Raw genomic sequence first — 72089 nt, 5'->3', positions numbered from 1 at the left:
AGTAAGCCCTATAATAAGAGCTCTGTCAGCTCTTGCAGGATTGGCTACATCGGGGGTGTGTGGCCTAATGTGCAAAGCAGTTCCTGCTACAAAAAAAGCCCTGACTACTACTACATATCTTTCTTCCAGTGTTGCATTTAGGCCTCCATGACTTCAACTGAGGCACATGCAGGAATTGCTTTTGACTAAGAGCTAAATTGGAATGGTATGCTATTAGCCAAAAGGGCCAAAGCAAAACTCTCCTTACAGACTCCCCAAATCGCGTGCAAATAACTGAAATCCAAGTTTTCGATGCCTCTTTGTCCTACGTTTAACTCCCCCAAAGAGTCACCTTCCACATCCTAAAGAGAGTGCCTGAGCTGGATATAGCCAGCCCTAGACGGATAAACCAAGAGCTGACAATTCTTCCCTCCCCCCCCCCTTAGAAGGTTGCAGCTGCATGCCCTGCTGATCAACAGCGACAAACATTTGTCTTCTTTTTATTTGTTCATCGCAACACACTTCCTGTTGCTGTCTCATTATACTCGGAGCTGATTGCTTAAAATAAGCACAATTTCTTCCAATGCTTCAGCTGTTTTCAAAATTGCACCAGAAGCTTCCCAAAAAAGTGCTCCCAGGCAGACGTTCATCATGTGCTGCTGGCATTTTCTGGCACTGCAGCAAAGCATGCGCTGGGAGAGGTGAGATCCGTGCCATTTTAGGACTAGCAAAAACCCACTTTGTTCTAATGCAGATGTCAGAACATGTTGTGGTATCAAAATGTCGGAAGTAACAGAGTATGCAGAGGTCAAAATGAGGGACAAATAAGGTCCAGCTCTTCTTGACCGTGTCTGTCTGTCTGTCTGTCTGTCTCTCTCTCTCTCTCTATCAATCAATCAATCTATCAAAAATTGTCAGGTCTCAGCTTCCTGGGAGTGGAGGACTCCAGTCCCCATTCCTGGAGTCTTCTGTGCATGTAAAAAGTGTGCATGTCATGGTGCCATCATCTGGAAGTGATGTCATCACACTGGGCACATCATGCAGGGGATGCTCTATTATTTGGAAAAGAACTCTATGCTGCTGCGCTGAAGCTCAGAAGGAGCACTCTGCTAAGTGAAGGTAAGGACGGTTGCCTGACCAGTCCAACCACTCTAAACCCAACCCAACGCTACACTCCCCCCCCCCCCCATGAAGAACAGCTTTCAAACTTCTTTTCCAGCCTTCAACAGCACCCTGTAAAGCCCCTCCACCATTCAAGACAACTCTGGACTTGTTTTATTACAAAAAAACTCTATAGGTTGCCATTTGTGTATGACAATGTCATGTATATTCTCTTCTTATGCTAGGCTTCCCAATCCCCAGGTCCCAGCGGGGGATCCCCCGGTTTTACAGGCTTCCCCCCTCCCCCAGCCAGCTGGCCGGCGGGGGAAGCCCCACCCCCACAGCCATTATGCACCTCCATGAACAATTCCCATAAGGAATGATGGGGAATTGGTCCGCGGGTATCGGGGGCTCTGGGGGGGGTGTGTGTTTTTTGAGGTAGAGGTGCCAAATTTTCAGCATAGCATCTAGTGCCTCTTCCCAAAATACCCCCCCCCCCCCAAGTTTCAAAAGTATTGGACCAGGGGGTCCAATTCTACGAGCCCCAAAAGAAGGTGCCCCTATCCTTCATTATTTTCTATGGAAGGAAGGCATTTTAAAAGGTGTGCTGTCCCTTTAAATGTGATGGCCAGAACTTCCTTGGAGTTCAATTCTGCTTGTCACACCCATGCTCTTGGCTCCGCCCCCAATGTCTCCTGGCTCCACCCCCAAAGTCCCCAGATATTTCTTGAATTGGACTTGGCAACCCTATCTTATGCTCTTTGGGCTTAAATACGTTGCCTAATGAGCCACTCTCTTTTCTCTTGAGCACATGACTTTGACACTAGTTTCTACTCTTTTTTCTTTACCTGCCCCAATTTACACCACTGCAACTGTCTGCAGCAGAATAGGATCCCTAAGCTTTCTATTCCACCTGTCCCCAATCAGGACCCCCTCCGGGTAGCTAACAACAAAAACAGAGCAGTATAAAAAATACAACATAAAAACGAGTTTAGAAGCCAGAACTATGTATATAAAAAAACAGAGAAGCGTCAACTAAAAAACAAAGAACAGGGAGGAGAAATTATTGATGGAATGTCAAATGAAACAAACAAAAAAAGTCTTCACTTGCTGCCGGAAGGCAGTGATAGGTGGCAGATAATCTTCCATAGTCTTCTCACCATGAACTAAAAAGGCCCTCTCTCGGTTTGCCACCTTCTTAACCTCAGAAAGTAGAGGCACCCAAAACAGGGTCTCAGAAGATAACCCTTGGCAATGCAATAGATCAAGGGTGTCAAACTCATTTGTTATGAAGGCCGGATCTGACATAAATGAGACCTTGTGGGACTGGGCCATGTCGGGCTGGGCGTGTTCCTATTTAAGATTAGGTAGCAGAGATATAAACTTAATAAAGGACACAGACAAATGGAATTGAAGATTGTTTAAAAAAAACTTAAAACATGCTTAGACTATTAGCGCTCATTGGTGTTTTCTTTATATTTCTCCCATGGGATCCAGGGAACAGGGCAAAGGAAGCTCCAGCTATTTCCTTTCTTTCCCAGGGGACCAGAAGGGGGAGAAACCTCAGCCAATAGAAGGAAGAGAGGGTTGGCTCAGTAGCTCTTCTGTGCGATTGAGATTGTCTGGTAAAGCAAGCTCTGCCTTCCCCCCTTCCTCCCCAAGGGAGAAGCCTCAGCCAATGGAGATAATAGAGGTTTTGCTCTACAGCTCCTGTGCAATTGAGCAAGCCTGGCAAAGCAAGCTGATATGCAAAAGGGAGCAAGAGAGAGGGGGAGGGAAACAGACGACAGCCAGTTGCCTGGGGGCCTGATAGGAGCCCTCCAGGGGCCTGATTTAGCCCCTGGGCCACATGTTCAACACCCTGATGCTAGCCCAGAATACACAAGAACATGGATTCCCAAAGGGACAAGAGCTTACTTCTTACTTCTTGGTGCACATACACTGGGTGGGATAACACTAGGAAGTTACTGCAGTGGTCTCCCAGCTTTGAAAAAGCCGGTGCAGTTTGAAGCATCAGATGGTGCATGCTGGGCTGCCAAGGCAGGCATTTTATTTTATTATATTTATATCCCACCCTCCCCTGACAGGCTCAGGCCAGATGCATACAAGCCAGAAGAGCATTCACACAGCTTCTACGCATGCATTCAGCTGGCTGGAAACATACCATGGAATGCAGCAAGGAGTTTGCTACCAGGAAGTTCCCGATGGCTTTTTATTCTGTTCCCAGCTCTTCCTATGATGAGGTAAGGACAGGCAGACTGCAGGAGGCAGATGTGAGTGTGTGTGATTGTGTACATTAAATCTGGGAGTGGGGGTGGCTATAACATGCCAAAAAGCACATCCGATGTCACCCATTGATGTGCATAGAGGCAGGGCAAAGAACCTTTAGGAGGTCTGGCCAACAGATCTCACCATTTTTTGTGCTCACATAAAGGTGAAGGACATGGAAGACACTCAGAGAGTTCCTGTTCCCTGTACTGTTTTGTCTTTCTGTCTAGAGAAACAGATTTCTTTTAAACCCTCTGGAGATCCTTACAAATGGGGATTATTATTATATGAGGAGAGGGTTCTTTGTATTAATCTTTCCAGGATTTCCACCGTAATTCCAATCATCAGTAGTTTTATCAAATAGCTATGGACTGTATCAGTGCTTCTACAACTGGAAGGTACTTTTGGTCATGCAGGGGAGAGTGATTCCTACTGGTTTCCTCTGCTCAGAACAGACCCCCATGCTACATTGTAATGTACTGGGAGCATCAAATGAAGACCCTTTGTTGGCGAGGCTCCTTGCTGCTACACTCAGATTGGCTGCCCTTGCTGAGTCAGCCAATCAGGTAATATCAATTTGAATGAGGCCCATTGTTTGAGAGGCTCCTTGCAGCTGCACTCAGATTGGCTGCCCTTGCTGAGCCAGCCGATCAGGCAATATCAATTTGAATGAGGCCCATCGTTTTTAGAGGCTCCTTGCAGCTGCACTCAGATTGGCCGCCCTTGCTGAGCCAGCCAATCAGGTAATATCCATTTGAATGAGGCCCACTGTTTGAGAGGCTCCTTGCAGCTACACACAGATTGGCTGCCCTTGCTGAGCCAGCCAATCAGGCAATATTCATTTGAATGAGGCCCATTGTTTGAGAGGCTCCTTGCAGCTGCACTCAGATTGGCCGCCCTTGCTGAGCCAGCCAATTAGGTAATATCCATTTGAATGAAGCCCATGCAAATGAGGATTCTGTTTTTCTATTGGGTTGTTTATTGCTGGAGGTGCATTTTGGGTGGAGTTTCCATGTATATAGTTGTGACTAGCTGACTATGTTTTCAGTTGAGTTTTCACTAATAAAAGAGCTATGTTGGAATCACTATAGCGTCTGACCCACTACTTTTCATACATCCTGCATTATTCAACAGTCTCTGCCCCCTAAACTCTCAGGATCTATTTTTTAAGTGATGCAGGGGGCTACCGCAGGAAATTCTGATAGCAAAGAGCCATTCCTTAACTAGGATTGCTATAGGTTTCCTTTACAAAAGTTCTATAAACAGGAAGTGTTTACACTAGAAGTTCAGTTTGTAAAAGAACATTCCTATGGTAAATAAATGTTAGGAAGGAGCCTTAAGGATCTGAATGTGGCATAAGACTTTGGTTAGGGGGGGAAAAAATCCAACACAAATCTACACCAATTATAATTGCCCACTCTTTGGGGAGATATTATCATTTCAGTTAATTAAATCAAAATGTCAATGAATACAAAGGAAATTGAACTTTTCCTCTAAGATTTTCCAGAGTCTGGAGGGATTTTGTAAAATGAATGCAATCACCTGTAAAGTACATGCGGAAGAGGAAACTAATTATCAGTACTTACAGAATAGCTTAATGTATATGAAGAGATTTGAACATTAAATTATAAAAATTGCAAAATAAAAATATATATCAAAAATTTCTCTCCCCCCCCTCTCGCCTGTGTCCTAAGTTAGGCCCATTGCGCCCTCATATTTTGCAACATTTTATTGCATATTTTACTGCAGATTTACAGAGCATTGAGACTTTAATCTTGACTTTGGATTCTATGCCCACTTTACACACATCTTTTTCCTCTGATTATTTATTCTGCAGCTACAATCAAGAAAACACACTTTTTAAAACTGGGGGTGGAACGTCACTTGTGATGTATGGGACGTGGTGTGCAAAATTGTTGTTTTTTAAAAAAAAAATAATAAAAATGCAATTGCCAGCCCTGACCTGGATAGCCCAGGCAAGCCTGATCTCATCAGATCTCAGAAGCTAAGCAGGGTTGACTCTGGCAAGTACTTGGATGGGAGAACTTCTTAGAATACCAGAACCTGGAGGTAGGGGCAGGCTTTATCCAGCCACATCTCTGAATATCCTCTGTGCCCCCAGTAGGGGTCAGTCACCAGATATTGCCATGAGTTCCAGGTACACACACAAATTCTCTCTCTCTCTCTCATACACACACACACAACCCCACCCCCATTACACAACTGCCCTATCACAACTGCACAGTAGCATCCACCAAGCACCTTCCATTTAAATTCTCCTATTTCAGGTTTTTTGCCTGGTTTTTAGTGTTAGTTCATTGAATGAACTGGAACGGTAAGGAACTCAGGCAAAGGGAGGGAAAACCCAAACTTGAAACCGACCAGACTGCTTTTGAAACTGAGAAGCAACTGGGAAGCCCTGCTTATCATATCGCCAAGCACCAGGGGATTCTCTTCTGTGTTATCAGCTGTGAAAACTGGGAAAGAGTCACATGATCTCATAAGATGGGGAAACTTGAGTGTAGAGGATGCATGGTAGAACCCCCTGACACTGGTATTGCAATCTGTGATCCTTGGCAGTGTGTGTGTGCCCATGCACCTCTGCTTTTCCCAGGGCTGCAATTTGTGTGGGAGGAGTCCTCAGGCAGAAGCTCTGGTAAGCTTTTTCAATCCATCAATCTATAGTTTATTATGACTGAAGATCAGAAATAATTAAAAAAATTATACATAAGTTGTGTGTCTGAATATACTTCTTTAATCTTGTGTCACTAAACTGAAAAAGGCGGCTATTTTCACTAATGCTCCAGCACAGCTGTACTAATTTTCACTAATGCTCCAGCATACCTATTGTACCATAGAGCTTTACCTCCCAAATGGTTAGAGCATCCAGGAAAACCATAGAGTTTTCTCAGAAACACCTAGAGCGGCCCCACACAGGTGCCGCCATTTTGATGACATCACTTCTGGGTGACGTCATCATGCCAGCGACGTAGGGGGAGGTTCCATCCACTGGCCCAATGTGGGCTGGTGGGTTGAGAACCTCCCGGGCGGGAGATTCCCTGCCTGGATCAGGGGGTTGGCAGCTTTATACACAGATGAAGGGGGAAGGATGGCGGAAGGTGCAGAGTGGACAGAACATCCTTGATGTGTGAGGGGGAGTGACCTTTGAGGGGCAGTAAAAGGATGTGGGGGGAAATCTGAGGGAATCTGTACGCATTTGAATTATCTTCAGCTTGTAATTGAAACAAGGGGAAATCAGCACAAAAGGTCCTTCAGAAAACCCGAAAAAATGGACCAAAAAGTGAACTGAGTGCTAAAGGGAGGGAAATCATTACAGGACAACAAAGAAAACCCGGTTGACATGCAACAGTGAAAACAAGGGAAAACACCCATGCATAATAGGCCTTAGACTAAGTTTGCACCCTGAGTTTTGATGGAGAAAAGTTACCAGGAGCTGCATCTCTTTGTTATTCTTCCATGAAGATAGTTTCAAAGGGTAGCCATGTTGATCTGCAAAGAAGAGTTAGATTTAAGTCCAGTAGCACTCAGACACAGTGTGTCTGATGAAGGGAGTTTTGACTCTCAAGATCTTATATACTCTGAAACTCTTGTGGGTCTTTAAGGTGTTCCTGGACTCAACTCTACCTTATCCTCCTGTAGATTCAGATGGGTAGTTGTGTTAGCGTGAAGCAGCAAACACACTTTGAGTCCAGTGGCCCCTTAGAATCATAGAGTTGGAAGGAACCTCCAGGGTCATCCCTGCAAAATGCAGGAAACTCACAAATACCTCCCCCCATATCCCCAATGACACCTGCTCCACACCCAGAATATAGCAACCCCCTCCCCCCCCAAAAAAAACAAACAAACAAAAAAAACCCCATCCAGGATCACTGGCCTGGAGAAAAATAGTTGCCTGATCCCGAAGCGGTAAATAGCATTCCCTGGGCGTGTAAACAACGGGCTGTAAGAACTAAGCACTAATACAAATCATCCTGCTCTCCTCATGATCTGCCTAAGTTCAAAGAATCAGCAGTGTTTCAGATCAACAAAGTTGTATTCAAGAGATAAGATTTTTGTTTGTATGCACACTTCTTCAGATATTCATATTTGTATCCCCACAATTTATTTATTTATTTATTCCGGGATTTATATCCCGCCCTTCTCACGAGTGGCTCAGGGCGGCTTACAACAGACAACAAAACAATAAAATTGGAATAAATTAGTTACATTTAAAATCAAGCATTTAAAAACCTAAAACCTTAAAATTAGTATTAACTATAGAGTTATCACAGAAATCTAGAAAGCTACATTTATCCAGTCAGGGGTAGGCTAACCGGAAGAGGGTCGTCTTACAGGCCCTGCGGAACTGGGTAAGATCCCGCAGAGCCCTCACCTCTTCCGGTAGCTGGTTCCACCACATAGGGGCTGTTGTAGAGAAGGCCCTGTCTCTCGTTGTCTTGAGACGCACTTCCTTGGGCCCGGGGATGTTGAGAAGATTTTGGGTCCCAGACCTCAGTACTCTCTGGGGAACATGTGGGGAGAGACGGTCCCTCAGGTAGGCAGGTCCCAGGCCATATAGGGCTTTAAAGGTAATAACCAGCACCTTGTACCGGACCCGGTATGTTATTGGGAGCCAGTGCAGAGCCCGAAGACCCGGCCGAATCTGCCCCCATCTTGGGAGGCCCAATAACAGCCAGGCCGCGGCATTCTGCACCAGCTGCAGTTTCCGGGTCCGGCACAGGGGCAGCCCCATGTAGAGGGCATTGCAGTTATCCAACCTCGAGGTGACCGTAGCGTGGATCACTGTTGCTAGGTCGTCGGGGTCCAGGAAGGGGGCCAACTGCCTTGCCCGTCTAAGATGAAAAAACACGGACTTGGCAGTGGCCGCTATCTGGGCCTCCATCTTTAGGGACGGCTCCAGTAGCACCCCCAGGCTTCTGACCCTGTCCGAATGAGAAATTAAATGCACACATTTCTTTAGTTTCTTTATTGCCCTAGAATTTTGCTCCTCCTTAATTTCAGTTTAACTATAAACTTTTTTTGTTAGACTTCATTTGAGAACTGGAAAATTAATCCATTTTGTTTTCATCTGACCTGCCAGGGTACTAATTGACAAACCGTGGCAAAAAAAAAAAAATAATACCTGAGGTGTGATTATATGCACAGGAACAGTTCCGGATGGCTTGGTGTCAGGGGTGTGGCCTAATATGCAAATGAGTTCCTGCTGGGCTTTTTCTACAGAAAAAAATCCCGATACAATGTATGCTGTATTCTTTTTTTGTACGGTCATTTACTGATACAGACATGCATTCCTCTGTTATGGTAAAGAATCACATGAAAAGGATCTTGATAGCACTATACATATAATTACACCAAGAATGAATTTTTGTAGTGCTTTATCAATGCAAGATGCATTTCAGTAATTGATAAGAGAGGGAAATATTAATGAAAAGGATGGGTAGTTATTGCAAACTGCAGAAGTACAGTGTTCCATACATCATTAGGAAATAAAGTCAGGGGAGATACCCAGTATACTCCCTCCAGTTCACAAGTAAAACATTATGAGCTAACATACCAAAATCCAGGAAGATAGATCAAGATGGGTAGCCATATTAGAGCGGCTCTTTTTTTGTAGCAGGAACTCATTTGCATATTGGGCCACGCCCCTCTTTGTACAGGGCCTACTGGAAGCTCCAGGAGGATTGGCTATATCAGGGGTGTGTGGCCTAATATGCAAAGGAGCTCCTGCTACAGAAAAAGCCTGGCATGTTAGTGTGTCTGTAGCAGTACAAAAGAGCAAAAGTCCAGCAGCACCTTCAAGACAAAATTTGAGGCAGGGGATGAACTTTCGTGAGATATCTGAAAAAGTGAGCAGCGACCCTCCAAAGCTCATCGCCTGCGACAAATTTGTTAGTTTTTAAGGTGCTCCTGGGCTCTGGCTCTTTTCTAAAATCCAGGAAGAACACTGGAGAGGAATTTTGGATTAATCCTGAACTTTACATTTTTTGAAAGCTCAAAAACTGCATGTTCAGATGAAATGCTATATAAAGCTTTTAAAAATTGACTTCCCTGTGGTTGAAAGTGAATTTCACCAGTTGTTGATTTCGCATCCATAATGACAAGAAACCATTAAAACACACACACACACACACAGATGGATTCATCACCTTGCGGTGATACAAGACTGTATCGTGCCTGGATCATTCGGCACATGCCAAGGAAAACGCCAGGCTTCATGTTTTTAGGACCGTGCAGATCAGTTCTCAATTAGTAGCCAGATCGCAAATTTACTTACATGCTTAGGAGATTGCCACAAAAATGTGTTCGCGGTTGCTTTTTAAAAGTACGGTGAGCCACAACTTGGCGGAGCAACGAAACACATAATCATCAGCCACTTCTTCCAACGTGGACTGAATAGCAAACTCACAACCTCACCAGGTTAAAAAAGTACTGTGCAAATCAGCGCCCAGAGAAACCACAAGTCTTTTTAGTCTTAGCAAAAGTGCCCTGACCAACCTTAGAGAAAATATTGGGATTTGAATCAGAGTTCACGCCTGTTCCTTTGCACTGTTATGACACCCTGCATGGATAATATGTGAAATGAGCCTCAAATTATTTTCTAAACTGCATTTTAATTTTAAGGGGGGGGGGGGTGGAATCTGGGAAAGAGATTTCTTTGTTGAACACAGCATTTCTGAAGCCTTTGATATATGAAGAGTCAGTTTTCAGCAAAATACAGACTTACTTGCATGTTATAAAGCAATCATTTCCCCAGGGATTTTTTAAAAAATGTTTGTATGCTCTTTGGTTCATTCTAATGCTTCAAAATAAAGACATAGGCAATTGTTTCTGAAAAGCATGAATTTATACAAGCAAAAATGCACATACACTACTACTGTTGAGCAGGCCTCAGATTCAGCAGGAGCTCACAGGAGCGCAGCTCCTGAACCTTTCTGACAGTTCCCCCTCTTCCTCCCCACTTACCTTGTTCATGGAATAGTAGGTGCAGCTGCATAACAATCCTTGGATTAGGAGAGCGGGCAGCCAGCCAGCCACCAGGGGCTTTGCCATAACCCCAGCAGCCCTCATTAACCCCTGGAGAAGCTCGCACCACCCTTTCTCCACTTCTTATGTGACTTTGAGCGGTGGCTTGCTGGCCTTTTGACTGAGGGGGGCAGCCCAGGAGAGCCCCAGACAATAGAGGTTTGCTTGGGCTGGCTGGATCTCTAGCCAGCCCGAGCAAGTCTCATTCGCCCAGGGGTCTCTTTTCCTGAATGGGGTTGCTTTTGACTGGGGTGGTGGTGGCATATGCTAATGAGTTATGCTAATGCGCTCTGCCACCTATTTTTCTACACCACGACCCCTGCTGTTGAGGTATATGAGTATATCTTTCGTTATCTGTTATCTCTACAGTGTTGCGGGGGGGTGGGGTGGGGTGGGGGATAAATGACTGCTGTATATTCTTTACCGCTGTTTGATCTTGTTGATTCAGTAATAAAACCCCATCATCACTCTGCACTTTCTTGAGCCCTTTGAAGAACTACGGCCTGGGAAAATTTTGTTTAGACAACATAGATCAAAATGAATGAAACATCCCAAATATGCTTTAGCTGCACTCCAAAGTTCTATGGGACTATGGAGACCTAGCAGTATTGATCTCGTATTTCGGAATCATGAGCCTATATTCACTGATCCATTATGCTGGAGTGTAGGTGTTGAAAGGGGCTAGCTTTTAAAACACCAGCTCCAAAAGTGTGCAGGCTTTTAAAAACTCGTAATCCTCCCTTGCTGTATATTTAGTGGGAAGGGGAGTGAATTTAAACTTCCTCATTCTCCTAAATGCAGCTGGCACGTAGGCTCTCTCAGCACTCCTTTATATCCAGCTAGAGATATGCATAGAGAGCCCTGTGGCGCAGAGTGGTAAAGCTGCAGTACTGCAGTCCAAGCTCTGCTCACAACCTGAGCTCGATCCTGGCGGAAGCTGGGCTCAGGTAGCCGGCTCAAGGTTGACGCCGCCTTCCATCCCTCCGAGGTCAGTAAAATGAGGACCCAACTTGCTAGGGGGAAAGTGTAGATGACTGGGGAAGGCAATGGGGAACTCATGATGTGATATCACCCCATGTGTTGGTAACGACTCGGTGCTTGTGTGGGGGACTGCTTTTACCTACCTTTAGAGATATATATATATAGGGAAGCTTGCTTCCATCTATCACATTTTTAATCTAGTCCTATGCATTCAGTCCACAGTTGGATTGGTGCAGCAGTTTAAACATACTGAGTGTTTTCGCACTGACCTTACTCGGGAGCGACGTCCCTCTTCACCGCGCAGCGTCTGCGCGGATTTTGCACTAATTGCTCCGCAGAACCCGGAAGAGCTGCAAAGTCCCGCGGCTTTTGCGTCGCAAATGTAAACTGGTTTTTGGCCGGTTTACATTTGCGACGCAAAAGCCACGGGACTTTGCAGCTCTTCCGGGTTCTGCGGAGCAATTAGTGCGAAATCCGCGCAGATGCTGTGCAGTGAAGAGGGACATCGCTCCTGAGTAAGGTCAGTGCGAAAATGCTCAAAATGTCAAGTCGCAACCAATGTCTGGTGACTCCATCGTGGCTTTGCTTTTCAAGACAAAAGAGCAGCTGGTAGTTTGCCATTGTCTTTAAGTAGCAACCCTAGTTACTACTAGGGTACTACTAGTATGGTACAGTTACTACTACTGACAGTAGGCTACATTCCCCCGAATGTGGACTGTTATGTATTTGTTGTGTTCAGTGTTCACTGTTAATAGACCTGAACTTGAAGCATGCTTCCATTGGTCTCCAGGATCCTGATGCCTGCATTCTGATTGGCCGTTCTCTTAGAACCGGCCAATCGGGACATGAGGCATTCCTTCTAGGAAATGCAAATGTCAGATCCTGGAGAGACCAATGGGAGGGATTGCAGCCGACTAAAGGGAACAGTGTTTAACTCAGCCACAGTGTATATATGGAGTGAAGTGGCCTGTGCTGTTTGTGACTGTTTCTTCTTGAATAAACTGCTGCTGCTTTCTTAAGAGCTGGCTCAGCTCAGTTTATAATATGGACACATAACCGTAGAAAGTAAAGGTTAAATGTATTATAGGCATCTTTCCTTTCTCACGTGAGACCCTGAAAATAAAATAAAAATCTTGCCCGCACAGACCTTGTTTGCAGTACTGTGTCTCTTAGCATATCACTTCAGCAATTACATGGCAGAACATTATTTTCATATCCTACAATTGTTGGTAATGATCTTTGAAAATTTGTGCAAGGGAGTTTATTACCTAGTATCAATTGATTTAGATTATTCAATTGTATGGTTAGGGATGAAGGGGTACTAGAAGATGTGTAAATTCAATTGAATTTTATTGCGTGGCAGACGCTGCAAGCCCTATTTGTATGAAATGTGTAACAAGGTTGCCCAGAAATGGAAAAGAGCATGGACATTATTTAAAGTTGTTTGATTCCAACACTGGATTTGTTTGGCAGTTAGAATTTATGCTGCCCTTTTTCTAAATGAGACACTCTAAGGGCTTTTTTGGGTTACAAATATTTTTGCAACAGATATCCAACATAAAACCGTAAAAGACAATTACAGATCTTAACAGGAAGGAAGAAGATGATATTGGGTTTATATCCCACCCTATACTCTGAATCTCAGCATCTCAGAGCAGTCACAATCTCCTTTACTTTCCCCCCACCCACAACAGACATTCTGTGAGGTAGGTGGGGCTGAGATTACCAAACTTTACCAAATATGGAGCAGAGGTCCATCAGTGGCTATTAGCCACAGTGTGTGTGTGTGTATATATCTTTTGGCTTGACTTCGCGAACGAAGATTTAAGAAAGGTGCAGTAGTCCACGTCTGCTGCAGGCTCGCTGGTGGCTGACAAGACCAATGCGGGACAGGCAGGTCTGGCCACAGTGGCTGCAGGGAAAAGTCTGATTTGGGGTTGGTGCTGTAGCAGTGCGATTCTTCCTCAGTCTCCTTTTGTCCTCAAGACCAGCTATGCGTGCGTTCTCAAAGGAAGAGACAGCCTGGTGGATGGTGTGCCTCCATGCTTTGCGATCTGAGGCTAGGTCAGACCACTGGTGATGGTTGATGCAACAGGTACCAAGGGATTTCTTCAAGGAGTCCTTGTACCTCTTCTTTGGTGCCCCTCTATTCTGATGGCCGGTGGAAAATTCGCCATACAGGGCAATCTTGGGAAGGCGGTGGTTTTCCATCCTGGAAATATGCCCTGCCCAGCACAGCTGTGTCTTCAACAGCAGTGCCTCGATGCTTGTATATATATGTATATATATATTTGGCCACTGTGTGACACAGAGTGTTGGACTGGATGGGCCATTGGCCTGATCCAACATGGCTTCTCTTATGTTCTTATGTGACACAGAGTGTTGGACTGGATGGGCCACTGGCCTGATCCAACATGGCTTCTCTTATGTTCTTATGTGCCACAGAGTGTTGGACTGGAGGGGCCACTGGCCTGATCCAACATGGCTTCTCTTGTGTTCTTATGTGACACAGAGTGCTGGACTGGAGGGGCCACTGGCCTGATCCAACACGGCTTCTCTTATGTTCTTATGTGACACAGAGTGTTGGACTGGATGGGCCATTGGCCTGATCCAACATGGCTTCTCTTATGTTCTTATGAGAGAACTCTTACAGCAGCTGCCCTTTCAAGGACAACTCCTACAAGAGCTATGGCCAACCCAAGGCCATTCCGGCAGCTGCAAGTGGAGGAGTGGGGAATCACACCCGGTTCTCCTAGATCCGCGCAGTTAACCACTAAACCAGAATGGCTCTTAAAGGACAAAGCATATTTAACAAAATGGTCCAGTTGAAAAGATAAAGTTACATGAACATTGAAGTCATGCAGTTCGTTCCAGGTTCAACCCCAAAATATTAAGTCAAAGGACTACAAGTAAGAAAGAAAGGCTCCCCGCCCCCCCTTGACTCTTGGAGAGTCACTCTGTGTTAGAATCACAATATAACGCCAGATGAATGATCAGGGGCATGCAGACCAAGCTCTAGTAGGAAAGACTGAGGGACTTGGGGATGTTCAGTCTGGTGAAGAGGAGGTTGAGGGGAGACATGATTGCTCACTTTAAGTATTTGAAGGCCAGGGGCGTCAGTACTTAGAGGAGGGCAGGGAGCTGTTCCTGCTGGCAGCAGAGGAGAGGACTTGCAAGAATGGGTCTAATTAAGGGCAGGAAGGTACCAGCTGGATATTAGGAAAACCTTTCTTGCAGTCAGAGTTGTTCAACAGTGGCATCAGCTGCCGAGGGGGGTGGTGAGCTCCCCCTCACTGGCAGTCTTTAAGCAGCAGCTGGGCAAACACTTGTCAGGGATGCTCTAGTATGATGCTGCACTGAGCAGGGGGTTGGGCTAGTAGGCCTCCATGACCTCTTCCCTCGCTGTGATTCTATGATTCTATGTACTGAAAGCCATTAAAGGATCCAGATCTTTTGATTTAGGGGAAGAGGAAGAGTTGGTTCGCATACCCACTTTCCCCTGCCCTAAGGATTCTCAAAGCGATTTACAATTGTCTTCCCTTTCCCCGTCCACAGTTGTCACCTTGTGAGAAAGATGGGGCTAAGAGAGTTTTGAAACTCTCCTTTGGCTTCATTTGGAGGAGTGGGGAATCGAACCCGGTTCTCCACAGCTCCCTCCAGTTTCCCTCGCAGCTTTGTGATGCTGTTTTTTAAGGATTAGGAAGCCATGAGGGGAACTGGAGGGAGCCACGGATTAAAATGTGTCTGTGAGAAATCTGTCTCTCTCTCTCAAACTAGAGGTTACCTCTGACATGAATTAGGGGCAGGTTTCCCAGCTCTGTTTGCCACAACACAGGGCTTCACATGGTGCAGTCAGTGCACATTGTGCGCCCCCTTCCCAGAACAAGTTAGTGTGTGCGCACCGGTGATGTCATCACGCCGGGCAGTTGGGGGTCTCTGGCAGGTTCCAGGCTACTCTGTCCGCCCCTTGAGCCCTCCAAGCCGAGCCGCTACCGACCTGACTACCTTGGTGTCTTCTTTGCTGAAGAAGAAATGCATCTCCACCGCTTGGGCGGCATGGAGGAGGAGGCACCACGAAGCCCTTGGCCAGCATCAGAGACGCCGGCAGTGGCAGGGCAGACGCAGGCCAGCGACGAAGGGGAGGAACGGAGCAGGCAGCTGCCCAGCCTGCTCGCCCAGGTGCTCTGAGTTTGAGCCCAGCCACCACTCAGAGGGGCCGGGGAGCTCCTCCAACCCCTCAGCGCCGAGACATGTGGCACTTCCCTTTCATGGCACTCTCCGAGTTTGGGGGGCGCCGGGAAGCGCTGTTCTTTCTGGGATCTGAGGGGCTGGGGGAGCCCTCTGACTCCTCGGAGCCCAGTCAGAGGCTCCCTGCTGGGAGCTGGCACCCTAGGCAACCGCCTAGTTTGCCGACTCCCATGCACCGGCCCTGCCACCCCCAGCCCATCATAGCTCTTTTACCTTGGGTAAACAGTATTGGAGGGAAGACAGAAGCCCCACATCATGCTCCCAAGTCTAACTGGAACACTTGGGAACACAGGATCATCCCACCCCAGGGAGGGGGGGATGGTGAAGCTTGTGGAGGATGGGATTTGGGGACACGAGGAACCTCAGTGAGGTACAATGCCAGAGAGCCCACTCTCCAAAGCAGCCATTTTCTCCAGGAGAACTGATGTGGAGGGTGGGAACTCTAGGGAACATCAGTTTATGTATTTAATTCATTTATACCCTGCTTTTCTCCCCTAATGGTGGTCCAAAGCACCTTACGTAAGTCTCTTCTCCATTTTATCCTAGGGTTCCCAGATCCAACTCAGGAAATATCTGGGGACCTTAGGGGAGGACCAGGAGCAAGGTTGTGATAAGCATGATTGAACTCCAGTGGGAATTCTGGTCATCATAAATCTGCAGTCTTCTTCTTCTTCCCTTCATTGGAAATAATGGAGGCTGAGGGCACATTCTTTTGAGGCTCATAGAATTGGACCCCCTGGTCCAATCTTTTTGAAACTTGGAGGGGGGGGGGGGTTGAGGGAAGGCACCGGATACTATGCTGAAAATTTAGTGCCTCTGCCTCAAAAAACAGGCCCCAAGCCCCAGATACCCATGGATTGATTCTCCATTATACCCCTATGGAGACCAGTCTTCATAGGGTATAATGGTGTGCCCAGAGGACATTCAACCCCCGAGCTTTCTGACAATTCTGGAGGGAGGGCGGGCCTCCATACCACAGAATTCGCCACCCCTAATTGGGGATTAGCAACCTTATTTTATCCTCACACCAACCTTGTGAGGTAGGCTTGGTTGAGAGTGTGTGACCCACTAAGAGAGTATGTGTGTGACTGGCCCAAGTGGGATTTAAACCTGGGTTTCCCAGATACTAGTCCAACACTTCTAGTCCAATAGTGAATTTTCATGGCCCAAGTGGGGATTTGAACCTGGGTTCCCCAGCTACTAGTCCAAAACTTCTTACTATTACACCACACTGGAGCTCCCTCTCAGTTGCCCAACATTCTCAAGGAGCCTGACTGGGTATAAAAGGCAGCTTCATGTTTATGAAGCATAATATTGTTCCCCGGGTTTCTGCTCAATAAAGCATAGGATTGCCAATCCCCAGGCGGGAGCAGGGGATCCCCCAGTTTGGAGGCCCTCCCCCCACTTCAGGGTAATAAGAAAGCGGTGGGGGGGAAGGAGAGGGAAATGTCTGCCGTGCACTCCATTATCCCCTATGGAGACGGATGGAGAATTGATCCATGGGTATCTGGGGCTCGGGGGGGGGGCTGTTTTTTTAAGGTAAAAGCACCAAATCTTCAGCATAGCATCCAGTACCCCTCATCAAAACACCCTCCAAGTCTCAAAAAGATTGGACCAGGGGTCCAATTCTATGAGCCCCCAAAGAAGGTGCCCCTATCCTTAATTATTTCCAAATGCAGGGAAGGCATTAAAAAGGTGTGCAGTCCCTTTAAATGTGATGGCCAGAACTCCCTTTGGTATTCAATTATACTTGTCACAGTCTGGCTCCACCCCAACAGTCTGGCTCCACCCCAACATCTCCTGGCTCTACCCCCAAAGTCTCCTGGCTTCACCCCAGTGTCCCCAGATATTTCTTGAATTGGACTTGGCAATCCTAAAAGCAGTTTCCGGGCTGCTGCTCTTTTGGTTGTAGTGGTTAAGTGTGCAGACTCTTATCTGAGAGAACTGGGTTTGATTCCGCACTCCTCCACTTGCACCTGCTGGAATGGCCTTGGGTCAGCCAGAGCTCTGGCAGAGTTGTCCTCGAAAGGGCAACTTATGGGAGAGCTCTCTCAGCCCCACCTACCTCACAGAGTGTCTGTTGTGGGGGAGGAGGATAAAGGAGATTGTGAACTGCTCTGAGACTCTGAGATTCAGAGTGGAGGGTGGGATATAAATCCAATTTCTTCTTCTTCTTTAAGGGAAAAATGAGAGAGAGAGAGAGAGAGGGGGGGGAAATGCATTCTTATGTAGGTCTCATTTTCCTGTCACCGCAGACACAAACTTTAAAAAGGATACCTGGCATCAGACCCCTCCCTTCCTCTCTTTCCTTGCCCTTCTGTAGCCTGGCTGAAAAGCACCCTGCAAGACTCCGATAACCACCCGTACCTCAGACCTTTTGTGTAATCCTTTTTAATCAGCTGCGCGCATTTTTAGATGTTTCATTCCGCCCCCGTCTGAGGAGGGGGGTCTAATACTTTAATTAGCTATTTACACATGGTTAAAAATTACAGGCATAATTAAGGGTATTCAGATTAATTAAAAGCATTAGGCAGTATTAAATGCGAAAGAACAGATTTTAATTAAATCTTTAGAGTGTTTTTTCCCTGTAATCTCTCGGTGTTCACGGATAGATGAGCGCGGCACAGTCATATCTGAATCAGATATGCCACTAGAATGGGGTTACTGTTACACAAAGGCTGCCTGGCTTTCTCATTTTTTTATTATTCTTTGGTGTTATTGATTTTAAAATTCTTTGCCTCTGTAAGTTCTCCCCCCCCCCCCCCCTGGTCTTTGCTGGCCTTGGAAGGAGAAAAACAAACAAGCTGACAACCAGCTTAAAAAGCTTTGTAGTCCTCTTCATCCACACCGTCTGCTTACACTTTTTGGAATACAGTCTCTTAGAACTTGAAATGGATATCCATGCATCAATGGAAACGGCTATGGGGAAAAGATATCAGCTTCGCAGCCAGTCAGGCGTTCAGAGAAAATGGTTACAAAATGTTTTTTTTAGGTGGTATATAGCGGGTGGCCAACGGTAGCTCTCCAGATGTTTTTTGCCTACAACTCCCATCAGCCCCAGCCATTGGCCATGCTGGCTGGGGCTGATGAGAGTTGGAGGCAAAAAACATCTGGAGAGCTACCGTTGGCCACCCCTGGTATATAACTCCAAAGGAAATTGAGAAAGCAAATAAAAACTACAAAAGAAAATGTCGGAAGTATCACGGTATAGGCAGAACTTTCTTCCATATGTGGTGGATGTGTAAAAAAAGCAAAAAGACATTGGAAAGAAATACAGAGAGAAATGCAGAATGGAAGCCAAGAAGTTTAGGTCTATTGCCTAACAATTTGCCGCATTTTTGGAAAAGATATTTAAATACATGGTGAAAGCAGCTAGAATTATTTATGCAGTGAAGTGGCAAGCAGATGTCTGTCGACACATAGAGTAATGGGGAAATAAACTTGCTGGATATGCTGTGATGGCGAAACTAGCTATTTATTTGAGAAACAATCAGTTACAAAATTTGAGAAGAGATGGAGTGTGTATTATGCAAATACGAGTCAGATGAAGAAGAAGAAGAAGAAGATGATATTGGATTTAAATCCCGCCCTCCACTCCGAAGAGTCTCAGAGCGGCTCACAATCTCCTTTACCTTCCTCCCCCACAACAAACACCCTGTGAGGTGGGTGGGGCTGGAGAGGGCTCTCACAGCAGCTGCCCTTTCAAGGACAACCTCTGCCAGAGCTATGGCTGACCCAAGGCCATTCCAGCAGGTGCAACTGGAGGAGTGGGAAATCAAACCCGGTTCTCCCAGATAAGAGTCCACACACTTAACCACTACACCAAACTGGCTCTCTCTCTTAAGAATGAGAAGTAGTCTACAAAACCATATGCAATTGTACTGCCATGAAGAAACAATGAGAATCAGTTCTAAATGTAACGTGTTAAATCTAAACGGGTGCAAGGAAGCGGATTTGGGGGAGAAACGTTTTCTGTTTTCTACTGTAACAGTTCTCTGTTCTGCACTGTATCCCCCACTATCTCTGAATGCTCATGTACAACCGCTATCCCCACCTCCAAATAATCCTGTCTATGCAGTTGGTGGTTACTCTGCTCTGCAAACCTACATTATTACGAAATTAAAGTATTTAAATGGCGACTGAAGCGGCTTACAACATTGTTCTCCCTGCCTCCATTTTATTCTCACAACCACCACACAATGAAGCAGATTCATGTGATAAACCTTCTGTGGCAGAGTAACTACTCACACCTGGATCTCCCAGATCCTTATCCAAGAAGGATCTTCAATTAGCAGGGTGGCAGGTATGTGCTTACCAAGGCTGGGTACAGATGACAGCTTGGGGCAGCAGTCTTCCATCTCAGAAGAAAGCCAGTATAGTGGAAGATGGAAGAAAGCTTCTGAGATGGAAGAAAGCCGGTTTAGTGGAAAGCGCCCTGGAGCAGTCAGACAGTGCACGGCCCACTGCTGGAACAGGGGTGAGCTGCGCATGCCCCAGAGGAGCAGTCACATTGCTCAAGCGCCTGAGCAACGCTTTCCTGGAGCTCCCTGGCAGTTCAGATGGCCGGGAAAGGTGCCCCAGGAGTGCCCCAGCTATTTGCTACCTGCCCTGTGGCACAGAGTGGTAAAGCTGCAGTACTGCAGTCCAAGCTCTCTCCTCACATCCTGAGTTCAATCCTGGCGGAAGCTGGGTTCGGGTAGCCGCCTCAAGGTTGACTCAACCTTCCACCCTTCCAAGGTTGGTAAAATGAGGACCCAGCTTGCTAGAGGGAAAGTGTAGATGATCGGGGAAGGCAATGGCGAAGCACTTCATAAAAAGGTCTGCTGTGAAAACGTCATGATGTGACGTCAGCCCAGAGTCGGCAATGACTGGTGCTTGCACAGGGGACTACCTTTACCTTTTTTTTTTTTTACTACCTGGTAGCTTTTTGAAGTGGCAAAGGACAAGGTAAGGGGGGAGCGAGGCAGAACCCAGAAGTGCATGTTCGAACATGCCCATTTAAATCTGGACATGGACCATTTCTGTGTCGGTCCAAATTGCCCATCTGAATGCAGCCCTATTGTGGTCAATGCCCTTGACCTTTCCCATTTGACCCAAATCCACCATAAAGCAGCCTGATCTGAGTATAAGGAAGAAACATTCCTTTCAGACCTATAAATTCTTATCTGACAGGATATGATGGAACACGTGTATTGTATGTCTATGAAATCTCATACTTGAAATTTGCCAAAATCAAACCAGTCAAGAGAGGCTTAACAAACTCAAACCATTTAAATTTTATATCGGCGTTAATATTTCATAACCAAAATGTGATTTCGAATTCACCCGTGACATTTCTCATATTTTTTTTTAAAAAAATTGAGCAGTGAAACAGAAACATGCAAGGGATTTTGAATGACAAGAACAATCACTTCTCTCTAGAAAAAAAAAATATATCACCTGAACTTTCTGCACCTTAGCAGAAGCCTACAGTAGGGTTGCCAAGTCCAACCCCAGAAATATCTGGGGACTTTGGGGGTGGAGCCAGGAGACTTTGGGGGTGGAGCCAGGAGACACTGGGGTGGAGCTAGGGGGGAGGAGGGAAACGGCGCCGGGGAGCGTGGCGAGCCGCCCCGCAGCTGCCACCTCTTCTCCGCTCACCGTGGCTGCTTCTCCGAGATGGGCTCAGCCTGAGCCCATCTCGGAGGAGCAGCCACGGCGAGCAGAGAAGAGGTGGCAGCGGCGCAGCAGCCTCGCCCGCTCCGCCTCTGGGGTGGAAGCGGGGGGGGGGGTGGAGGTGGGCCAGGGCGTGGCGAGCTGCAAGTCCGGGTCCTAGAAGGGCCCGGATTCACGGCTCGCCATGCTCCTGGCCTGCCTCGCCCTCCCCTGCGCTGCTGCCGCCTCTTGGCTGCTCCTCCGAGATGGGCTCAGCCTGGGCCCATCTCGGAGGAGCAGCTGTGGTGGGCGGGGAGGGGGCGGCAGAGGCGCGGCGTGGCGGCCTCGCCCGCTACTGGATCAGGCGGCTCGCCATGCTCCCCGGCGCCGTTTCCCCCTCCCCCCGCTTCCGTTTTTTTGGGGAGCGGGGGAAGAGGGTGGAAACCCTGGGGTCCCCCGCCGGGGTGGGAGGGTTGGGAAGCCTAGCCTACAGCGCCTTTTGTGTGCTGAGTGGACGTGAAACCAGCAACCTTCGGAAGAATTAGGTGACCACATCTATGCCCTGAAGGCAACATGCCTCCGTAGTGCCATGTTTGCTCTCTCCCCATGAGAGTTCTGGCGTATACATGGAGCTTTCCTCACATACAAGCACTTCCCCATTGACTTCAGCAATTCAGGATGTGCATTTTCAGTGGAGGTGGTGGCTGCAAGCATACTTTTAAATTACTTTCATCTATGCAAAAAGGAGAATAGATGCTTTTGAGATGTGGTGGTGGTGAAGACTCTTGAGAGTCCCTTGGACTGCAAGAAGATCAAATCAGTCAGTCCTAAGGGAAATCAACCCAGACTGTTCCCTGGATGGTCAGATGCTGAAGTTCAAATACTTTGGTCACCAAATGAGAAGGGAGCACTCCCTGGAGAAGACCCTGATGCTGGGAAAGACAGAAGGCAAAGAAGAAGGGAATGGCAAAAGATGAGATGGCTGGACAGCATTACTGATGTATCAAACACGAATTTGAGCAGACTTTGGAGGATGGTGGAAGACAGGAGGGCCTGGAGTGACTCTGTCCATGGGGTCGCAAAGAGTCGGACTTGACTGTGCAAATGAACAACAAATGTGACTATAGTGGCATGATGAAGATTTCCATCCATCTGCTTTATATGTTTTGGCTATTTTTCCTTTGTGTGTGTGTATTAAAAAGTTTGTCAAACCTTAAAGTTCAGCAAAATTCTCACGGGGCTTTAAACAATGAAGCCCAGAAGCAATTATTTTGGGGGAGGGAGGTAAGAAAGAAAGAGCATGTAAAGTACTGGGGTCGGCGCAGTAAGAGACCAGAGTCGGAGAGTGATTTCAGCAACCTTTACTTCAGGAACACACACACACAGACTGAGCTCTGTTCAAACTTCCCGCTCCTTTATACAATTCTTGCCCCCTTCTGATTGGTCCTTAACTATCTACATGGATTGGCTATTTACAGGGCCCTAAGGGCCTATCAGGGAACAGTATGAGCCTGGATGTTGATTGGCTACTTATGTTTCAATCCTTCCCCTGATTGGGCACGCTTAGGCCTTCTCTGGAACCCTGGTGTGGAGTTCAAGCTCTGGCTTGTTCGGCTTCCCTCCAAAAGTAACAGTTCTCCCATTTGAGCCTAGGACATAACAGAGCACAATACAGTTTAGAGGTTATGGAGCTTCTACCCAAAATGAGGCCTGGTTACAGTGCAAGCCGAAGCTCTTCCAACTCCATCAAGGTCAACGGACTCAGAAGTGTCACTCTGCTGAGAATGACACTATTAAAATATGCACCTTGGCAGATCTAGGGTTAACATTCCCCCTTTGAAATTTTCCTGGCAAGAGCACACATAATTTATTTTCAGATCAATTCTTGTTTTATTGCTCAAGATGGCTGAATCAATTCCTAATGTATTTTTAAACATGTTCATCATTATCGATTACGTGCTGATTTATGCTTGCAGCATAATGTTTTTCCTAATTATGGAAATGGGTAAAAATACTCGGCATAGTTATAACAGAGTCCGTCTTTCAATAAGGTGGTAAAACAAGTGATTATTTCCAAATTTGCAAATCAAGGCTGACATTTCAAATGCTCTGATTAACATTAATCGTCACCCAATTGGAGAAAGATAAAAGAAATTCCACTGGTGCTCATTAACCTGATCTATAAACCTAGATGTATGTATCCCTTTTGCTTACAGGAAGGCTAGGGTACAACAGCAGCACTTGTGGCTCTGTTGCCATTAGTACTCACAAAACCAGTTACTGTCAATTACCACAACCGTGATTTGCGATGCACACACATATATATGTGCAATGGTATATACAGGGCTCTTTTTTTTGTAGCAGGAACTCCTTTGCACATTAGGCTACACCCCCTGATGTAGCCAGTCCTCCAAAGCCCTGTAAGAAGAGCCCTGTAAGCTCTCGGAGGATTGGCTACATCAGGGGTGTGCAGCCTAATATGCAAAGGAGTTCCTGCTACAAAAAAGCCCTGCCTGCCTGCCTGCCTGCCTGCCTGCCTCTCTATCTATCTATCTATCTATCTATCTATCTATCTATCTATCTATCTATCTATCTATCTATCTATCTATCTACCTACCTACCTACCTACCTACCTACCTACCTACGAAGGAATATATAAATATATATGCAGGGCTTTTTTTGTAGAAAAAGCCCAGTAGGAACTCAGTTGCCCATTAGGCCATACCCCCTGACATCACCATTGTTTCACACAGGACTTTTTTTGTAGAAAAATCCCAGCACTGACTCATTTGCATATTAGGCCACACCCCCTGACACCAAGCCAGCTGGAACCTGTGTGTTTCTGCTAAAAAAAAAAAAAAGCCCTGTATATATCCATAGTTAGCTAGAATAGATAGTCACTCTTTCTCTCCGCTAAACTTATATGTTATGTTTCTTTGAATAAATCCACCAGCATTGCTTTGTTAACTTAAAGAAGAGGCTCTCGGCAATTTGTGAGATAGCGTGGTAACCATTAGCCTAGGCCACGCCGCTGTGCTGAGGCTCAGAAAGAGCACTCTGCTAAGTGAAGGTAAAAATGGCCACCCTAAACCTGACCCAACAAGAGCCATCAAGTCACAGTTGACATGGCAACCCCATAGGGATGTCAACACTCAGGGCTCTTTTTTTTTTTTTTTTTAGCAGGAATGCACAGGAACGCAGTTCTGGCTGGCTTGGTGTCAGGGGCGTGTGGCCTAATATGCAGATGATCAGACTTTTCCCCGCAGCCACTGTGGCCGAACCTGCCTGTCCCGCATTGGTCTTGTCAGCCACCAGCGAGCCTGCAGCAGACATGGACTACTGAACCTTTCTTAAATCTTCGTTCGCGAAGTCAAGCCGAGAGAGAGAGGGTTGCCAAGTCCAATTCATGAAATATCTGGGGACTTTGGGGGTGGAGCCAGGAGACTTTGGGGGTGGAGCCAGGCATCATTGGGGGCGGAGCCAGAAGCAATAGTGTGACAAGCATAATTGAACTCCAAAGGGAGTTCTGGCTATCACATTTCAAGGGACCGCTCACCTTTTTAAATGTTTTCCTTCCATAGGAAATAATGGATAGGGGCACCTTCTTTGGGGGCTCATAGAATTGGACCCCCTGGTCCAAACTTTTTGAAACTTAGGGAGTATATTTTGGAGAGCCATTGGATGCTATACTGAAAATCCGGTGCCTCTACCTCAAAAAACAGGGCCCCCCAGAGCCCCAGATACCCACGGATCAATTCTCCATTATTTTCTATGGGAATAAGCCTCCATAGGGAATCATAAGTTCCCAGCAGACATTTCCCTCCCCCCCCCACCCCGCTTTCTGATTACCCTGAAGCAGGGGGAGGGCCTCCAAACCAGGGGATCCCCTGCCCCCATTTGGGGACTGGCAACCCTAAGATGAGTTCCTGCTGGGCCTTTTCCACAAAATGCCCTATCTGAAACAATGGTGATGTCAGGGGGGTGTCAGCACTTAACTACTGGAATAACTTCCTCAGGCAAAGAGGGGTTGGGGAGGTATTTTAAACATCCAGGCCCCTTTGCTTCTCAGCAAACCTTGGTCCAGGGCAGCTGAGGACTGAGAGAGAAGCTGTGAGAGGAAATACTTCAGGTTTGAGGAGGCTTGCCTCAACAACTCTCCTGTCGCACATTGTTTTAAAAATCAGCTCGGGAAGGCCTCCTATGGCTACTAGATATAATATTGCTGCATTCTAACTGCTGCTGCTTCAGTTTTAATAGTTTGTTAAAATTATTTTAATCAGGTTTTTTCTAAAAAAAAATCCCAGGAGGAGCTCATTTGCATATTAGGCCACGCCCCTGAAATCACCATTGTTTCACTGAGGGCTTTTTTTAAAGAAAAAGCCTATCAGGGACTCATTTGCATATTAGGCCACACCTTCTGATGCCAAGCCAGCCTGAACTGCGTTCCTGTGTGTTCCTGCTCAAAAAAGCCCTGATTTTTAATGTACTTTGGATTGTTTTTTTTTAACATATTGCACACTGCTTTGAACACCAAAACAGAAGCCTAATAAATGTTTCCATTCCATACATTAAATCAGGGGTGGCCAGCGGTAGCTCTCCAGATGCCATGCTGGCTGGGGCTGATGGGAGCTGTAGGCAAAAAACATCTGGAGAGCTACCATTGGCCACTCCTGCATTAAATTAACATAGTCAAACACTACGGGGAGAAAAACAAGTTTCATGTTTAAGAGCTGAAACTTCCTTCCCGCTAAATGTGAAATCTGCAGAGCATGCTGCTGGGAGTGGGGGAGGGGGGGGAGAACAGTCATGTTAAAACAGTTTGGACTGAAATTTGTCAAGCTTTGTAGCTGCGAGTGTGAGTTTTAAAAAGTCAATACGTCACCCAACGTCAAAATGTAAAGGACTGGCAAAAAAATAAATAAAATGAAAATTTAAAAAAGAAAGAAAAGGAAGGAAGGCAGCTGCTGTGAATTATTGGGAAGGAAAAATCACTGATGATGAAAAAACAGAGGGGACAGATGGCTCTTTAAGCTAGTTTAAAAAATAGCACGCATATCATCAGATGCCATGTTTTTTTTTTTTAAAATGTTTTGCAGGTTTGGAATGGTAAAGTCAATCAGCTGATGAATACAAAGGTAATATAGCAGATGAAGAAAAAAAACTTATCCTTTGCCATAGACCAGCGATGATTTTTCAAAACTGTTTTTAAGATATATGTTCCATATTATTTCTGTGATCATTCCAATACTTGATCTAAAAAAAAAATGATTTGTATACATAACAAGCAATGACTGGCCACTATCAGTAAGGAGCCTTGGAGGGAAGACGTTTAAAAGGTGTGCAATCTCTTTAAATGTGATTGCCAAAACTCTCTTTGGAGTTCAATCGTGCTTGTCACACCCTTGCTCCTGGCTCCACCTCCCAAAGTCTCCTGGCTCCAGACCCAAAGTCCCCAGATATTTTTTGAGTCCTTACTGACTGAATTTTCCCTATAAAGCGAATGCATGTTTCCCAATATATGTTACCAACCACATATTTGCCTCATTCAGTTCAAGGTGGATTCCAGAATTAGAAAACAAAGCAATGAATACAAACGTAATACATATGTCAAGGCCTGCCATAGACAACACCTCAAAAAAAGAGCCCCCTTCTGTTGCACCAATAACTGGAAATTATGTCACTTCTAGGAGACACGCTAGCAATCACTCAAATGTTTATAGTAAAAACCACAGAGATTGGTAGAGGTTTCCTAGAGTTTTGCCTTTCACTTCTGTGTTTGGATACAATCCCCCACAACAATCAGTTCTGGTGGGCAAGTGAACGGATTAGGATGCAAATGACTATTCATTTTACAAACCTCAAGTATTCATTTTTTACACATTTTGTGGAATTGTAAAAATCCTTCCTGACCTTGCTCTTAAGCATTATATGGAATTCTGTACATCTATGAATAAAAACCAGTACAACATTTGTATACAATAAATATCTATCAGCATAAACAAATATGAAAATGAAAAGAAACCAAATGGGAAACATTTATTCATACCTGCTCCACATAGGATTTCAGCTCGCAGGTGACAGAGAGGTCTCTTGCAGTTTGAGACCCAGAAGTGGTGTTGCTTGCCAGAGAAGACAGTCTGGAGCCATACTGAACAGTTGGCTGATATGCTGCAACACACCTTCACACTGTCTTTAAGGTAGAGCTGCCAAGCCCCCGGTCTGGGCGAGGAATCTCCAGCCTGGGAGGTTCTCAACCTTCCCCTGCATCGCTGGTGTGATGTCACTCGGAAGTGACGTCATCAAAATAGCGGCACACATGCGGGGCTGCTTTAGGTGTTTCCAGGAAAACTCTATGGTTTTCTCAGACGCTCTAGCCATTTGGGAGGTAAAACTCTAAGGTACAATAGGTACCATAGAGTTTTAACCTCCCAAAAGGCTAGAGTGTCTGGGAAAACCATAGAGTTTTCCCGGAAATGCCTACAGCAGCCCATTTTGATGACGTCACTTCAGGGTGACGCCATTTCATCACGTATGCGAATGTCCCCCGCTGGGGGATGAAGAGGACTTGGCAACCCTACTCTAGGGATGGGCACAAACCGGCTGATGGATGAAAGTTCACCACAAATTTTGGGCAGTTCATGGTTCGTGATGCAATGTTCATGAACTGAAGAACCACCATGCACTTCCAGGAATTTTGTTGCAGTTTGTGGCAGTTTGTTAAGAACAGAAAGCAGGGGCTTAAACAAAAAAAAGAGGTTCTTTTTAAAAAGTTGAGTGTTGGGGAGCCATTTAAACCACCGCTTTCTGCTCCTTGCAAAAAAGCCACAAGGTTTAAATGGCTCCAAGATGAGCTGGCTGGGGCGGGCTGCCCAAGAAAGCCCCTTTAAACAGCTGAGCCACGGGGGCAGCCTGCTCCCATGGCTCAGCTGTTCAGAGCCAAAAGCAACTGAGCTGCGGGATCAGGCTGCCCTCATGGCTCAGCTGTTTTGGGCATGAACCTCACAAACCTGGTTCAGTTTGTATGCGAGCCAACTGGGTTCATTGTTGTTTGTGGTTCATGCATTTTTGTGGTTCGTGCCCATTTTTAACTGTCTTTTTATACCACAGAGAAAGAGTTTGGGAGAAAAAAAAATCTACATTGGTCTCTGGTCAAAGACCACTTGCTTGCGTGCTATATTGTTCTATTGTATGCTTGCTTCCCCACTACTGTATGCTTCTCCATTTACCCTCCATTTATCCTCATAATCTTTGCAGTAGGTTAGGCTAAGAGATTGTGACTGACCCAAAGTCACCTAGTGAGTTTCATCGTGTCCCATTGGCAATTCCAACCCCAGGTTCTAGTCTTCTGCAAATGAGCACCTTGGATCAAATACCATATATCTGTGGATCTAATGAGACTGAATCAGTTGAACATATCCTATTACACTATAATATGTACGTGGATATCCGTGTAAAGTTCATTGCCCTTCTGCTTCACAGCCCTGGACATTCAGATATAGAAACCACAGAGAGTCTTCTGAAAGGGACTAACTCTCAAACAACTGTTCACTGTGCAACATTTTTCATGGCTGCTTATACAATACGCCAGAGAGTTTTATGACACAACAGTTATGACACAATTTCATGACACTATTTCACAGCGAAATAGTATTTTTATCTAGTTTTATCAGGGTGTCTGTTGTGGGGGAGGAAGGTAAAGGAGATTGTGAGCCGCTCTGAGACTCTTCGGAGTGGAGGGCGGGATATAAATCCAATATCTTCATCTACCTCACAGGGTGTCTGTTGTGGGGGAGGAAGGGAAAGGAGATTGTGAGCCGCTCTGAGACTCTTCGGAGTGGAGGGCGGGATATAAATCCAATATCTTCATCTACCTCACAGGGTGTCTGTTGTGGGGGAGGAAGGGAAAGGAGATTGTGAGCCGCTCTGAGACTCTTCGGAGTGGAGGGCGGGATATAAATCCAATATCTTCATCTACCTCACAGGGTGTCTGTTGTGGAGGATGAAGGGAAAGGAGATTGTGAGCCGCTCTGAGACTCTTCGGAGTGGAGGGCAGGATATAAATCCAATATCTTCATCTTCTTCTTATTTACTTACTTATTTATTTGATTCGTATCCCGCCCTCCCCGCCAAAGCAGGCTTAGAGCGGCTCACGTTAGGAGGTCATAAGACCAATATTAACAGACGAAAAGAAAAAAAAATACAAGTACATCATAAATTAAAAAAAAAAACATATAAAACCATTACATAAAACGACGATAGGTGCTATTTGATCTTGCATTAAAATATATTGACGTGCTGATGATGGCGGTGTTAAAATTTTAGTATTCAAGTACCCATGCTAGATGTCCTATTGGAAAAAGATCCCCAGTCACAATATGATGTTCGAGGTGGGCCAAGTGGATTAATTTCTGCTTTCCTGTTGTTATCTACTTTGATTTGAGAATGCCTGGCGGAAGAGCGCTGTTTTACAGGCCCTGCGGAACTGTGGAAGCTCTCACAGGGCCCTAACCTCCTCCAGCAGCTCATTCCACCAGGCAGGAGCAACAACAGAAAAGGCCCTGGCTCTGGTCATTTTGAGTCTGGCCTCTTTGATGCTGGAGATCGAGAGCGGATTCTGCGACCCCGACCAAAGTGCTCTCTCGGGTACATGCGGGGAAAGGCAGTCCCTAAGGTATGCAGATCCATGGTCATATAAGGCTTTAAAGGTAATAACCAGCACCTTGAAGCAAATCCAGTAAGCAATAGGTATTATTATTTCCTTCCATTGATATCTCTTTGTTTTATTCTGATCTACTATCGTAATCAGGGGTCGTTTCGTAGAAGAATAGTTGCAGAAGCTCAGTAGCATATCTCATTTGCACATTCCCCAGGATCTGCGTGCAGTGGGGAGAGAAGTCCCCACTGCGTGCAGACCCTGGCTGGAGGTTCAGGAGCTGCGCTCCCGTGAGCTCCTGCTGAATTCAAGACCTGATCGTAATAAATATCTTGATTTTGAAATTAACCATTTACCCCACACGTTATCACAAGCTAAAACTCTTTGAAAATAAACCTTCATAAAGATTTGTTTGGTTGTTGAGGTACCATACTGACTGAATCCAAAAAAACAGGGAAACAGATCAAAAAACCAAGCACATCTGTTTGTTTTTGAAGGCGTTGGGCTGGGTAACAAAAAAAAAAAAAAGGAATCAGCAGGATTTCAAGCTGGCCTGTTTCCCAATTTAACGAGCCAGTGAATCCCGGCGCTGTAAAGGATGTGCCGGATAGACACGAGCTCAACATGATTATTGTTGCAAGTTACATGCGCCACGAAAAACAGCAACAATGGATGACCTTTTCTTTTTAGTCAAAGGGGCAAACAACCCAGTACACAGAAATGTATGTAATGAAGCCTTGACGATGGTTTGTGTGTGTGTGTGGGGGGGAGCGGCCTTGGGAGGCTGTAAGGATGAACAGAGGAAGGCTAATCCTGTCTGCAGCACCAGCTTTCTGTTCGAGATCTCCCAGGCGCTTTCCCACCTGCTGAGTTCCAGAAGTGTAATTGCCCTTGTAAACACATGCAGAGAGCCTGGAAAGGTGTGTTGGGGGAAAAGGTGAGAAGATGAAGTTGCCTCCTACCTAGTCAGTCCATTGGTCTGTTAGTTGGTCTGAGAGCCATTGGTCTGAGAGCCAGTTTGGTGTAGCGGTTAAGTGTGCGGACTCTTATCTGGGAGAACTGGGTTTGATTCCCCACTCCTCCATTTGCAGCTGCTGGAATGGCCTTGGGTCAGCCATAGCTATCGCAGGAGTTGTCCTTGAAAGGGCAGCTGCTGTGAGAGCCCTCTCAGCCCCACCCACCTCACAGGGTATCTGTTGTGGGAGGTGAAGATAGAGGAGATTGTAAGCCGCTGAGTCTCTGATTCAAAGAGAAGGGTGGGGTATAAATCTGCAGTCTTCTTCTTCTGACTGCAGTGACTGTTCAGGATCTCAGGGAGTGCAAAGTCTTTTCGTGACATCTGAAACCATTTGGGATGCTAGGGGATGGATCTAGCTTAGTTCTGCTATCAAGAAAGCCCCTGGCCCTTGTGGCTTTTGTCCATGCGGGCTTCAAGATCCTCACCAAGGTTTGTTTTGGGTTTTTTTGCAGCAGGAACTCCTTTTCATATTAGGCCACACACCCTCGATGTAGCCAATCCTCCAAGAGCTTACAAGGCCTACCATAAGCTCCAGGAGGATTGGCTACATTAGGGGGTATGACCTAATAGGCAAAGGTGTTCTTGCGACAAAAAAAGCCCTGATCCTCACAATACCACCTTTTTGGTGGTCCAAGGAGATCATCATCTTCCTTTTTCATGAATGGAAAAGTGGTTGGATCCATCCTCAAAGACAGCCCAGAAATTTCTCCTTGCACAGTAGGGCCTTTATAAAAAAAAGTAACTAAAAACAACAACAACAAAAAAGCACCAAAAAGAAATTAAGGATAGGGACCTTTGCAGAGAAAAACGTACAGGATGAAGTATTCCTTTATTATCTTCTTATTTCAAAATGGCAGTCTCTACTTTTAAACAGGTGTCTTGATGCTGCTACAGAAAAAGCCAAAAATGTGAGGTGACTTTGATGAGCAGCACTTAGAGCAGTGGTCCCCAACCTTTTTGGTACCAACGACAAGTTTTGTGGAAGACAAGTTTTCCATGGACTGGGTGGGGAGGGCGTGGTTTTGGGATGACACAACTGTGCATTTTATTTTGGTGTGACGGTTAAGTGTCTAGACTCTTATCTGGGAAAACTGGGTGTGATTTCTCACTCCTGCACTTGCAGCTGCTGGAATGGCCTTGAGTCAGCCCTAGCTCTTGCAGAGTTGCCACTGAAAGGGCAGCTTCTGTCAGAACTCTCTCAGCCCCACCCGCCTCACAGGGTGTCTGTTGTGGGGGAAGGAGATAAAGGAGATTGTGAGCCACTCTGAGATTCAGAGTGGAGGGCAGGATATAAATCCAATGTTGTCTTCTTATTATTATTACTACATTGTTATATATAATGCAATAATTATACAACTCACAGCCTGGTTGCTAACAGGCCACGGACCAGTACCCCTGATTTAGAGGATAAAGTTTTATCAAGATTAGAACTGCAAACAAGCTAGCAAGATTCAAGTCCAGTGGCACCCTGGAGACTAGCAAGATTTGGGGGTATAAGCGTTGGAGAGTCAAAGCTCCCTTCTTCAAATACCTGGCAAAGGACGCTTGGCCTTTCAAACGTTCATTGTCCTCAAATCTTGTTGGTCTCTCCTTGACTACTGGACTTGATCTATCTGCCTGGTCTGTTCTACCACAGATCGGCAAGACTGCCTCTGAAGCAAACAAGCTGGTTTACCTCAGGACTGAAGTTGCTCCTACAGTTACAAAAAATATTAATATGAAAAGAAAAAGGAGGAGAAGGAGGAGATTGGATTTATACCCCACACTTCACTTGGAGTCTCACAGTGGTTTATAATCTCCTTCCCTTCTCCCTGCAACAGACACCCTGTGAGGTAGGTGGGGCTGAGAGAGCTCTGAGAGAACTGCGTTTGAGAGAACAGCACTCAGAGAACTTGTGATTGATCCAAGGTCACCCAGCTGGCTGCATTTGGAGGAGTGGGGAATCAAACCCGGTACTCCAGATTAGAGTCTGCCACTCTTAACTACTACACCAAACTGGCTCTCAAGGCTATTTTAGATTTGGAAACATGGGCATGTTACATGTCAAGTCAGTACATTCAATTCATGACAGCATTGACAGAATGGAGCCCGAGGAGCCTGTACAGGAAATGTGGGAGTGGTACAAAGTAGCCCAGAGTGGGAGACAAGGCTGAGGTACTAAGAAAACAATTATCTGCCAACATCTGCATATGATATAGCCTTGCTGTGTAAATCTAAACACAGCTATATTCTTCTAAACCAGGGGTGTCAAACATGCAGTTTGGGAGCCAAATCAGGCCCCGGAGGGCTCCTATCAGGCCCCCAAGCAACTGGCTGTCATCTGCATCCTTCTCCCTATATCTTGCTTCCTTCTGCATCACAGCTTGCTTTGCCAGGCTTGCTCAACTGCATAGGAGCTACAAAGCAAAACCTCTATTTCCTCCATTAATTTACCGCTGACTATGAAGAAGAGTTGCTTTTTGTGCTAGTGTCTTACAATCACCTTCCCTTCCTCTTCCCACAACGGGGGAGGGACGGTGGCTCAGTGATAGAGCATCTACTTGGTAAGCAAAAGATCCCAGGTTCAATCCCTGGCATCCCCAAAAAGGGTCCAGGCAAGTAGGCATGAAAATCCTCAGCTTGAGACCCTGGAGAGCCGCTGCCAGCCTGAGAAGACAATACTGACTTTGATGGACCAAGGGTCTGATTCAGTAGAAGGCAGCTTCATATGTCCATATGTTCCATTGCCTGAGGCTCTTCCCTTGAGGAGGAAGAGCTTGCTTTGCCGGGCTCTCTCAATTGCACAGCAGTGCAACTGAGCCAAGCCTCTCTTCTTTCTATTGGCTGGCTCCTCTGCCCCCAGTTCCCTAGGAAAGGAAGGAAAGAGCCACAGCTTCCTTTGCCTAGTTCCCTGGATCCCATGGGAGAAATACAAAGAAAGCATCTTTAAAACCAATGAGTGCTAACTTTTTAAGCATGTTGTAAGTATATATATATATATATATATATATATATATATATATATATATATGTTTATCTGTGTTCTTTATAAAATTTATATCTCTGCTACCTAATCTTAAATAGGTACGCACATGGCCTGGCCCAACATGGCTCAGCCCAACTCGACATGACCTAACCCAGCAAGGCCTCATTCATGTCCGATCCGGCCCTCATAACAAATGAGTTTCACACCACTGACATCTACTCAGCTTAGTTAGAACTTCAGTGTAAACCTCACTCTTATATAGATGTTCCCTGTTCTTTGAAAAACCATCTCAGAATACCATGCAATATATATCTAAGAATCAAGGGAAAACCCTCAAACATAAACTTCATGTCTGCTTTGCATTGTAAACGTTGCTTTGTGACAGAAAACAATGGAGATTAGGATAACTGTTGGGCATTTACCGCTGACTATGAAGAAGAGTTGCTTTTTTTGCTAGTGTCTTACAATCACCTTCCCTCCCTCTTCCCACAACAGGCACTCTGTGAGGTAGGTGGGGCTGAGGGAGCTATGAGAAACTATGACTGGCCCAAGGTCACCCAGATAGCTGCATTTGGAGGAGTGGGTAATCAAACCCAGTTCTCCAGATTAGAGTCTCCCATTCTTCACCACTACACCATGCTTGGCTGTGAGATTATTTGATACATCCTAATATATTCTGACATTTTCCCAATGGGCCTCTCACAAAAACTTATGGGCTACCATTAAACATCAGCACCAAGGATGGGCAGATTCCCCTACTTGATTCCCTTCTACATTTGGGGTTTTTCTGTGTCACATTTCTTTTGTAGACAGTTTAGTGTAGCGGTTAAGTGTGCGGACTCTTATCTGGGAGAACCGGGTTTGAATCCCCACTCCTCCACTTGCACCTGCTGGAATGGCCTTGGGTCAGCCATAGCTCTGGCAGAGGTTGTCCTTGAAAGGGCAGCTGCTGTGAGAGCCCTCTCCAGCCTCACCCACCTCTCAGGGTGTCTGTTGTGGGGGAGGAAGGCAAAGGAGATTGTGAGCCGCTCTGAGACTCTTTGGAGTGGAGGGCGGGATATAAATACAATATCTTCATCTACCTCACAAGGTGTCTGTTGTGGGGGAAGAAGGTAAAGGAGATTGTGAGCTGCTCTGAGACTCTTTGGAGTGGAGGGCGGGATATAAATACAATATCTTCATCTACCTCACAGGGTGTCTGTTGTGGGGGAGGAAGGTAAAGGAGATTGTGAGCCGCTCTGAGACTCTTCGGAGTGGAGGGCGGGATATAAATCCAATATCATCTTCTTCTTTTCCCAATTTCAGTTTCGCAAACATGATTTCTGAAATTAATTCTAATTGACCATGCAGCTTGCTACAGTTATGTGTTCCTTCAGCTCATGCACATCTTTTCTCCATGTGCTTATGCATAATGATAAAACCCTGGGGGGGTGGGATCCTGATGTGATCATATATAAGAACGATTCCATTTTCTGATGTGTTTTGCCCATGGTCCAGAGCTGCGTGCACTCAAAACAAAAATAATCTTCATACAACTATACACACACAAACGCACACAAGATCTTTCTCTTCTCTCTCTTACTCTCTCTTTATGGCAATGTTTCTTCACCAAAAAAGCAGCCCCGTGGTGCAGAGTGGTAAAGCAGCAGTACTGCAGTACTGTGGTCTGAACTCTCTGCTCACGACCTGAGTTTGATTCCGGCAGAAGCTGGATTCAGGTAGCTGGTCCAAGGTTGACTCAGCCTTCCATCCTTCCGAGGTCAGTAAAATGAGTACCCAGCTTGCTGAGGGGAAAGTGTAAAAAAGACTGGGGAAGGCAATGGCAAACCACCCCATTAAAAAGTCTGCCATGAAAACGTTGTGAAAGCAACGTCACCCCAGAGCCAGAAAGACTGGTGCTTGCACAGGGGACCTTTCCTTCATCAACAAGCACATATATTTATCTATTTATTTCTATTTATAGCCCGCCCTCTCCGCAAGGAGGCTCTGGGCGGGTCACAACAGTAATTTTACAAAACCATTTAAAACAAATATAACAAATGTAAAAAATTAAAACTATTCAAAAGGCAGGCACTACAATAAGGTTCAACAATCCCAAATGTCTGGAGCAACGAGGCCACGAACCAAGAAGCAGTAGAGCTCTTATTCATGTGGGCAGCATACAGCTGGAAAGTTTCAGCAAGGGAAGCCAAATCATTGGGCACCCTCAACTGAAGGCCTGGCAGAACAGCTGTGTTTTACAGGTCCTGTGAAACTGTAATAGGTCCCATAGGGTCCTGAGCTCAGATGGGTGCATGTTCCACTAGGCTGGGGCCAGGGTGGAGAAGACTCTGGCCCTGGTCAAGGCTAAGCGGACATTCTTTGGGCTTGTGACAACCGGTAAATGATGGTCCATCAAGCACAAGGCTCTCTGGGGCAAATATGGTGGTCTCTTAGATATGTTGATCCCAGGACTCATAGGGCTTTAAATATGAGCAACAAATGTGTGAAAAGACACGAAGGAACTGCAGGCCGCAGGAAGCGGCCCATGCACAACCCTTTCTGTGAGATTTGGAAATTTAAACCAAAGAGAAACAACAGAGGAAGCCCAATGTTCCAGTACCGTTTTGGAAACAAGACCAGATCATTTTGAATTCCAAAATCCAGGAAGGATCTCCGAGACATCTCGAGACTCTGTTTCTTATAGTAAGCATTTGACAAGTGAGACTGCAATGACATTTTGCCCTTTTTAAAATAAAATAAAATAAAATAAAATCTTACATTTAACCAGCGTGCCATTTAAAAATTACTAATCAACAATAATATAACAATAACTATGATATCAAGCTTTCTTCCATACATTACTATGAAATGATGCCGATACACAAGTTTTAATAATCTCTATCAACTAATACGGCGGTCATCTACATTTAGGGTTGTTTTTTTTGTTTTTTTTAAAAAAATATCCAACTGAGTCCCCATTGAGACACTGGTGCCATCAGGGTGTGTGGCCTAATATGCAAATGAATTCCTGCTGTGCTTTTTCTACCAAAAAAGGCCCTGCCTACATTCAACATCAATAATAAACTAAGTACCCTTAAATCATGTCTAATATCTGCTGCTGTATCTTCCAGTATATCTAATGATTGTTCCAGCATTTGATAAATAAAGACCAAGTGTCTGTCTACCCGTCGATGAGAAGGTTGCGGTTTCCGTGTCTTTATAGATCTATCGGGGGACATTTCATCCATACTCTAAGCGTGCCCGACCTTATTTAATAACGTGCCACATTTAAATGCTGCAAATCTCCCCCGTCTTGCTATCATGTCTTGGCACAATGCGGAGTGATGATAACCTCCCCGAATGATTGAAATTTGACATGCCTCAAACATCAATATTGATCAACAAGTCAACAAATACTTGGAAGTGGCAGCCTCCATAGTAACAATTTATCTGTTTAATCCCTGTTACTCCTTCGGCACTCGCCATCTGATAAGATTTGACACTGCCAAGTCAGCGGCAAAGCACAGTTATGTCTTCCTGGAGGCCAATCGCTTTATAATGAGTTTAGCGGAAGGTGCCTAAGCAATACATCGTAGCTGACAGCCGCTCAAGGGAGAATCTAAGTGCTCAAAATTAGCAACTGAGGGATGTTCAGTCTCATCCTTTTGAGGAGAAAGAACAGATTTCTTTCCATAATACAAGCCATTTAACATACGCGCAAGTCACCGTCAGGGAAAAAACACACACACACACACAAGCCCTGTTCCTACGGGCTTTTCTCTCTGTTTTGATCTACCTCCCGACGAAGGAGACACAACAGATTAAAAGATAGAGAAGCGTGCTACCTGACTCGAAGGATGGCTCATTTTCGTGCTCGTCTTTGGACTGCAGAAGACAATCTTCTCAACTAAAGGAGGCAAGATGATTTTAAAAATTTCAAATATCCTGAAATTAGCATCTGCTTAAAGCACTGACAGGACAGGTCTTTCCTACCAGCCCCTGTGCTGCCTGAAAAACTGCCCTTAAGAAACAGGTATCCCTCAGGAACATCAGGATAGCAACCCAGGAGAATCTCTCATACAGTTTTCCTTCTGTCATGATTCTGTAGACTCAATCCAGTTTCTAGCCTGTTTGGTGTAGTGGTTAAGGGTGCAGACTCTTATCTGGGAGAACTGGGTTTGATTCCCCACTCGTCCACCTGCAGCTGCCGGAATGGCCTTGGGTCAGCCACAGCTCTTGTAGGAGTTGTCCTTGAAAGGGCAGCTTCTGGGAGAGCTCTCTCAGCCCCACCTATCTCACAAGTTGTCTTTTTTTGGGGGGGGGGGAAGGGAGAGGTAAAGGAGATTGTAGGCTGCTCTGAGATTCAGAGTGAAGGGTGGGGTATTAATCCAATATCATCTTCTTTTTCATTATCATCATCATCTTCTTCTCCTTCTCCCTCTCTGAAATATACATTGCTAGGGTAATTTACTAGTTTGTACCAAACATGGGTTCATGTGTACTAGATCCACAGAAATGATGTTTGAACTCTGTAAACTCCTCTTCCTCTCCTTCTTCTGGACAACTCCCCACTTCTTTCTTCCCTAGTTCCCCCTTTCCTAGTTCCCTCTGCCAGAAGTAGCCAGCTGAGCAATCACTACAGTTACCATTACTACCCCGAATCCCTCGGTCCAGTGGTCTTGAACCTTTCCAGATCCATTGAGCTGGAAGCACATGACCCTGGGGTCACATGAAAGAAAGAGAAGAGCACAGTTATGCCAACAGTGTCAAAGCCAAGACTACCAGCAGCAGACGAGGAGGGAGGGGGACATGAGCTGAACACCAGAAGGAAAGTGGCACAGAGGGTGATGGATTTGGAAGAGAACCTGTGACAAATGCACACAGAAACTCTGAAAAGCAAAGGCAGCATGACTGACGTTTCCAAGTTCCTGGCTTTCACTGTCAATAAATTTTCCTTGGTATGGAAAGTTCCTAGAAATAGGATAGGAAAGAATTTGTTTGGTCTGGAGATTGAAAATAATACAGGAACTCAAGTCTTTACTTTATGGGAGAAAGGCAAGCAGATTTCTGCCGCCCCAACCTCCACCCCCCAAGAGGCCTTGGCTGCAAAAAAAAAAAAAAAAAAATGCAGGCCAGAGATCGAACTATTTAAATTGTATATTGGGAAGGTGTTTGTGTGTTCTTAACTATGTCTTAAGCATTTTTAACATTATAACGTTCTTACTTTTGCTACAGTTGTGTAGGTCCCTCTGTGTATCCTTACTGCAATGGTTTTTGGCTTTATACTAGAAATGTTTTTTTTTTCTTGTTTGCACTGTGTACATCTGTTCCCAATCTGTGCAACATCTACAGATCTCACCAGATCACAGACCTTTTTCACTGTTCCCAATCTGTGCAACATCATCTACAAATCTCACCGGATCACAGAACCTTTTCTGGAACCTTTGCTATGCCTCCAAACGGGTCTGTGACCAACTGCTCCAATGTGCACTCATTTAAGGTGTCTGGAATTCTTGTTTCTATTGCATGATTTGAACACATGTTTTAACATATGAACCTGTCTTACATCAACTCAGACCATCTAGCTCAGTATTGTCTACTTTAATGGCAGTGGCTCTCCAAGGTTTTAGGATGGGAAAGATCATCCTAAGCAACAGCTACCCGAGATCCTTTGTATAATATAGTGCAGGGGTGGCCAACGGTAGCTCTCCAGATGTTTTTTGCCTACAACTCCCATCAGCCCCAACCAGCATGGCCAATGGCTAGGGCTGATGGGAGTTGTAGGCAAAAAACATCTGGAGATCTACTGTTGGCCACCCCTGATATAGTGGGTTCAAAGCATTGCAGAGGCGAGATCATAGTGAGGACAGCTCTTTATTAAGGGAAGCATGGTGAAGGCTGCTCCCAACAAAGACTGACTAAGGGCCTGTGGGCCAAACCTATATACAACTCTAATCTCCCATGCTAGCCTGCCATTGGTTCATTCAAACAGGCAGGGGTCTGTGACTGGTGCAGGGCGGCAGGTATTTGGATCCCACTACCCATTGTTATACAGTCCCCAAGCTCTGCTTTCCTGGTTTCAATGAGCCCGCAGGAAGTACTTTAAGGCACATACATAACACTCTGATAGGTAGATACCCAGATATTCAATCTTCTATATACAAGCCAAGCATGACGAAGAAGGAGGAGGAGGAAGAGGAGGAAGAGGAGGAGGAGATTGGATTTATACCCTGCCTTTCACTTGGAGTCTCAGAGTGGCTTACAATCTCCTTTCCCTTCCCCTCTCCGCAACAGGGTGGGGTATGTGAGACTAAGAGAGTTCCTAGAGAACTGCTCTTGAGCAGAACATCTCTAGCTGGGTACAGACGGGCAGCTTGGGGTGGCAGCCTCCCTTTGGAGAGGAAAGCTGAGATTAGCGGAAAGCATCCAGGGGCAGTCAGACAGCATGTGGCCCGCTCCGTGACAGGCTGCGCATGCCCCAGAGGAGCAGTTACTCCACTCAAGTGCAAGAGCTATGCTTCTCTGGTGCTCCCAGAAAAGGCACCCTGGAAGCGCTTCAGGGATCTGCTACCACTCGCTACCTGGTAGCTTTTTGAAGTGGCTGAGTGACGGCGGAGGGCAGGGTAAGGGCTGGAACGAGGCAGGACCCAGATGCGCGTGTTTGAATGCGCCATTTAAATCTGGATGTGGGCTGCTCCTGTGTTGACCCAAATTGGCCTTTTGAATTCAGCCTCTGAGACAGTTCTGATGGACTCAAGGTCACTCCAGCAGGTGCACATGGAGGAGTCGGGAATCGAATCTGGTTCTTCCAGATAAGAGTCCATGCACTTAACCACTACACCAAATTGGCTCTCTGGTTTGAAAAATGAAGCTGCCTACTCAGACTGGCCACGGATCTTCAGGGTCTTGGGCAGGGAAAGAAGATCTTTTCCAAGACCTGAGTTCCTTCTCCTGGATGCCAGGGACAGATCCTGTTCTGTATACAAAGCATATGCCCCACTGCTGACTAGGGTTGCCAAGTCCCCTTCGGCCTCAGGTGGGGGGCGTTTTATGCATGCACAGCACAATGACGTCACTTGCAAGTGATGAGATCGCACCAGCAATGCCATGTGCTGGCCACTCTAGGAGCTTCCGGGAAAACTCTCTGGTTTCCCCGACGCTGTAGCAATTTGGGATGAAATTCCTCCCAAATTGCTAGAGCGTCCGGGAAAACCAGAGAGTTCCCCCAGAAGCTCTTAGAGTGGCCAGCACACAACATCGCTGCCGTGATGATGTCACTTGTGAGTGACATCATCATGTCAGCGACATCAGGAGGGGATCCCCCTGCTGGCCCCACTGCAGGCTGGTAGGTTGGGAACCCTGAAAGCGGGAGAAACCCCGCTCCACCTGGGAGTTAGGCAGCCCTACTGCTGACCCATCTCCCTCTTCCCATGCCTAGCTCTTGGTGGCTCCTCTCCATATTATGAAAGAGAGGGAAACAATAGCAGCAGAGTGGTTCAGACAGGAACTGCTCCAGACTCCTTTGAGGTCCTTTTCTGCAATCTCTTCTGCATTGGGTCTGTCTTGCACCCATGGCCACCCTTCCCATATTCTTTGTCCTGCAGACACCTGTGATTGCGCTCCTCATACCCTAAATTGCTTTCTTCTCTAGTCATGTGCAAAGCCTAGGAACAGAAAAAGAGGACGTAAAGCATCTATCTATCTATCTATCTATCTGTCTGTCTGTCTGTCTGTCTGTCTGTCTGTCTGTCTGTCTGTCTGTCTGTCTGTCTGTCTGTCTGTCTGTCTGTCCGTCCGTCCGTCCGTCCATCCACCCACCCACCCACTTATAGGGCTCTTTTTCTAGCAGGAGCTCTTCTGCATATTAGGCCACACACCCCTGATGTAGCCAATCCTCCTGGAGCTTACAGTAGACCCTGTACTAAGAGCCCTCTAAGCTCTTGGATGATGGCCTGTAGGGGTCATTTTGTAGAAAAATAGGTGGTGGAGCTCATCCAGGGATTGCATTATATATATAAAGCAGACACCAGACTTCCACCTTGGCTAAACTTTTTTTAAAAAAACCCCTGAATTGGATTTCTGGCTTTGTTTAGCATGCCTTTCTTCTCTAAGTGTGGCTGGAACAAAGCATAACAGAGAGACGGAAAACACTTGTCCTTGGTGCTTCTGCACGCTGCCACTCGGAACCGGATCATCCCTGACCTTGCCGAGCCTCCTCTCCTCAACTTGACTAATTCTGTTTATCGGTTCAGGCTTTGAATAGAGATGCGGTGGCCTCAATGGGCCCGGACTGAAAGTGAATTGTCTGGGCTGCAACCTTGCTGATTGAAATGCCAACGTGATACTACAAACTGGTGCATAGATGCGCAGGCTCCCAAAGGACTTTGCATCGTACTCGCACAGAGGACTCTGTAATTTGCCCCGTGTGAGTTATTAAAAGGTGCACCTAGTGCAGGAGGCAAGAGCGCATCCGCAGCTCAAGGAGATCTCTAGGCCCTGCCTCAAAGTTGACAATGCTAGCCATTTGCATGATTGACTTTCGTAGAATCTGAGCATCACAGAGTTAGAAGGGACCATACATGCCATCTAGGCTAACCACCTGATCCTGCATGGACTAGATAGGTTGTATGGCCCCTTCCAACCCTGTGATGCTAGGGTTGAAAGTTAGTTGTGCCAAGGGACTAGCGTTGCCAACTTCGAAGCGGGGCCTGGAGATCTCCCTCTGTTACAACTGATCTCCAGACAACAGAGATCTGTTCCTTTGGAGAAAATGGCTGCTTCGGAGGGTGGACTCTATGGCATTATACCATACTGAGGTCCTTCCCATCCCTAAAGCCCACCCACATCAGACTCTATCACCAGATCTCCAAGAATTTCCCAAACCAGAGATGGAGCCGTCAGACAGCATGCACCTCACTGTCAGAAAAAGGATGGGCTGAGCATGCTCCAGAGGAGCAGTCAGACCACTCAAGTGCATGGGAGGTGCTTCCCTGGCAATTCAGATGGCCAGGAAAGGTGACAGGGAAGCACTTCAGATATTTACCCACTTAAGGTCATAAGAACACAAGAGAAGCCATGTTGGATCTGGCCAATGGCCCATCCAGTCCAACACTCTGTGTCACACAGTGGCCAATACACACACACACACACACACACACACAAACACACTGTGGCTAATAGTCACTGATGGACCTCTGCTCCATATTTTTATCTAACCCCCCCTTGAAGCTGGCTATGCTTGTAGCTGCCACCACCTCCTGTGGCAGTGAATTCCACATGTTAATCACCCTTTGAGTGAAGAAGTACTTCGTTTTATCCGTTCTAACCCTACTGCTCAGCATTTTCATTGAATGCCCACGAGTTCTTGTATTGTGAGAAAGGGAGAAAGGGACTTCTTTCTCTACTTTCTCCATCCCATGCATAATCTTGTAAACCTCTATCATGTCACCCCGCAGTCGACGTTTCTCCAAGCTAAAGAGCCCCAAGCATTTTAACCTTTCTTCATAGGGAAAGTGTTCCAAATCTGTAATCATGCTAGTTGCCCTTTTTCTGGACTTTTCCCAATGCTTTAATATTCTTTTTACGGTGCGGTGACCAGAATTGTACATAGTATTCCAAATGAGACCTCACCATCGATTTATACAGGGGCTCTCGATTCATTGATTTATACACTCTGTGTCACGCAGTGGCCAAAACCCCCAGGTGCTGTCAAGAGGTCCATCAGAGGGGCCAGGACATTAGAAGCCATCTCACTTGTAAATTTCGCACTAGAGCTTTAATCCTAGTTTAACTCTATCCCCAAACTGACTTTCTACACTAGAATCATAGAATCAGAGAAACCAACTTTATGACTCTATGATTCTATGGTTTTAGTGTAGAAAGTCAGTTTGGGGACAGAGTTAAACCAGGATTAAAGCTCTAGTGCGAAACTGGTCACTGTTCTCCCCTTCCCTCTCAAGCACCAAGAATACAGAGCATCACTGCCCCAGACAGAGAGTTCCAACAATACCCTGTGGCTAATAGCCATTGATGGACCTCTGCTCCATATGTTTATCCAATCCCCTCTTGAAGCTGTCTATGCTTGCAGCCGCCACCATTCCTGTGGCAGTGAATTCCATGTGTTAATCATTCTTTGGATGAAGCAGTACTTCCTTTTATCCGTTCCAACCCAACTGCTCAGCAATACCACTTAGTAACTGGTAGCTTTTTAAAGCGACAGAGAGGTGCCAGAGGCTGGCGTAAGGGTGGGAGCAAGGTGGGACCCAGATGTGCGTGTTTGAACGTGCAATTTAAATCCAGCTGTGAGGAGTTCCTGTGTTGGCCCAAATAGACCATCTGTATTCAGCCTTCCATTCAACAACATTAGAAAAGAGCTGGAAGAAGAGCCAGACTGGGCAAATGTACTGGGGAAAATTCCAGCCCCCAAAGGCATCCGTGTCCACAATCAGTTTTCTAAAAAAAAAGGTTTAAGTAAATACTTGTGATAGTGAACATTTTTCAACCAAGCCTTTAAAAAAAATTAAAAATCAGAGGATCTAAGAGGAAATATGCAACCTTCTGGTTATTTGCTTGAATCAAACGTCGCATTAGCCTTTGAAAAAAAAAAATCATCCGTGGCAGATTGTAGAGTATAAACTTCAGCACAACGCTGTTTACATTTCCCGCAGCCGCCTCTCGTTTTTTTGGCTAAACAAATGACGATATGCTGACACTGAGGTTTGCTCGAAGCCAGGTGCAAAAAGCTCCTGAGGCTCCAGCTCAGCTCCCGCAACAATAAGTGAATTCTTTATCGCAGCCGTACTTCCACTTCAAAGGCATACAAGAATAGATATGGCAGAACAAAAGGCTCTTTTGTTGTATCTTAACTTTTATCCTACCGTGTGGCATGTGACCAAATGACAAAGCCATCCTTCTGCAAAAGCCAATAATTAGTTGTTTAAGACACAATCATCCCTATATATATATTTGTTTTCAGTGGGAAGGAAAGGAAAGGTCCCCTGTGCAAGCACCAGTCATTTCCGACTCTGGGGTGACGTTGCTTTCACGTTTTCACAGCAAACTTTTGCCATTGCCTTCCCCAGTCATCTACACTTTCCTCCCAGCAAGCTGAGTACTCATTTTACCGACCTCGGAAGGATAGAAGGCTGAGTCAAACTGGAGCCAACTACCCGAAAACCCAGCTTCTGCCAGGGATCGAACTCAGGACTGCAGTACTTCAGCTTTAACACCCTGTACCCCGGGGCTTCAGCCCGTGGGTCTGCACCCACAGGTGGGTCTTGGATCCCCACTGGCTATGCTGTAAGTCTCTAGAGCAGGGGTGTTAAACTCATTTGTTATGAGGGTCGGTGTAGACATAAACAAGGCCCTGTTGGGCCAGGCCATGTGTGTCATAAAATATAAAGCCAGGTAGCAGATATATAAACCTTACGAAGGACACAAACACAACTAAAGATTTTTTTTTTTAAAAAAAACTTAAAATAAACAGGCTTAAAAAGATTAGCACTCTTGCAATATTTTGGGTTTTTTTTAACAGTCTCTGAAAAATTGACACCTCTTGCTTCAAATTATTGCATCAAAATCTGGAGACAATGTCTGTGCTGTGGTAATCTTGAGTATGCTGTCCAGGTATTCAGGTGTGTATCTGTAAACCTGGTAAAGCAAGCTGCGATGCAGAAGGAAGCAAGAGAGAGGGAGAAGGAAGTAGATAACTGCCTTCATGTGTGGCCCGGGGGCCGAATCAGGAGCAACTGCTCAGGGGCCTGATAGAAGCCCTCTGGGGGCCTGATTCAGCCCCCGGGCCACACATTTGACATCCCTGCTCTAGAGAGTCATCAGTTGCACACATGCTAACACCATTTCAATCCACTTCAGCAACTGTTTGTAGGTGAATTTTGCCATTTCCCACAGCAAAATCCAGTTGCAAAGTGCTCTGAAAGTGGATTGAGGGTCCATTATTAGTGTGTGTGAAAGCACCTGAGCATCTTTTGCTGCCATTTGCAAGGCCTCCTAACTTTGTGCAGGCAGGCAAGCAAGTTCACTCAGTGATTGTGGAGAATTCTGTCATGGCTCTGACTCCTGGCTTGTTCCTTACAATAACAAATAAAAAAGGAAATCCAGTGCACCTTAAAGACTAACACAATTTGTTCCAGCATAAACTTTTTGGAGTTAGATGCATAGGGTATACATCCATAGCAATTGTTTCCACTTATGAGCCACAGAAAGGCAGGTATGGGGACATGTTACAACAAATCTGTCCTGAAATATGACAATGTTCAGAAATTAGTAGAAGAATATTTTAATCTTCCAGGACATACGGCTGACAATCTAAAGATTACTGGTCTCTTACAGAAAACTTCAAAGGGAGAATCCAACTTGAAAGCGCTGAATTAGGATTCATCAGGAAATTCAATATGATCCCTCCCCATGCTTGAACAAAAAGTTGGATTTCTTCACTCACTATAAATGTTAATAGCTCAGCATGTCAGCCCTTTGTAGATGTTAATTAGTTCTGCATATCTTTGATTAGATTTTTATGATTATTATACAGTTACAAGTGGTCCTCACCCACTCTGTATGGAAAGATTTCTTTGATTGAGTATTGTTTCAAAGTTTGTCTCTTTGTAATAGCCATGCCCACCCATCAGTTGTTTATAAATCAAAGCATAAATAACTTCTATGGAAGCTGCAACAGATTGAAATATCTATCCCTCAGAAATCCCTCACTACGGTGTACATCCTGGTGCTTTATTAGCATTTCTTTGCCCTGGGTCTCTTGGTCCACTGCCCACAGGTCTGGCCTTGACATCAATAAGGTCATCAATCTGGCATCCTTCTACCTGTCATGTGTCTCTGATGTCACGTGACTTCCTGCCATGTGTTTGGAGCTCAGCAGGTTTCACGTTCAGTGAGCCCTGGATCTGTAAAGGCTGATGGCTATCGATTTAAACCTCTTCCTTGTGAACTGAGATATCATGAATAAAGCTGAATTTAGATTTAGATTAAGGTGGGGTGAAAACTGGTGGGAGGAGCATTAACAATTTGAGATACGCAGAAGACACCATATTACTGCCAGAAAACAGTGAAGACTTGAAATGGCTACTGATGAGGATTAAAGATGAAAGTGCCAAAATAGAATTCTAGCTGAACAACAGAAGACAATAGTAATGACTTTCGGTTTGGATTTCATGGAGAATTGACGAGCTTTCCAGTGGGGGAGCTCACCAGACCCTCTATTCTGGACAGATAAGGTGTTTTAATGCCTGCTGTCTACATCATCTAGGCAAGATGATGTCCAAGATATGCATAAAGTTCTGAGGAGAGGTACTTTGGCTAACGAGAAATCCCGGGGGGGGGTGTGTTCTTTTTGGCTTTGAAGAGTCTCCGGAGAAGGACCGCTTCCAACGTCTATAGAGGGTATCTGGGGTCGTTAAATCGATGTGTGCCAAGCTTCTTAAGGGCTAATTAACCATGGATGAGAAACAGACCAGTGTGTTTGAAGTCGGGACTTCAAAGGTAAAGAGATTTTTATCTGTTGCTCCGGGACTAAATTGGGAAATATTTGGAAGGCAAACAAAGGTCTGGACACATAAACAACTTGTAATAATAAAGAAGAAGGAGGAGGGCGAAATCTTGACTGAGTTAAACAGATATAAGGCTTAAAAAAGGCAAAAGCTGATATTGTTTGGAATTCTTGTGGTCACTCCCCCCGAGAGTGGAAAAACTGCAGATCAACAAGTCACTACAGGAAATGATGTCTGGGAACATTACAAGACATTACAGGAAATGATGTCTGGGAGAAAAATCCTATAGTTAGAGACTATACCTTCTTCTCAGCTCGACATAACTCTTTCTCAAGGATTGATATGTTATGGAGTACAAAAAAAAATAGAGATTCTTCCAAAAATAAGAGCAGATCATAATCCAATAATGTGGTCTGAGAAACCTACCAAAAAGACTTTAAGATGGCGAATAAATGAAGATTTACTGCAGAAAGATGGGTTAGTAGAATCTCCGCAAAAAGAGAGTAAAGCCTTTTTCCAAGAAAATGAAAATGAGGACGTTCAATATCAAACGGTGTGGTATGCTTATAAAGTGGTGATGAGAGGTATTTTAATCACATTGAATAATAAAGACAGAAAAACTAAAGAGAAACAAATGACAGACATACAGAAGGAGATTAAGAAGAAGGAGAGAGAGCTTATAAAGAGACCGGGGAAAAAGAAGATTTTAAAAGAAATTGGAATTCTACAGGAACAACTAATACACTTATTAAATAAAGAAGTAGAATGGAGCTTAAAAAGGCTTCAACAGAAATATTTTGAGAGTGCAAATAAAGCTGGAAAATACTTGGCCTACCAAATGAAAAGAAAAAGGGAAAATAAAATTGTTAATAAAATTAGTTTGGCCAACAAAGAAATTGTTGACCAGGAAGGAATCAAAAGAGAGTTTTATAAGTATTATGTAAATTTGTATAAAAGTCATGTGGGGGGGGGGAAGAGAAAATAGATGCCTATTTACAGGAAATTAAACCCCTAATGGACAATATGAAAAAGATCTTAAACGACCCAATTGGTAAGGAAGAAATTGAAGCGGCAATTAAATCAATGAAGCCAGGGAAGGCTCTGGGTCCTGACAGTTTTACAGCAAGATATTATAAAGTTCTTAAAGAAACTCTACTTCCAAAACTTCAGAAATTGATGAACCTTATAAGAATAGATGGGAAGATACCTAATAGTTGGAAGGAAGCAGTAATCTTGTTGATACCAAAAGAAGACAGAGATGTGACTAATGTAAAAAACTATAGACCAATTTCATTGCTAAATAATGACTACAAAATATATGCTAGAATTTTAGCAGAATGCCTGAAGCAGCATTTGAATAGTTTTTTTTAAAGAGGAACAAGCAGGGTTTCTCCCCAGAAGGCAATTAAGAGAAATATCAGAACTGTAATAGATATAATAGAATATTATGAAAAACATCCTGAAAAAGAAGTAGCTTTGCTTTTTGCTGATGCAGAGAAAGCTTTTGACAATGTTCATTGGGACTTTGTTTGCAGTAATGGAGAAATTGGGATTGGGTGAAGACTTTGTTAGAATGGTAAAGGCAATATATACTGACCAACAAGCAAAACTTTGTATAAATGCAGTTTTGACAGAGAAAATAGCAATTTGTAAAGGAATAAGACAAGGGTGCCCTCTATCCCCTTTGATATTTATAATGACGCTGGAAATACTGCTTATGCAAGTTTAAGAAGATAAGGAGATAGAGGGTTTGAAATTAAAAGGCTTTTCTTACAAATACAGAGCGTTTGCAGATGATGTAATGTTTATAAATGAAAACCCAACTCAAGTTATACCGTTGCTGTTCCAAAAAATAAAATAATATGGTGAACTGGCAGGCTTTTATGTAAATAAAGAGAAAACAAAAATTTGTGTAAAAATATGTCAAAATCTAAGCAGATGAAATTACAAAATTTAACAAACTGTGAAGTGGCCTCTACAGTGAAGTATTTAGGAGTAGAAATTACAACAAAGAATATTGACATTTAAAAACAACTATGAAAAGCTTTGGCGGAAAATTGAAGTGGACTTACAAAAATGAAATAAGTTGAATTTGTCTATCCTGGGTAGAATATCGGCAATAAAAATGTATTACCAAGAATAATGTTCTTGTTTCAAACTATACCAATAGTGAAATAAGATAAACAATTTCATAAATGGCAGAGGAAACTTTCGGAATGTATATGGGCTGGCAAGAAACCAAGAATTAAGATGAAGAACCTGACAGATGCTAAAGAGAGCCAGTTTGGTGTGAGAGCCAGTTTGGTGTAGTGGTTAAGTGTGTGGACTCTTATCTGGGAGAACCGGGTTTGATTCCCCACTCCTCCACTTGCAGCTGCTGGAATGGCCTTGGGTCAGCCATAGCTCTGGCAGAGTTTGCCCTTGAAAGGGCAGCTGCTGTGAGAGCCCTCCCAGCCCCATCCACCTCACAGGGTGACTGTTGTGGGGGGAGAAGATACAGGAGATTGTAAGCCGCTCTGAGTCTCTGATTCAGAGAGAAGGGCGGGGTAAAAATCTGCAATTCTTCTTCTTCTTCTTCTTCTAAAGAAAGGGGAGGCTTCCAAGTACCGGATTTAAGACTATATCATGATACAGTTTGTTTGGTATGGATTAAGGATTGGATGGTGTTATTATTAACATTAGAAGGCCATGGAAAATTATTAACATTAGAAGGCCATGGAAAGGTTTTTGGTTGGCATGCATATTTGTGCTATGGGAAAAATAAAATGGATGGTTTTTTCTCACATCATTATGTAAGAAGTAGTTTGCTTAAAAACTTGGTTGGAATACCAAAAATATGGAGATGAGAGGAAACCGCTGTGGATTATGCCAATGGAAGTAATAAAGTTATATTTAGATATTGAGGAAGACAAATGGTTACCATATAAACAATTGTTAAAAATACAAGGAGGCAAAGCAGAATTAAAATCAGTGTAAGAACTGGATTATAAATTTAATTGGTTTCAATGGTTACAAATTAAAAGTTTGCTGAAGCAGGATATTAGGAATGAAGGAATAAGACAAAAACAGACAGAAATGGAGAAAATGCTGTTTGGTGAGGATGTAAAATTGATCTCAAGAGTATATAAACTGTTACTGAAATGGTCTACAGAGGAAGAAGTGGTAAAATCCCAAATGATAAAGTGGACAATTAATATAAACAAGGAAATTCAGATAGAACAATGGGAATAGTTGTGGAAGAACTCTATGAAAATATCAACATGTAATAACATAAAAGAAAACTGTTACAAACTGTTGTATAGATGGTATATGACACCAAAAAAAAACTGTCGAAAACAAAAAATCAGATGTCTGATCGATGTTGGAAATGTAAAAACATGAAGGGTCCTTCTATCATATGTGGTGGACTTGTGAAAAGGCTGTACAATATTGGCAAATGATCCAGCAAGAAATGTCAAAGATTTTGGGATACAAAGTGAAGAAGGTGCCAGAAATCTTTTTGTTGGGATTACAAATAGAAAATTTTCTGACGCAAGACAGAACATTACTTTGGTACATGCTTTCAGCTGCACGGACATTGTATGTGCAGTTGTGGAAGCAAAATAAAATTTCAGAAAAATGGGACTGGGTTATGAAAACTATGCACTGGAGTGAAATGGACAAATTAACAAGAACACTAAAGGAACTTGATATGGAAAAATGTAATAATGAATGGCGAAAGTTTCAGAACTATGTGGAAGAACATTGGAGAGTGAAAGGACACTTTGTGATATTTGATAATGGATAACTTGTTTATTAGCTATTTTTAATTTACTGAATGATAGTTAAAATGAGAGTATGAGAAAATATTTTGTTCTTTCTTAAAAGATTATAAGATAGATAATATGACTTAATTTAGTAATATATTGGATCATTAATCGAATGAGGTAATAACCATAAAGAAATAGAAGTTCCTTTTAAAAAAAAAAACCAGGTTTTTTTTAAAATGTTAAATTACCTTTGTTGCTTTTATATTGTAAGTAACACTGGGGAAGTCTTGAAAGGGAGGAGGGGAGGTGAAAAATGTGATGCAACATATTGATTTTTATTTGAGAGAAGTAAATGAAATAGTGATATAATATGTTGTAGAATAATAAAAATTATTTTTACACAAAAAAGAAGACAATAGTAATGACAGCTGGGAGTTATACAACTTTAAGGTGGATGGGGATGACATTGAAATTTTAATAGATTTTTAAAAATTCCTTAGCTCCATCATCAACTAAAGTGGAGACTGCGACTACAAAATAATAATAATAATAAGACTGCAGATTTATATCCCACCCTTCTCTCTGAATCAGAGACTCAGAGCGGCTTACAACCTCCTATATCTTCTCCCCCTACAACAGGCACCCTGTGAGGTGGGTGGGTCTGAGAGGGCTCTCACAGAAGCTGCCCTTTCAAGGACTGCTCCTGCGATAGCTATGGCTGACCCAAGGCCATTCCAGCAGCTGCAAGTGGAGGAGTGGGGAATCAAACCTGGTTCTCCCAGATAAGAGTCCACGCACTTAACGGCTACACCAAACTGGCTCTCAGGAGACTGAAAATGATTCCACAGTACTGTTGCTCTGTCCTGAGGCTTCTGCCTTGCCTAGCTCAAACGAATGGCAATTCCCCACCAGTTGCTGCTGCACGGATGCATTTTGACTCATGTTAAATTATGTCCATCCCTCCAATTTCCCTCATGTCTTCCTGATCTTGTTTTTTAAGAGATCAGGAAGACACGGGAGGGGGTGGGATTTGGAGGGAGAAGTGGGACAAAATGCACCTGCGCAATAACTGGTGGGAAATCATTTATTTCAGCCGAGGAAAGCAGAAGGCGAAGGGCGGCGAAACTGCTACTGCAGAAAAGGTCTGAAACTGGGAAGGGCAGCCATGAAGGAGCTAGAAAAGATCCTTAAGTGGAAGGATGCGTCTCTGGCAGTTATTTACACAGTATTCCCCAAGGGTCGTTTTGTAGAAAAATAGGTGGTGGAGCTCACTAGCATAACTCATTAGCATATGCTGCTGCCCCCACAGCCAAAAGCAACCTGACGCAAGAAAGGTGAGCCCTAAGCGAGCCAAGGCCTGCTTGGGCTGGCTAGAGATCCAGGCAGCCCAAGCAAACCTCGCTCACCTGGGGGTCTCTTGGGCCACCCTCCCCCCTAGTCAAAACGCCAGCAAGCCACTCGCCACCCAATATCATGTAAGTGGGGAAAAGGTGGTTAGGTCTTCTCCAGGGGTTAATGAGGGCTGCTGGGGGTGTGACAAAGCTCCTGGTGGTTGGCTGGCTGCCCACTGACAACAAGAAAGCTGACAACAAGAAAGTTGATTCATTTGAAATGTGCTGGGCATAGAGTTTTACGGATACCGTGGATCACCAAAAAGACAAATAAGTGGGTCCTCGACCAAATCAAGTCTGAACTTCCCCCTCGAAGCTGAAATGACTAAACTGAGGCTACCGGACTTTGGCGATAATGTGAGAAAAAGCGGAAGGCAGCAGGAAAAGAGGAAGACCCAACGTGAGATGGATGGATGGACTCAGTCAGGGAAGCCACAGCCCCCAGTTTGTAAGGCTGTTAATGATCAGATGTTTTTAAAGTCATTAAAGAGTCACCATAAGTCAAACACCCGCCACCTGAATCGGATAGATAACTAATATCTGCATCACTGACCCTGCTCCATGCCTATTCCCCCTGGGTTTTAAAAAGTGAGGTGAATAACTAGTAAAGACAGAGCCTTTTCAATCTTGACACCTCACAGCAAAACACCCTCTCTGTAATTGTCTGCCCAGCGGAAAGCTCCACTGGCATTAGGTTAAAGCTTCCGTCCTTTTCTTCCCCAGTGCTTGTTGATTGACACTTTCTTCACTTGGGGTTCTTTCTGGGACTTGCTGCCAATTCTTTTTTTTTTTTCTGTCTGCTAATTAATATTTTTTAGACGGGCTTTGAGATTTATTTCAATCTATTATTGTACCCTTGGTTTTTAGCCCTTGTTTTACGCATCCATCTCAGCGAACCGGTTTTTTATCATATTTTATCGGCCATCTTCCATTTTTAATCTGTACGCCGCCTTAGGAACGCCATTGGCAGCACAGTGAAATTAGCATATTAAATAAATCAATGAACTATCGGGGCCCGTTTAGCACCTTTGGGCCAGATGGCAAACGAATGTGATAACACAGAAACAGCCTTATCAACGAACGAAAAATCTATTGGCCGCATTCCCGCCATGGGTTGCTACGAAACTCTAATCTATAAATATTACTAAGACAAACGCGGTTGACGAAAAGAGACAAAACAGTGGCAATCGTCACCTGAAGATATTAAAACGCATTACTTGCTCCATGAATAAATATATTATGAAAATCTTTTATTTCCACAGGCCATGCATCCAGCTACTCCCAGCGGGGACATAATCGCCAAGACGAAACTGGATTGTGCACCCTCAGCAAAAACGGGGGAAGTTTATGCACCACAAATCAGTTAGTTACGGTGTCTCATTCCTTTTTTTCCTGGCAAGCAAAGAACAAGCAGGTCAATGTGTTTGGGTACCTCAGCATCTCCCTCCGGACCAAAAGCAGGAGATGCTAGCTGGGGTTGAGTCCGTTTTTGCCATATGGCATTAACCTGACCCGCCCCTTCTAAATATTGCATGCCTTTCCATGTCAATAGGTCAAGGGGCCTTTCTCTCCTCCAAGCAGCGCTGACTCAGCACACTGCCACAGTTCCTTAAAGCTGCTTCCATGTTCTCAAAGGTTGCGCAAGTGGCAAGCTCAATGGCTGAGGTGGGAAAGTACAACCTGAGATTGTACATACACAGGATATGATTCTGCAGCAGTACCCTCTCTCCTCTTGAACAATACAATCTTCACCTCCTTTGTAATTAGACTGGCACGGAAACAGAGAGAGTCACACAAAGTCCTCTGCCACCAGATTTCCCCCTTACACTTCACAGCTCCAGCAATTAGCCCAGCAGAAAAACAACCAGCAACTGTGTATAAAACACTCAATTAAAAAAATCAATAACTCTTTGTTATTTCAGTAAGTGTAAAGATGATGCCAAATACACAGCATACAAAAAATCACACCGGAACAGGACCTACCAGGAACTGCAAATACAAAGACCTCAGTACCTAGATCCAAGCGGGCAGCCGTGTTGGTCTGAAGTGGTTTAACAAAGCAGGAGTCAAGTTGCACCTTTAAGACCAACTATGCCTGATCCCCTCGTCTGATGAAGTGTGCTTAGAGAGCACACGAAAGCTTACATTCTGAATAAAACGTGGTTGGTCTTAAAGGTGCAACTTGACGCCTGCTTTGTTCCTCAGTACTTAGTCCTTCATTCCTTTTGTTCAGTTCTCTGTAGTATCCAATTTCCTTAAAAGTTCAGGCTCCAAGGGTGATTTTCCTTACGTGCCCGTTGACTTACGGATCGTGTTTCGCATTTTCTTAATAGTAGAATCTCGATCCTTTATTTTAACTTCTATCTCCTCGGTCTTTTTAGCTGTTGCTTGAGACTCTTTTCTGCCCGTCGGCGTCGACTTATGGATCACGTTTCGCATGAAATGCTTTCTCATAGAGCCAATCTGCTTGTGCCGGATGAAAATGTAATGAAGTGGTCTTAGTTGACGTCAGATTGGCTCTATGAGAAAACATTTCATGTGAAACGTGATCCATAAGTCGACGGGCATGTAAGGAAAATCACCCCTGGAGCCTGAACTTTTAAGGAAATTGGATACCACAGAGAATTGAACAAAAGGAATGAAGGACTAAGTACTGCGGACTTTGCATTTCCTGGTGGATCCTGTTCCTGTGTGAAGTTTTGTATGCTGTGTATTTGACATCATCTTTATGCTTACTGAAATAACAAAGAGTTATTGATTTTTTAATTGAGTGTTTTATACACAATTGCTGGTTGTTTTTCTGCTGTTATATACTGTGTTGCCACTTTAATTAGGGTTCCAGAAACTAGCCCAGCATAGCAAAGTGGACCAAACATCAAGGGTTTTGTTGTGGTTGTTGTTCACTTCTGTCTTTTGGCCACCTGGGAAATCATGTCAATAGTGTTTTTCTATACATTTATGCAGGGCTTATTTTTGAGCAGAAACGCACAGGAACGCAGTTCTGGCTGCCTTGGTATCAGGGGTGTATGGCCTAATATACAAATGAGTTCCTGTTGGGTTTCTTCTTCCAAAAAAGCCTGTGTGAAACCATGGTAATGTCAGGGAGTATGGCTTAATATGCAAATGAGTTCCTGCTAGGCTTTTTCTACAAAAAAGTCCTGCATTTATGTATTGGCTTTGTCCTGACCTGGATGGTTCAGGCTGGCCTGATCTCATCAGATCTCGGAAACTAAGCAGTCGGCCCCGATTGGTACTTGGATGGAAGCCCACCAAGGAAGTCTGGGATTGTTAGGCCATAGCAGGCAAAGGCAACCGCCTCTGTTCATGTCTTGCCTTGGAAACCCCATGAGTAGTTGCCATAAGTCAGCTGAGACTCAACTGCGATTCCGCCCCCCACCCCCCCGCCACCATGTATTGGCTTTATGCAATGCAGAATGTCCGTCATCACAATTTTATCTCACCCTTCCTCCAAAGGGTTCAGGCAGAAGTAGATGGCCTCCCCTCCACCATTTTGCCTTCACAACAACCCTGCGAGGTAGGTTAGACTAAGAGAAAGCGACTAACCTGAAAGTCACCCAATGAGTTGCATTTGAACCCAAGTCTCCTAGGTTCTTGTTTAACACTTAACCCGCTAGAGCCAGTGGAGTATTTTACTGTCGCCCACCTTTTTTCGCTGAGACTGAAGGCAGCTTACACAAATGTAAAACAATGCACTCAACTAGGAGTCATTAGAGGGCCACACTAGGATCCGGAACCATCAAGTTCAAATCCTGACTCCGCCATGCAAGATTGCTGGTGACTTTGAGCCTATCACGCTATCTCTCGCCTTAGCCTACCTCGCAAGGTTGCTGTTGCAAAGATAAAATGGAAAAGGGGAAAACCATTTGATAAGCTGCTTGGTATCTTGATTAGGGAGGGAAACAGGATATAAATGTAAAAACTAAGCACTACACCACAGTGGTTTCCATGAACTGTGTGGGCTGGACAGCGGTAAGAGATCTCAGAGGCTACTGTTACATGGCTGACCCTACTGGCTTCCAAGCTCTGACAAAATTGGGCTAGTCAGCTATATTCAGGCTTCCCATGAAACATTTACATGCAGATAATTAGAGAAATAAGAGCCCCGTGGTGCAGAGTGGTGAAGCTGCAGCACTGCAGTTCTAACCTCTGCTCACGACCTGAGTTCGATGTCAGCGGAAGCTGGGCTCAGGTAGCCGGTTTGAGCCAGCTCAAGCCTTCCATCCTTCTGAGGTCAGTAAAACGTGTACCCAGCTTGCTGGGGGGAAAGGTAGATGACTGGGGAAGGCAATAGCAAACCACCCCGTAAAAAGTCTGCCGTGAAAACATTCTGAAAGCAACGTCACCCCAGAGTCAGAAACGACTGGTGCTTGCACAGGGGACTACCTTTACCTTTAAAAAAAAAAATAGAGAACTAATGAAAGAACTAATGCAGGGGAATTCTCTCACAATTATCTGGTTATAAATTCCACCGATAATGATAGAAGTTATTCTGAAATGCCCATGCTGGGGTTTGGAGAATAACCTGTAGTTCTGCCATGTTGACTGTGGGCAGAATCCTCTACGGGAATTTGCAAGATGGGACTCAAACTTTCCCATTCTACATCAACTCCTCCTTTCCTCCTTACACTGTAACGTATACCTTGCAGTGTAATTCACATCAAGCTTTGACTTGTCCCCCACCCAACTTGCCCCATAAAACATTCCCCACTAGAGTTTTCCGTCACATATCTGTCTCACAAAGTGGGCTGTAACTCACAAAAGCTCATACTGAAACAAATGCAGTAAGTCTTTCAGGTGCCACCGGATTTGATTTAGATGGCATATCGCCCATGCTAATTTGTTGTGCTACTCCATCAGTATTTTGTCAGAGAAATTCCCAGCTTCCACAGCTTTCACTGTAATTGCTATTAATAACAACCCCTGAGAACTCCGGTATAACCAAGCATCTACTCAGGATGGCTGCAACAATATTAGGCTTGTAGAATCCAGGACTTTGTAGCAGGAACTCCTTTGCATATTAGGCCACACACCCCTAATGTAGCCAATCCTCCTGGAGCTTACAGTAGGCCCTGTAAGCTTTTGGAGGATTGGCTACACGAGGGGTGTGTGGCCTAATATGCAAAGGAGTTCCTGCTACAAAAAAAAGCCCTGGTAGGATCTGAATGTCTTGGAAAGGATACTGTATTGACAAGCACTTCCGGGAGCAGGATCGGACCTCCTATCTATGTCCCTGAGTTTGGTGGGTTCTTGTTCCAACTTGGTGTGTGCTGTACAGCAGGGGTGTACATTTAGTTTAATAACACAACCATATAAACCAGGGGTGGCCAAACTTGATTAATGGAAGAGCCACATAGAATAAATGTCAGATGTTTGAGAGCCTCAAGACATGAACGTCAGATGTTTGAGAACTGCAGGACAGGGAGGGAGGAAGAAAGGAAGGAAGATAGATAGATGGGGAAGGGAGGATAGAGAGAGAAGTGGAAAGAAAACAACTTCAACAAACCAGATGGCTTAGTTTGGAGAAGTGATTTAAAGAGACAAATGTCTTCTCCAAGTTGGCTGATGGGATGGGGGGGCTTCAAGAGCTGCACAATACGTGCAAAAGAGCCATGTGTGGCTCCCGAGCCGCAGTTTGGCCACCCCTGATATAAAGTAAGAAAATAACAAGAAACTTCATAGATTTTTGGGATGAGTGCTGCGCTATCACCCTGGTGCCACGCAGGCGTTCCTGGATCATGTCAGATGTGACATCATTACATGGCAACAATGATCACTACTGCCCTTGCCAAGTCCAATTTAAGAAATATCTGGGGACTTTAGGGGTGGAGCCAGGAGACTTTGGGGGTGGAGCCAGGAGAAATTAGGGGTGGAGCCAAGATCAAGGCTGTGACAAGCATAATTGAACTCCAAAGGGAGTTTTGGCCATCACATTTAAAGGGATGGCACACCTTTTCAATGCCTTCCTTCCATAGGAAATAATGAAGGATAGGGGCACCTTCTTTTGGGGCTCATAGAATTGGACCCCCTAGTCCAATCTTTTTGAAACTTGGGGGGTGTTTTGGGGAGAGGCACTAGATGCTATATGGAAAATTTGGTGCCTCTACCTCAAAAAACAGCCCCCCCCAGAGCCCCAGATACCTGTGGATCAATTCTCCATTATTTTCTATGGGAATAAATCTCCCTAGGGAATAAGAAAGTTCCCAGCAGACATTTCCCTCCCCTCCCCCCACTTTCTGACGATCCTGAAGCGGGGGGAGGGCCTCCAAACCGGGGGATCCCCTGCCCCCACCTGGGGATTGGCAACCCTAGCCCTGCACTAAGTGCCTGCCTTCCCCCAGGCCATGCCTCACAACCCTAGGAGGAAAGCGGACTTGGCTCCACACACACAGTTACACATTCCATGATTTTCACACATGAATGTATCATGTGCCACAACGAAAAAACAGTATCATTTCAAATTGTTAAGTACGGGGGTTGCCAGGTCTGTGTTGGAAAACACCTGGAGACTTTGGGGTGGATCCAGGAGATGATGGGAGTTTGGGGAGGGGAGGGGGCCTCAGCAGGATACAACACCATACAGTCCGCCTTTCAAAGCAGCCATTTTCCCCAGAGAAGCTGATTTCGGCCAGCTGGAGATCAGTTGAAAAAGTGGGTGATCTCCAGGCCCCACCTGGAGGCTGGCAACCCTATCTAGTACTATGATGCCTTATTGGCAGGCCTCAGATTTAGCAGGAGCTCACAGGAGCACCTTGTCTATTGAATAGCAACTGCAGCTGCATATAGGGTTGCCAAGTCTAATTCATGAAATATCTGAGGACTTTGGGGGTGGAGCCAGGAGACTTTGGGGGTGGAGCCAGGAGCAAGGGTGTGACAAGCATAACTGAACTCCAAAGGGAGTTCTGGCCATCACATTTCAAGGGACCGCACACCTTTTAATGCCTTCCTTCCATAGGAAATAATGAAGGATAGGGGCACCTTCTTTGGGGGCTCATAGAATTGGACCCACTGGTCCAATCTTTTTGAAACTTAGGGAGTATATTGGGGAGAGTCACTGGATGCTATACTGAAAATCTGGTGCCTCTACCTCAAAAAACAGGGCCCCCAGAGCCCCAGATACCTGCGGATCAATTCTCCATTATTTTCTATGGGAATAAGCCTCCATATGGTATCATGAGTTTCCAGCAGACATTTCCCTCCCCCCACCCCGCCTTCTGATTACCCTGAAGCGGGGGGAGGGCCTCCAAACCAGGGAATCCCTTGCCCCCACCTGGGGATTGGCAACCCTAAACGCATAACAATCCCTGGATTAGGAAAGCAGACAGACAGACAGCTACCAAGGGCTTTGCCACACCCCCAGCAGCCCTTATTAACCCCAGAGAAGCCCGTGCCACCCTTTCTCCATTTCTTATGTGATTTTGGATGGTGAGTGGCTTGCTGGCCTTTTGACTGGAGGGCAGCAGCCCAGGAGTGCCCCAGGCAAGTGAAGCCTACTTGGGCTGGCTGGATCTCTGGCCAGCCCAAGCAGGCCTCACTCTCCTGGGGCTCTCCTTTCTTGCATTGGGTTGCTTTTGGCTGGGGGGTGGCAGCATATGCTAATGAGTTATGCTAATGAGCTCCGCCACATATTTTTCTACAAAACGACTCCTGCTTATTAGGAAATTTAACACCGGCTAACCTAGAGAATGCATTAACCCCAACAAAACTGGCTGTGTGTGGCTGCAGCAATTGCCTGTCTGTTACTATTGAGGCCTGAACGTTTCCCCTCACCCAGCGTAGCCCGAGGCCTACAATTTGATGGTATTTCTTCCCAAGTGAGAGCCCCTTCTATGGATCAGTTATCCTTTTTCTGATGAAAAGCCAACAGGGGACTCTGAGACAAGCTAAGCAGAGCTTATCTTTTACGGCGCAGCAAAGACAGCTACTTCAGACTCCTGCTGCTGCTAAGTCAGCTGATCAGCTTAACCGCTTATATAACAGGAAACGGACAAGATTTTATTTTCACGGCAAATGATACTGTAATAGGATGGGATTTAGCCTTTCAAAACAGGAGGTCTCCCTTAATGGAAACGGGGGTACTGCGAAAACTGGATTTTTGTGTTTCTGTATAGCATTTCACGTTAAGAAACCGCCTCGGGGACCACATTACTGGCTATTGACCTGTTGTGATCATGCACCTCCCCGGGTTTCCATGCCCTGTTTCTCTAGACGTTTAATGTGAGGCCAAACGAGACAGGACACTGGAAAATCCAGCCCAACAGTTACGCTCTGCGTCACAAGCTCTGCTCTCTTTTGTCTCTGCTTTTAGGGGTGAGAGGTGGCCACCAGAGATTCAGTTTTTCTTCCTTGTGGAATGTCCTTTTGCGCTGAGATTCACCTGGCGCCTACACAGCTTTCTTTCAGGCACCAGGAACAGCTGTCAGCAATCCAGTGTGTTGCCTGCATCAGATGGAAGAAGTGGTGTGTGTGTGTGTGTGTGTGTGTGTGAGGTATGGTTGCTAAGTCCAATTCAAGAAATATCTGGGGACTTTGGAGGTGGAGCCAGGAGACTTTGAGGGTGGAGCCAGGAGACATTGGGGGAAGAGCCAGGAGCAAGGGTGCGACAAGCATAATTGAAATCCAAAGGGCGTTCTGGCATCACATTTAAAGGGACCGCGCATCTTTTTAAATGCCTTCCTTCCATAGGAAATAATGAAGGATAGGGGCAAGTTAGCCTTGCCTAGGGTCCCAGACAGTCTAGGGCTGGCCCTGTATGTCAGGTAGGGTTGCCAAGTCCAATTCGAGAAATATCTGGGGACTTTGAGGGTGGAGCCAGGAGACTTTGGGGGTGGAGCCAGGAGCAAGGGTGTGACAAGCACAACTGAACTCCAAAGGGAGTTCTGGCCATTACCTTTAAAGGGACCGCACACCTTTTAAATGTCTTCCCTCCATTGGAAATAATGAAAGATAGGGGCACCTTCTTTGAGGGCCCGTAGAACTGGACCCCCGGTCCAATCTTTTTGAAATTTGGAGGGTATTTTGGGGAGAGGCACTGGATGCTGTTCTGAACAATTGGTGCCTCTATCTAAAAAAAACCAGTCTCCCTGGAGCCCCAGATACTGGCAGATCAATTATCCATTATATCGTATGAGAATCAATCTTCATAGGGAAGAACGGAGTGCCCATCAGACATCCTCTCCTGCTTTCAGATGACCCTGAAGTGGGGGAAGGGCCTCCAAACTGGGGGTTCCCTGCCTCCACCTGGGGATTGGCAACCTTAACATCAGGGAGGTCATGTGATGTCCCTGCCCATCCCAGAGCACTCCCCCCCCCTCAACAGGCGAAGGGGGCTGGCAACTCTTCCACCACGGATGTCCAGGATTGCTACCCAAAGGCAGGCAATGGCAAACCACCTCTGAACATCTCTTTCTTTGACAACCCTACGGGGTTGACGCAAGTCAGCTGCGACTCGATGGTCCTTTCCACCACAGCAATTGCAATAATGTGGTCAGCGCTGAATTCCTTTTAACCGAAAGAAACCAAAATTCCTTTTAAAAATTCCACGTTTGACTTTGTGACTAAGCCAACCCCCCCCCCCTCCACTGTACCAACTAATATTTTCAACGATATAAGCAACCTTCCCCAGGATGCTCGTCACTGGCAGAAACGTTTGCTTTTTGGCCTCAGGCCCCCCAGTTTCCAAAAATACGCCCTCCTAAAACATAACAAAAACAATTAATTCTTCTTTTAAAATACTGCAAAAAAACAAATCTTCCCTTGCCCGCCTCTTTGGGCTAATGTAAATAAGATGCAATATTTTCCAACACTATGTCCTCTGGCTTCCAGTTGGAGAATAGCAGAGGTGCACACTGCGATGCTTACAAAATCCAAAACAGTTAATCTTCTCCTCCTAAACCCCGAGCCAAATTACGTAAGTCTTAATTTAATATTCTCTCTAGAAGCCAAGAATACAAATTTCTATGCACACGACTGTGCTTCAACCCATTGTCCTGACCCCTCGCTCTCCAAAACCTTCTACGCAAAGCTTTAAAGTCGAATGCAAATGAAAATAAGGGTTCATAAATGTGGATGGGTTTGATTAGTAAAGTCTGGACGTACAGATTCCAAGATATAAGCAGAATTTCCTCCTGCACCTAGAAGATATTGGATTTTGGATTTATATCCCACCCTATATTCTGAATCTCAGAATGGTCACAATCTCCTTTGCCTTCCACCCCACCCCCACCCCCCACCACAACAGACACCCTGTGAGGTAGGTGGGGCTGAGAGAGCTCTTACAGTTTCTGTGAAAGCTCTTTCAGCCCCACCAATAATCCAATATTTAGCGGCTACATCAATGGGATGCTTTCACACACATTAAATAACATAACAGTACACTTGACAACTGGATTTTAATGTGTGAACTGCATTATTTGGCATGTGTGAAAGCATGGTTTGAGCTTCCAAATATACAGCAGATAAAACAGAGTTATGAGGACAAACGCAGCCACATTTCAAAAGTTGTCTGTTGTTGCTCATTTTGAAGGATGTTGAAGGACCACCTACTTCCATATGAACGTACCCTTCCCCTCTGATCATCTTTGAAGGTCCTGATTCAGGTGCTCCTTCTATTTCAGGCTAGGCAGGTGGCTATCTGAAAAAAGCCTTCTAAGTCATGGTAGCAAAATTATGGAACTCCTTCCAAGGGTAGGGTTGCCAAGTCCAATTCAAGGAATATCTGGGGATTTTGGGGGTGGAGCCAGGAGACGTTGGGGGTGGAGCCAGGAGCAAGGTTGTGACAAGCATAATTGAACTCCAAAGGGAGTCCTGGCCACATTTAAAGGGACCGCACACCTTTTCTCCATGCCTTCCGTCCATTGGAAAGAATGAAGGATAGGGGCACCTTTTTGGGGGCTCGTAGAATTGGACACCCCTGATCCAATTCTTTTGAAAGTTGGAGGGTATTTTGGGGAGAGACACTGGATACTGTGCTAAAACTTTGGTGCCTCTACCTCAAATAACAGCCTCTCCAGAGTCCCATATACCCACAGATCAATTCTCCATTATACCCTATGGGAATTGGTCTGCATAGGCAATGCCAGCAGACATTTCTCTCCCTCTCCCCTGCTTTCTGATGACCCTGAAGTGGGGGGAGAGCCTATCTGTCTATCTGTGTCTTTCTATCATTGTCCTACATCTGTCAGTGATGTAGCCCAATCTCCTCAGCTCTCAGAAGCTAAGCAGGGTCAACCCTGGGGTAGTACTTGGATGGGAGACCATCAAGGATGTCCAGGGTTGCTACGCAGAGGCAGACAATGACACCTCACTTCTGTTCATCTCTTGCCTTGAAAACCTTACGGCAGGGGCGTCGAACTCATTTGCTATGAGGGCCAGAACTTGACCTTGTCGGGCCGGGTCAAGTGCATCATGAAATGCCAGGTCAGGGCGATATAAACTTTATAAAGGACACACACACACACAAAGCTTAATCCACCTCACTGGCTTGCTGAGCCTCAGCCAACAGAAGGAAGAGAGGCTTGGCTCAGTAGCTCTGCTGTGCAATTGAGAGAGCCTGGCAAAGCTAGCTTTCCTTCCCCTATTTCCTCCCCAAGGGAGGAGCTTTGCTCTGCAGCTTTTGTGTGATTGCGCAAGCCTGGCAAAGCAAGTTGTCTTGCAGAAGGAAGCAAGAGGGAGAAAGAAGCAGACGACAGTGAGTTGCTCGTGGGCCTGATAGGAGATCTCCAGGTGCCTGAATTGGCCCCCAGGCCGCATGTTTGACACCCCTTACGGGGTTGTCAGCTGTGACTGGACAGCGTTTTTCATCAACACCCTGTCTCTTATTCACCTTCTTCCCTCGCTTGTGTTTTTATGTCTTTGTGTGTGTGTATTTGTGCTTGTATTTTATTTCATTGTTCTAAATGTTTTATACATATTTTAAATGCTTCTTAACGTCTCAAAACACTTCAATGTTTTGTTTTAACATTTCAGGGGACCTCAAAAATCTCGCAAGCCCGTGGCCTCTCCGGAAGTTTAGCTAAAGGCGTGTGCCTTAAAGTGAATGTCAATAACGTGATCACCCCAGCTCCAGAAAACAAAGGTAAATGCTACGGGCATCAACACACTCCCATTATAAGACTCCCTTTCAAGTATGCCTTACAACTGGAAGAACAGAAGCAAGAGCTAGTTCTGTGTTAAGCATCAACAAAACTCCCACCTTGGGAATCAGAAGAACAAACAGACATGGAACAAAGGGCATTGAAACATTTAATTCGCCGACAGAGAGGCAACTGTGACGAAAGGAAGTCGTTTTAAACAGGGCTCTTTTTTTGGTAGAAAAAGCCCGGCAGGAACTCATTTGCATATCAGGCCACACCCTCTGCTGCCAAGCCAGCCGGAACTGTGTTCCTAGCTCTGCTTTTAAAGCTCTTCCATTAGAACAAGAATTGAGCTGCTAGATCCTACATAGGGTTGCCAGGTCCCGTGCCCGTGGCCACTGGTGGGGGAGGGGAGAATATGGTGGCCAGATCCAGGTTGGAAAACTCCTGGAGATTTGGGGGTGGAGCCTGGGGAGGACAGGGACCTCTATGGGGTACAATACAACAGAGTCCACCTTCCAAAACAACCGTTTTCTCCAAGAGAACTGGTCTCTGTATTCTGGAGATGAGCTGTAATTCCAGGGGATCGTCAAGTCTACTGTCCCTACAGGGTCCTTTCAGAATCAGGGAGCAAGGAAATGTTTACAGCACCTGACATGGATGTCTGAAGAGACACTGCTGTGCAAAAGGGATAAGAGAAGCAGAACGAGACAAGGGTCAACTCTAGTTTGCACAATAACCATGACAAGAATGTTCCACCATTGGACTTTATGCTCCAGGAGCATGCAATAACACACCTATCCCATGATGTTAAACAGAGGCCCTCCCTTGGTAGCAGGGGTGTCAAACATGTGGCCTCGGGGCCAAATCAGGCCCTCGGAGGGCTCCTATCAGGCCCTTGAGCAACTGGCTCTTGTCTGCTTCCTTCTCCCTTTCTCTTGTTGGCTTCTGCATCTCAACTTGATTTGAAATGCTTGCTCAATCACACAGGAGCTACAGAGCAAAACCTCCATTTTCTCTATTGGCTGAGGTTCCTTCCCCTCCTGGTCCCCTGGGAAGGGAGGGAAAGAGTCAGAGCTTCCTTTGCCCAGTTCCCTGGATCCCACAGGAGAAATACAAAGAAAGCACCTTTAAGACCAATGTTTTAAGCATGTTTTTCTTTAAGGCTTTTTTTTTTTTTTAAAAAAGTTGTGTTTGTCTGTATCCTTTTAAAAGTTCATATCTCTGTTACCTAATCTTAAATAGGTACACACATGGCCCGGCCCGACCAGGTCTCATTTAGGCCAGATCCGGCCCTCATAACAAATGAGTTCGACATCTACAGCATCAAGCTCTATTTGTCTTCCTGGAGACTAGGAGCATGCAGAAGGACAAGTTATGCTCCTGGGTAGGGATGGGCATGAACTGCATTTTTGTGGTTCAGTTTGGTTCATGGTTCACTCTTTGCTTTCATGTTTTATAAGGCATCTTTCACACTGCCTTAAAAATCCACCGGCATTACTCAATTTTAGTGTGGTTTTTTTTTTTTTTTGGTTCAGACAACTTTATAAGCATTCCACTGCTGTCTCATATCTTCCCCGTTTCCTCCTTGCTCCTAACAAAATTGGCTTCTCCTACGCTGGCTTCTCCCACACCTTTTTTTCTCCCAAAGCAAAATGTATCTGCAACAAGGCCTCTGCTCATAATCTGAACTGTGACTGATTTCTCACTCATCTTGTTTTGGTCCCGATGCTCCTTTCCAGTTTGGTGTAGTGGTTAAGTGTGCGGACTCTTATCTGGGAGAACCGGGTTTGATTCCCCACTCCTCCACTTGCACCTGCTGGCATGGCCTTGGGTCAGCCATAGCTCTGGCAGAGGTTGTCCTTGAAAGGGCAGCTGCTGTGAGAGTCCTCTCAGCCCCACCCACCTCACAGGGTGTCTGTTGTGGGGGAGGAAGATAAAGGAGATTGTGAGCCGCTCTGAGACTCTGAGTGGAGGGCGGAATATAAATCCAATGTCGTCTTCTTCTTCCCCTGCAGGGCTGCTGCTGGATTTCGCACAAGCTGCCCCGAGCCGGCGAGTTGCCCCGCCCCTTTTCAAGTTCCCTCCGCAGCAGACAGAAACCAGTTTTCAGAGGATCTTGCCTGCCGCGGAGGGAACTTGAAGAGAGGCGGAGCAACTCACTGGTCTGGGGCAGTTTGTGCAAAATCCAGCAGCAGCCTCGTGGAGAAGAGGAGAGTGAAAGCGGTGTAGGGTTAGTGGGAAAGCGGTCTAAGTTTTTTGCTTTGGTGGCTTCTGGCACAACCTGTCTGCCAGAGCTTCCCAGAAAGAGGTGACCAGGTTTATGTGTGTGTGTGTGTGTGTTTAAAATTTGTATCACAGCAGAGAAACATTCAAGGATGGAAGGCGCCAGCACTGAAACAAGCAATCATTCACAGTGGGGGCACCTTCCTCTTTGTGGGTGTGTGTATGTGTGTGTGTGTATGTGCATCTGGTCTCCTCTCTCTGCCTCTCTTTCTCCTCCTCTGTAGCTTGAGAAACCCAGGATCATGTCTTCCTTTTGGAGAGTCATCAGCAGCTAATCTGCAAATGTGGTGCCTCTACCTCAAAAAAACAGCCCCCATAGAGCCTGTGATACACCGGGTCGATTCTCCATTATACCCTACGGGGACCCTTGACCATAATGGCCCTATAGGGTGCAATGGAGATGTTGTGTATGAGGACTCAAGTGAAGACTTATATGGGTGTTCCTGCCTGGCTGATTGGAGCCATTAGAATAGAGCTTGGGGACTCGGGAACAATGGGCAGCAGGATCCAAATCCCTGCTGCCCTCCTCCAATCACGGGCCCCCTGCTGGTTTGAAGGACCCAATAATGTGCCTGAGTTATATATAGTTGGCCTCTTTGGCCCAGTCCTTCAGTCTTTTAGTGCAGCCCTATACCATTCTGTACCTAATAAAGAGCTGGGGATCACTACCACCTCGCCTCTTCATTGCATTGAACCCACTATATTATAGGAGCCAATTTTTTTTTTGGAAATCATAAATATTTACTGAATCCAAGTACCATACTGGTACTGGGATTTGGGACTATCGGGAAATACTGATAATTTTGAATTCAATATACCCGAACCTGAAAAATACTAGGTTGGCTTTTCTTTTCTAGGGGTCTCCATCTTTTTTTTGCACACCCCTAGTCTCTAGCTTCTTCATTCTAGGAAAAAGTCATACCTCTGCCAGAGAGGGGTTAGACCAAGGGTCTCCATCTTTTTTTTGTACACCCCTAGTCTCTAGCCTCTTCATTTTAGGAAAAAGTCATACCTCTGCCAGAGAGGGGCTAGACCAGGGGTCTCCATCTTTTTTTTGCACACCCCTAGTCTCTATCTTCTTCATTCTAGGAAAAAGTCATACCTCTGCCAGAGAGGGGTTAGACCAGGGGTCTCCATCTGTTTTTTGCACACCCCTAGTCTCTAGCCTCTTCGTTCTAGGAAAAAGTCATACCTCTGCCAGAGAGGGGCTAGACCAGGGGTCTCCATCTTTTTTTTTTGCACACCCCTAGTCTCTAGCTTCTTCATTCTAGGAAAAAGTCATACCTCTGCCAGAGAGGGGCTAGACCAGGGGTCTCCATCTTTTTTTTGTACACCCCTAGTCTCTAGCCTCTTCATTCTAGGAAAAAGTCATACCTCTGCCAGAGAGGGGCTAGACCAGGGGTCTCCATCTTTTTTTTGCACACCCCTAGTCTCTAGCCTCTTCATTCTAGGAAAAAGTCATACCTCTGCCAGAGAGGGGTTAGACCAAGGGTCTCCATCTTTTTTTTGCACACCCCTAGTCTCTATCCTCTTCATTCTAGGAAAAAGTCATACCTCTGCCAGAGAGGGGCTAGACCAGGGGTCTCTATCTTTTTTGAGCCTGCAGGCACCTTTGGAATTCTGACACAGCATGACATATGCACGCATGTGAAAGCTTATATCTTGAATAAAACTTTGTTGGTCTTATACGTGCCACTGGACCCAAACTTTATTCTATTGTGGATAGATCCAAGTGGGCAGCCATGTTGATCTGAAGCAGCAGAACACAGCAGGAGTCAAGTGCATCTTTAAGACCAACAAAGTTTTATTCAGACTTAAAGGTCTTAAAGGTGTACTTGACTCCTCCTTTGTTTATTCTATTGCCTCATATGAACATGGCTACCCACTTGAATGTGAAGGGAAACTGGGTACAGGGAGGGGGGGGGAAGATTTACCAGACACACTGTGTTGTACCGAAACTCATGACAAAAATAATAGCGTGGATAAGGAGATTTTTCCACCTCCAGAAAAAAAAGAAAGAAGAAACAGATAATTATTGATAGTGCAACATGCTCTAAATAATCCTTAAAATGTACATTTTCCAAAAAGAGAGTTGCATCTCAAAAACTTCAATTAAAATAAAAGGTATATTTTCTGTCTGAGTTTTCCCCCAATTGAGCACAATTGGTTATTTTCAATTGCCTTCATTTCCCCAGCTTTATACTTCTATTTGTTCCGTGCAGAGAGTGTAGAATAACTGACAAGCACATTGGGAAACAATATTTTTGGGTCCCTTGAGTTCTACCAATTGGAGAGGAGGAAAAAACCCCAAACAATTCTAGTATCTAGCTGTTTAAGTTCCTGGAAATGGAAAGCAAGGAAGTACATTGTCACCTGAAGTGACAGGAAGATTATAAATGCTTGTCAGTTTATAGACCAAAACCAATTTTATTGTGAGGAAGAGTTACACAATTTATGGCTGGTGTTTGCACATTTGTTGACATACATTTAAACGGTGCTCAGAAGAGCTGCCACAATTTCAGGGTGTTGATCACAGGAATTTTTTTTCACCCTTCTATCCGGTTTCTACTTTCCTGCCAGACACTCTTTGCTATCCTGTGTTTTGCATACTAGGCACCTCAGCTTGCAAGCTCCAAATACCATCCTTTCTCGTTCCAGATATAAGGGAAGAGAATCTGCTTTCGGTTGCCCAGTGGTGAGGGGAAAGGCACACAAGGCATGGCCAGAAGGTCAATTTGGTGTGGAAATCAAAGAGCTAAGTTCATAAAATAACACAATCATAGAACTGTAGAGTTGGAAGGGACCTCCAGGGTCATCTAGTCCAACCCCTGCACAATGCAGGAAATTCACAAATACCTAACCCTAAATTCATAGGATCTTCATTGCTGTCAGATGGCCATCTAGCCTCTGTTTAAAACCCTCCAATGAAGGAGAGCCCACTACCTCCAGAGGAAGCCTGTTCCACTGAGGAACCGGTCTGTCAGGAAGTTCTTCTTCATCATAGAATCATAGAGATGGAAGGGGCAGGACTTGTTTTGTAGAAAAAAAGCCTAGCAGGAATCATTTGCACGTTAGGCCACACCCCCTGATATCACCAGAAGTGCCATCACCCATTCAGTAAGTTAATTTCCACATATTGACACGGAACACTACCGTGCCATGAGCTGCATTTCATGGATGTGTTTTTTCATACAGCCCAATAAGCAGGGCTTTTTTTGTAGCTCAAAACTCCTTTGCATATTAGGCCACACACCCCTGATGTAGCCAATCCTCATGGAGCTTACAGTAGGCCCTATAATGAAAGCCCTGTAAACTCTTGGGGGATTGGCTACATCAGGGGTGTGTGGCCTAATATGCAAAGGTGTTCCTGCTACAAAAAAAGCCCTGCCAATGAGAGATCTTGTTTCACCCCAAACATGGCAGGAGAGAGAGAGAGCCATGTGTGGTGAAGTAGGCAGCAGCAGACCTAGCTTCTCCTGGGAGAGGTCGCCCCATGTCTCTCACTCTCTTTGCAAGCCTGTTGGAGGCTGGAGGTGGCAGAGAGGATAGAGCATGTGGTCTGAGAGCAGGTGGCTGCTTATTGCCTCCCCTCTGCCAGAGACCTTTTTTTTTATATCCAGAGCCCTGGCTAAGCCAGACGAAGCTGTGTTCCTATGCGTTCCTGCTAAAAAAAAAAAAAAAAAAGCCCTACGAAGGGATCTTCTGTGGAAACCTACTGAAAAACTCTGCAGAAGTGAAGCTGAATATCTGAAGGCTTGTTGTTTCATTTTGATATTTGTGCACGTATCCACTATTATATGAATAAAGGTACCAGGCTCTTGATAAAGGGAACTACTCCTCAAAATGATTGTTGGACTTGGACACTTTTCTCCACACTTGTCTATGCTGGAGGCAGTGAGCCTATGCTGCTAGCAGTGATCCCAAGTCAAACTACTTTCCTTGGAGACTCTTCACCCTGTTCTAGGTAGCTGTTTTGCTGACATTGTTGCTGCTGTTGGATGTGGACTTTACTTGTTGAACGACTTACCTGTATTTCACTTATGCGATAGTGGATTTGGACTTTTATCTGTTGAACTACCTACCTACCTGTATTTAACATATAAGATAGTAAAATTCTGGTCTAAGTTTTAGACAATTGTTTTCCGTGGTTTTCTCCTTTAGTTGGTACCTAACATACCGTGGAGCTCTGTATATTTTCCCCTCCCCTTCAGTCAGATTACTGTTCTAAACCGGATGTTTCCATCTCTTTGCTTGATATGTTTTGGTTATTTCCCCATGTTTTGTGTGTGTGTGGGGGAAATATTAGGAAGTCTGTCAAATCTTAGTGTTCAGCAAAAATTCTCACCGGGGGTGGGGTGGGGGGTTGAACAATGGAATCCCGAAACAAGTATTGGGGGGGGGGGTAAGAATGAAAGAACACAATAAAATTTAGATCAAGAGTGTTGAGCTGATTTGCTAGGAGGGCCAGATCTGACATAAATGAGACCTTGTTGGGCCAGGCCATGTGTGTACCCATTTAAGATTAGGTACCAAAGATATAAACTTTTAAAAGGACACACACAAACACAACTAAAGATTATTATTTTTTTTAAAAAAAAAACTGAAAATAAAACCTGCTTAAAACATTAGAGTGATTGGTCTTAAAGGTGCTTTCTTTGTATTTCTTTGTACTTCCCATGGTTCCAGGGAGCTGGGCAAAGGAAGCTCTGGCTCTTTCCTTCCTTCCCAGGGGACCAGGAGGGGGAGGTGCCTCCGTCAATGGAGAAGATTGAGGTTTTGCTCTGTTGCCCCTGTGTGCAAGCCTTGCAAAGCAAGTTGAGATGCAGAAGGAAGCAAGAGAGCCAGTTGCTCAGGGGCCTTATAGGAGCCCTGTGGGGGCCTGATTCGGCCCCTGGGCCACATGTTTGACACCCCTGATTTAGAGGTTCCAGCGCTCTGCTCCTGTGAGCTCCTGCCCAAAATGAGGGCCACTTGGCACAATTGAGATAACTGAGATTGCGGCTGTTAGCAACTTCCTGTCCGATCAGCCCCAGTCATTGGCCATGCTGGCTGGGGCTGATGGGAGTTGTAGGCAAAAAACATCTGGAGAGCCACTGTTCCCCATCCCTGGTCTAGCTCTACAGCTCTCACCTTAGAATGTTTTTTTTTAAGTTTGAAGACAATTGTGTGGTGAAGAGG

This window comes from Heteronotia binoei, chromosome 11 (assembly GCF_032191835.1).
Source record: "Heteronotia binoei isolate CCM8104 ecotype False Entrance Well chromosome 11, APGP_CSIRO_Hbin_v1, whole genome shotgun sequence".
NCBI lineage: Eukaryota > Metazoa > Chordata > Lepidosauria > Squamata > Gekkonidae > Heteronotia > Heteronotia binoei.
This window is presented reverse-complemented; position numbering follows the sequence as displayed.